Genomic DNA, 71,714 nt, shown 5'->3' on the forward strand with positions numbered 1-71,714 from the left:
TAACCATCTGAAGGGTGGTTCCAAAAATGGAGCTAGACTGTTCTCAGTGGTGACAGATGACAGAACAAGAAACGATGGACTCAGGTTGCAGCAAGGGAGGTTTAGGTTAGATATTAGGAAAAAGACTATGGTATAATCTTTACTAATTAAGAAGAAATGTCCATAAAATTTCCTTATTGTCTTGAATGAAGCAGATACATGACCACAGTTAATGCAGTATGTCAAGGTCATGCTGAATTCTTCTCCAGCCTTTTCTGTGATCCACTATATGCTCTGCAAACCAGTTCTTCTCTTACTTCAGGCACCAGAAAAACTCTGTCAAAATGGTTTAGCTCTGACCTGCCATGTGATTCCTCCTACAGCTCTCTGGCTATTTTACTACATGAAGGACCTTGATTGCCACCATTACCTTGAATGGAGAATATGAATGCCTGCAGATCCAAGGCTTCAGGTCTTAACCATAGCTGTGTGTAGGGTGCAAAGGTCAGCAATGATACAAACACAGGTGGGGGCTGGAGAATAATGCATTTACTTGTTTTATAAAATGAAGCATTCAAGGTAAAGAACTTCTTTTAAAAATAGCTCTGCTTTCCGCTAAGAAATGCTCATAAGTCCACGTGTACCATGAGTTGGTCTGATGGAAGACTTGGAGTGGTTAGGAATTAGGGAAACAGAAAGACTGCTTAGCCCTTGGCTAGCCCTGATTTCCAGCACCCTAATTATTTCCAACCCATCCTAACAACCAGCATGGGTATGGTAGCCTGGATATAAGCAGTCACCTTCCCAGTATTCTTTGGCTACTCAGCAGTCCATAGATGCCTCTCTCTGCAACTCCTAGCCCCTAACTAGTATCTGAATCCCTGCCTAGCCCATGCCTGAATACTTACCTACCCCCTGGTGCTTGGACTCCAAAATTGTGACCTTGTTAGCACTAAGCCCCAAGCACCCATGTCTAACAGAAATGCAGCTTTATCATTTCTATTTCGTATCACATTCCTGAATGCTAATTGTGCATGATGTCAAAGATATCAGAAGATTAAATAACTATTTTTGTTTATGCTTAGAGCATTTGATAGGAGCTTTACTTAGGAGTTAGGAATCCAGCTACTACAAACTATGATCTTGGGAAGTGTTTAGTGAAAAGAAATGCCAAAAAGAGTGTTTTTGTGAAATGTGAAAGGGAGAATCACTATTTACTGTCTGTCTGGGTATGACTAATTTGGTACCAATGTCATTTATACTTGAAGAAGCTGTTAGAGTAGAAGTGTTGAGCATGTGCAAAAGCCATTTGAAGAACCCTCTGGAACAGATGAACTGTAGAGCTAGATGGAAGATGTGAGCATGCTCAGATGTGTCCATAATATTGGCAGGAATGTTTTGTGAAATCCTAAGGTATAGGTGCAAAATTAATTTGATTGACAAAAGGAGTATCAAGGTGAGCGTGAAAGTGATTGGCAAGGCACGTGATGGGCAAGTGTTTACCCAGAATGACTGGGTGAGAGAAGTGGAGTGATAAAAAGAGTAAGCCCAGTGTCTGGTGCATCTGGTGCATGGGCTGTCGGTGTGTTGTGTTGTGTTGTGTGAGATCTGGTTTCTGTAGGGTCTGTGCTGTGCTGTGCCTGGAGTTGTGGTTCTGTTGCGTGCAGTACTGTGGCTCTTTCAGAAGGGTGAGGAGCAGTAATGAGGAGATCTGCAATTCTTATGATGACCTCCCTGCTTAACTGGAGCTTCTTTCTGAGACCGACTAGTTCTCTAACTTGGTGCTGTTTGCTTTCAGTGACTTCACTACAGGTGTGGCTTAGTAACATATTGATTTTATTATCTGGCTGTGTATTGTTATCTCTGTGTGTTCCAAACTGTTCTTGTTATTATTTACCTCCCTTTTCTTTTATTTTCTTGTTGTTCTTAATAAATCCTTACATTTTTCACCCGTAACTTTGTTCTTTGTGTGTTTAATATACCGCTAATATGCCCAGGTCAGCCTCAGTCCTGACAGAATTGACAATCTTGGCATCTCGTTCACCCCTAGGATTGATCAGGGCCCATAGCCTCCACCTGTCTTCTCCGAGTGGCTCAATGCACTATGCATTCTCATACTGCACCTAACAGATCAGGCTGCTGCTTTCTTTTTAAACACAGCCAGAATACACAATAGTAGGAATGTTCTCCTCAACAAAATAACTCGGTGATTACAGCATGGAGCCAGGATGTGGGAAACCCAAATTAAATACCTTTCATAGGCCATGGAATAGGGTGGGCCACAGTTCAACTTTTAGCACATTAATTTATATAACCCACAAATGAGCAATTGTCCTTCCAGTTAAAGCTGTATAGCTATTTTTTTTACCTGCATAGCTAGCTAAATTAACACGCTAAAAGTTGGTCAGGCCATGGCCTGGGTGGCCCATCTCATTCTGCAGCTTATGAGTTTCTCTGCCTACAATATTCTAATCCAGGAATTGGCAGCTTACAGCCAGTGGATCTGGTCAATCTTGGTGGCGCTCTGGCAGTAGAGGGACTTGCCTGTATCAAGGCTAGGTGCGGGGAAAGGTGGCAGCCGCAATCAACAGCAGCTGGGTCAGAAGCGCCAGCCCATCTCACCTGAGCTGGGTTGGTTTGGCTTGCCCCTTGCAAAACGTTGCCAATCACTGTTCTAATCCACCTCTCAAGAGACTGCTATCACCAAAGACTACAGGCTACTCAGGTTAAATTCTAGTTATTCATTTTTTTAAATTATGTTTCAATATATTTTTTCATGGAAATAATGTTATGATTTTCAAATTCAGTTTCTACAACCATCTCTCTTTTAGTCTTATCTGCTCAGGACAGACTTTTTTTAAAGTGCTAACACAAGATTTTGAGAGACATCTGACCACTCCATGTCAGAGAATCACAGATTACGTTACAATGTATTTAAGACCACTCTTTTGAGGTACAGCAATGCTGAGGAGATTTTTAAGAGATCTGACTGAAGTGCAGGCTGAAGAAGGCAGTCATTTTTATAATGTACTATATTCCAATACTTTCCTCCTGAAAAATGCCAATTGTTTCTTGATCTGGATGAAGGCAGGGAAGATGTTTCATTCAGTGAATAAAGCCCCAATCTGCTAATATAGAAAGAAAAACGTTCATTTTCCATTACAACTGGCAGCATCACAAGAGTAATCTGTTACTTTTTGTTTCTAGTTGCTACTGACATCAATATCACATCCAGTTTCTACAGCAAACACATTTTGAGACTCAGCACCTGCAATAACACTCAGCCTCTGACCCATGGGTCAAATGTAGTACACTGAGCCACTGCATCTGGCCTGAGGGTCTCCTCAGAGGTCCAGAAATCTGGGGGGGGGGGTGGTGGTGGTGGTAACAACCATTAATATAGCCACCCATTCCCCTGCAAAATTCCCAACCCCCAAGCCCCATGTGCCCAGTGGGACCCAGGCCACACCCCCTTTCACCTGTGGCTTGTTTGGAGCCAGGCACCCCCACCCCCCCACGCACCCCCAGGGCCAGGTTGGGGTCAGGCCATGCCCACTTTCCCATCAAGGCCAGGCTGAGCCATGCCCTCTTCCCCAATGTGGGGCTGCGCTGGGACCAAACCATGCCCCTGCCCAGGGTCAGGTCAACACCCCTCCCCTCTTCCCCCCATAGGGCAAGGCTTGAGCCAGGCTGCTCCCTGCCTCCCTCCAGGTGAATGGATGGTGGCTGCCACACTGGCCCTTGGCACTAAATTGGAACCACCAGCCTGTGTTTAGACCAAGCCCATCTGGTCTGCCTTGGAAAAGGGTTGAGGACCACTGATGTAGGTGGTTTCCTGCTGGGCTTCAGGCCAGATGCACAGAATGTATCACAACAAATCAAGGCAATCAATAAAAGGCAAGTACATATTGTAAAGTGACTGGTTTAGTGAGAGGCCTCCAATTACGTCAGACTGGAAGAGCAAATTTTAGCAGACTTACCAGAACTTCGACAAAAACTATAACCCTACACTGAAATCAGTGCAGGACAGTCGTACCTAAAACCCAAACTCTTCAGCAGTCTTTTTTAATTTTAGACATTTTACAGCAGTGAGAGAATAGCAGAGTTAAGTCAGCAGAAGCAACTAAATGGTTCAATGCACAAGACTGATAAATCTCTCTTTATTGGTAACTCTTGTTTTCCTTTCAGGCTTCTAAAGATCCAGCAGCCAAATATTTTCTGATACTCATGAACAGGGATCCTAGTTTTCCCTGATAAAAAAAAATGCAAATTCTCTGAAATTAAAAAAAAAACAAAAACAAAAAAACCAAACAAACAAACCATAAATTCTGTGATAAAAGCCCCAAAATCTGTTATTAAAATGACAGGCCCCTCACTCTTCAGGTTGCCTGGCAGCCATGTGCATATACATGCACATGGCGCCTCCTGCTCCCTCCCCCATCCCATTGAAGGCTGGAACTCTCCCAGGCTGCAGAATGCTTTTTGTAATACTGCAAATCAATAGGTTTCTCAGGTAAAATGAGAAATTGGCATTTTCCTCTGGTAAAAGGGGATAATCCGTGGGCTTTTTGTTTTTCCATGGGAAACGGAAAACTCGGAGTTCTGCTCACAAACAGCCAGTTTCCTGAAACAGCTTAATATAAACCTGCTGATTAATACTTGATTCAAGCCTATTTCCTTTTGGTTTCTCACTTTTATTTGACAGGATTTTATAGAATCTATTTCCATTTCTCCCGTCTCTTCCCCATGGCCATTGAGATCTTTCATGCAGGAAAGTAAAAGAAAAATTAATTTGGAAAATAAAATAAGAAAGAGGTTTTGTAAAAGAAAAATGTATAGACATCTACCAGCAGAACTAGTATCTGAATCTCAGACCACTTAGCACAGGGGTGGGCAAAATATGGCCCATGGGAGGTCATTCTATCCAGCCCGCAGGGCCCCTAAAAAATGTAAAAAATTAATATTTCTCTGCCCTTGGTTCCTGTCAAAAATGACAGGAACCAAGGGCAGGAGGACCCAGGGGAAGCCCAGAGGGCTCCAACAACAGTGGGGCCCGCCTGGCCCTGCCCTCCCAGCCTGGAACCACATGGCTGCCCCATGCCAGAACCACAAGTAAGTGGGGAGGGGGAGGGGGAACCCTGGGCAAGGAAGGAGCTTGGGAAAGTGGTCCCTTCACCCACCCCGTGGCCGGCCCACTGTGCTGCAGCTGTTCACACCCCGTGTGGGGCTGCCTGTGCCTGCTCCAGACAGCCCCGCAGGCTGCAAGTGACTGCAGCAGGGGGAGGGACCCCGTCTCTTATGGTGCAAGGCCCTTGTCCGAAGCCGTCTCCATTCTAAATAAAGCTGTTGCGACCAATGTGTGCTGGTGTTTGCTCCCTGCTCTGCTCTGACTAATGAGCAACAGGATCCACGGGCAATTGGACTGTCGTCTTCCTAGTCATCAGGTGCCGCATGGAGTTAGGGTCTAACATCTTGGTGTAGTCGGCAGGATTTGACACTCACTTGGAGGGGACTAGCCATCCCAATCCTACCAGGGTAAGGCCTAGTAGGCATACTGGGTTCTCTTGGGCCTGGGTCACCTCGCATGTACTAGGTTCTCTTGGGCTGGCTCAGCTATCATACCCCGTCTTTTACCTTTCCCCAGTAGCATGGCAGCAAGTTCAGAGGCTTTGTGTGTAGGGTCAGGGTGACCTCAGTGGTTTTTTTGGGAGTTGGGTTAAACGGAATGGTGGTCCACTGCAGGGGCCCCAAGAGAGTCCATCTAGCCTGGCTTAGACTATGACAGAGGGTGCGGTCGAGGGAACTTTAAGTAAAGCAACTGCCCTCCAGGCTTTAGCTTGGAGTGTCAAGATTTCACCTCCAGACTGTTAACATCTAAGAGAGAGAGAGAGAGAGCGCTTTAAAGTGAAGCCTGCTTTCTGACTGGATGTACCTTAACTCTGATGACAGCCCTGGGCCTAGTAGATATAGAATTGTTTAATTGTCTGTATTGTTGCTTTTTTGTTTTTTGCTCTGTATCAATAAATTCACCTATTATTGACTGGCAGGTGTTGTAGTAAGTCTAAAAGTTGCACCCACACAGCAACTCCACCAGGACACAAGAGTAGTAACCTGACTAATCAGAAAATTTGTTGATACAGAGGGATTTGTTTTACAGGGGTTAGCTGAAACATGTAGTAAAGTAAAGTTATATAGGAAGTAACTGAAGTTATAAGTGTTGTGCAGGAGATGTTGTTTGTTACTGCTGACCAGGAGACTTTGTTTGTCCAAGTCAGGCAGAGTAGTGGACAGGAATATATGCTGTGAAAGTATATGCTATAGTCTGCTTAGAATTAAGTAAGAACCTCCTGTTGTGTTCACAATAGGAAGCTAAAAACCAAAGAAAGTCATCTCTCTGCTAAAAAGGCGGTGTGATTGAACAGGGTTCTTTAAGTCTAAAATCCCTGGGAAAAAATAATTACAGCTTTCTGTGCAGAAAGAACAAAAGCAAGTATGTGTCTGCTTTGGCATTTATAAAGTGTAAGTTACCAGTGCAGGACATAGCAAGGCAGTATAATACAAGCAGTATAGTTTCAAAGAAATCAAAAACAGAGAAATGTAAAACAGACACTCTAGAATCCTGTGAGTAGTATATAGGCTCACCAACCTTCAATGCAAATGTGACAGGTGGGTGGGACTGGAAGTCCCACCCCCTTAGTCCCACCCCATCCCCTTGTATGGTGCATGACATTACCAGCCCCGCCCCCAACCCATCACATTGTGCATGACGTCACCAGCCCTGCCCAGACCCCAGTCACATGGTGTGTGACACCACCACCACATGGTCCATGACATCTGAAGAACAGCCCATGCAGACCCCCAAACCCCTCATGCTACAAGAGCCACCCTAGATCACATGGTACAGTTATGGCCTATCATGTCCCAGACTGCTCTAGCCCCCAGAGCACAGGTGTGGCCTATGGGGTGGCAGGGTGGTGGTGTGACCCCTCTAACAACCCACCCCACCACCCCCGACCAACTGGCAGGGGTTTCAGAGGCCTCAGACCTCCCAATAACAATGCTGAAACCAATTGGAACGAGTAGAGGGGGTGGGATTTAGGCTGCAAGCCCCACCAGGTCTATCTGCTTTCCCAAACAATCCCTCTGTTTATCTGAGACCATGCTAAGGCAAGCAGGGGTGGATATGGATTCTTTCCCAATGCCTGTAGGCCCACTCACCACAACCCCAAGATGGCCTCATAGAAAGCGTCACCGTAGTAGTTTTGAGGAGGAGGCCAGGCTCCTAGCCCAAAGACTCTTTGAGATGCCTGACCCTGTTCAGGAAGGCCCAATGAACAGGCAAATGGAGGAAGCCCAGGCCCCCAAAGCAGACATTGAGAATTTGGAAGATGGTATCTTTGTGCCAGAGCCTGCATGTGAAGTAGAGGTCATCGCAGGGGGGAGACCGGTAAGAGACTTGGAGCATGGTTGTGGGGGCACTTAGATTTTGAGGGTAGTGGTGTGAGTTCACTTCATGGCACGTGTGTGTCTGGAAGTAGCTAAGGACTGATTAAACAGCAGCTAATTAAGTCCTTTATTGAACTCCTTTACAATTAGATGAAGTCGTTTTAATGACTCCAGAAAACCTACTCACCATTACACCAGAAGGAAGCATATGCTTCTGCAGAGAACAAAGACTGGATGAGGCTGAAGAGTTCAGAAGACAATTAGGCATTGAATCAACAGGTCCTATTTCATGTTGTGAACATAAAATCTTCATGAAGTCTCTTGTGCACATTTCCTTTTATGGCATAATGAAATGCTGCTTGAGGAGGAGACTTTTTGACCTATGCTGGGGGTGCACATTTGACCTAGGGGGTCAAGAAGCCCGTGATTGTGTTACTTGGTTAGATGAAGACATAAATCAAATAATTTAGGAACTTTGCCAGGAAATATATCTTGATAGCATTTTCAATGCTGCTATAGCCATTGGGCTTGCCAGAAACAGTCTCAGAATTACTGAGAAACATTTAATTCAGGTTAGAGATCTTCTAAACGGTGTGTATTCTGTAGAAGATCCTAATGCTGCCCTTTATGATTTGATCACTGAGGAAGATAAAACTCTCATACCCCATATTGAATAATTAATTGGTACTAGAAATTATAAAACTGTGCTTAAGACAAGGGCTTAGCAAAAACAGTTTAAAATGGGGGGGGAAGTTTATAAATCTAATGTAAATTAACATTTGCTTTAGTGTCTTGGATCTCTAATCACATAGATATAGGGTTTTTTGTAAAGATAAAACCAATGAGACTTAATGGTCACTAGAAATGATAAAAAAAAAAACCTTCTTAGTAGAAGGGGTAACAAAATAAACTAGTAAATATTGTAAAAAGTTTTTGATGGAAATAAAGATTGAATTAAAAAAATATATATTCTCACAGATTGTGTATGGTATGGGGTGGTGATGTTGGGGGGTTATAAAGATAAACCAGACCACAAAAAAAAAAAAAAAAAGCTGACCTGTGTTTTCAGACTCTACATATTCTCACAGATTTTTGTATGGTATGGAGTGGTGGGTGTGTATTGTAAAGATAAATCAGATAAAAAAAAGAAAGCTGACCCATGTGTCCAGATCTCCACATATTTTAAAAATAAAGGGGTGGCGTTGTCTTTTAGTGGTGACTATTTTAAAACAGTCACATTTTACTTTATACATACACTAGCTTCCTTACTGTATTAATTTTTAATACAGCAGACTTACTTATTGTATCATTTCATTTATATTACAGAGAGCTCATCACGTGGGAAAGCCCCATACAATTTTACCACAGCAAAGTAAAATTATTTTAAAATGATGGGTTATTTGTGGCTGTGTTATAAATCACATTAAGTTATAACAACTGTTTGTAACTGTTTTCAGACAGAACCTCTTCTTCTAAAATAGAAAAGTAGAACAAACACATACAGTCATGTTTTTATGCAGTAGTAAAAGGTAATTTTTCTGAAATCAGCTTTTGAAACTTCGTGCGTTTCTGTGGGAGAAGGTGCGTGCATGCGTGCGACCCCCCCCCCCCCATAAATATAGAGGGTAGGGGTTAAGCAAATTTTAAATTTGTAGTGTGTGAGGAAAGTGAATTCTCAATGCTGAGATATAAAATTTATATTTCCTAAGTGATCACACGCACCACTCCCAAAGAAGAACGGGGGCCTGGACAGAGACCTCTAAAAGCACAAGGAAAAAAAACCCAGAAATGCTCAGCCTGCAGATCATAACACCCGAGGATCAGAAGACTATCAGGACAGAACAGGATGGCATGGTTCCTCAGAGGAAAACAAGCCACATACCTCTGAGAAAACCATCTGTAAAGAAACAAGGAGTCACACTCCCAAAACAGGTGAACTGGGCCCCATGAATAAGAAACCCAGGACTGGCTGCTCACACATTTTAGAGAAAGAGGAGAATCTTCTTTTTTGAAAGATCATGATTCTTGTGAAAAAAAGAGGGTGGGTTTTTGGGGTGGGTATAAGCATCTTGTCCTGAAAGATCATGATTATTGTAAAAAAAGATGGGGGTTTGGGGTGATGCTGGCAGGCATATACATCTCATAAAGAGTGTGCAGAGCACTTTGAAAGATCACGATTACTACCAGAGCAAAAGGGTAAATTTTACTCAGAGAGGAGGTAGCCTGTGTAACTCAGACAGCAGTCGTGGCCTGTATCATAAGAGGGGGAGTCATGGTAAACGCAAGGGGAAGAATGGGTGGCGAACCAGCAAGTTGCTTGCAGGGTGAAAAGTAAGGGCCTAGTTAAAGAGGAGCTTGGGGAAGGCTAAACACCGGTTGAGAAAAAAAAATAAGAGACCCCTTAGTAATGGCACTTTAGAAGGCCCCTCAAATGCTTCCCCTCCTCCCAGGCCTGACCTTTCACCAGGACCCACAGAGTCAAAGAGGGGAGATGGTGACTATGATTCACGAAGCCCTTTAGAAGGCCCCTCAGATGTTCCTCGGCCTCCCAGGCCTGCCTCACCATCAAGACCTGAAGGGTCAGAGAGCAGAGATAATGAATCTGGTGTAGAAGTCAGTTTAGAGGACTCCTCAAGCCCCGCTTGGTCTCCTGAGTCAGCAGAAGATGTTTTACCAGACGTACATATGATGTGGGTGAGATGGCAAGAGTGGTCTATAGCCAGGTTTGGTGGGGACAAGGTACACTGAGGATTTCTGTTTTCTGAATCTGGAGCGTGTGTCATTACGTGTGGTATATAAAGCCATAAGCAGAAGGATAAAAGAAATGGTAGCAGAACTCCACCACAGATTCATGGGTAATGACTACACCCAGTTACATATTCAGGCAGATAGCACGGCAAACTGTTTATACTCTCGAGCTATTAATTTAAACCAGATGACCCCAGAGCCATTTTTAGAGTGGATCAGTAACCTGTTACAAAGCCAGAGAGAAGTACTGCTCTGTTCAACATTTCAGCTGGTTGTGGTCATTGTGAGAGGCCAGGGAGGTGAGAGCCGTAGTTATAAGCTCTATCCCCTATTCCCAGATCATTGCTAAAAAGAGGAAATATTTAATCAACTTAAATAGCTATGATACTAACCTGTGCTTTGCAGGCAGTCTATTGGCTGTGTAACAGGGGGGTTACCGGGGCCAATCTCCGCTTTCTCACCTACCATGCCTTGGTCTTAATTAATTAATAGATGTAATTAGGCAGGAAGCTGCCCATTTTCTGCCTCGCTGGTAGGGGGCACTATCTTCAGCTCCATTCCTCCCCTACAGCGCACCCAAGCCTCACTGATGACATCATGATGTTGTCATACGCACCAGTGTCCCATGATGGGGCCCAGAATCCTACTGTAGGACTCCACCTGGGTTCCTCCCTTCAGGCGGACTCTGCCGTCATCACACTAGGCTATATATCGCCCTGCCGTCGGTTCCCCTTTGGGTGTGATCCCCTCACTGGGACCTTCGGCTCACACTAGCCCCGGCCCACCTCCAGGCCAGTCAGGACCCCAGGCCCCTGGATCTTGGGCATCCCTCTCGGTGGGCCTCCTTACCCTTCTGATCCTCCTGGTCCTGGCCTCCACCTGGGCCAGTCAGGGGAAGCTCTGGCAGACCCTGATGTATGATCCATACTCTTATCCCAGGGTCCCCCTCTCTGGGTCCTCTTTTATGGACATGGGGAGCTGGGGTACCTCACACCATGACTGGTGCCTCAGGGTCTCACAGGGGACTCACTCCCCGCCAGGCAGCAGGTTGTGGTGCTATGACCAGTGTTATCTTTGACCCACACACTGCCTCCCAACAGTGGAGGACTTAATTGGGGTCAGGGCTCAGCTCTCGCTTTCTCTGGCTGAGCCCCCTCTCCTTTCATAGGATCCCACATCACTGTCTCTGGGGCTTCTGATCACTACCCCCTCTTGCTGTGGTTTCACAGTGCTGGCCCCCTCTCAACTAGGGCTCAGATGTTATATATGACCCAAACTCTGCATATGACCCAAACTCTGCCTCCCAGCATTGGAGGACTTACTGGGGTCAGCACTCAGCTCTCTCGCCCTCTGGCTGGCCCCCCCTCACACTGGGGGCTCCATAGCACTGATAACGCCCCCTTTACTCAGGGTCTCAGGGCTTCCCTCCACAGGTGAGCTCAGGTGGCTGTAGCCATGCTTGGCCCCAACTCTCCTCCTTGGGGTCTCAAACCCCCACAAATACCTCCGGCATACCACAACCCACCCTAAGGTTAGGGCTAGGGGTTAAGGCACCCCAACCCACCTTTCACCAGGGTGATCACTGGCCAGGCATTTCCTGGGGGCTCCCCCACCACTGGGAGCCCCACCAGGCCACCCACTCCCAGCAGGGTGTTTTTTCCAGTTGTACCCAGGACCAGGAGCCTCCTACCATCCCCTACAGTTCCTCCCTTACCTCCAGATGAAATTCAACAACCCTCAGGCCAAGCAATATCATTACCTCTCCTTCAGCAGCCAAACTGCCTTGTTTATATAGGCAGCCCTGAGCCTAAAATGGCTGCCCTCAGTAGGCACCTGGAGGCTGCCAGCTCCAGGGCTTTAAAGCGGCAGGTACACATAGTGCCCTGCCACAGGCTGTTACAAAACGTAGAGGGGCCAGAGATGCCAAACTGCTAGATGGTGCCAAAGAACTGCATAGGAAATTAGGCATGTCTATATATCAAACGGTTACACTCCATCAAGTACCTTTGTTTGAAGACCTTGAAAAGGTTAACATTCACAGAGATGCATAAGGAAAAAATTGGGTGGAGTTTATTTAAAACAGAGGACGCACCCAGATACCCTGACACCTGTTTTCTTCTGGTGCATGGTGAACATTATTACAGTATTCTGGATGTGAAAAAGGTGTTTGGCAAGAGAAATTACTGTGATCTTTGTCAGATGCTGCACAGCCATAGCCACATGTGCAGGTTCTGATGTCATCTTTGGCTGAGCCCAAACTGTACTGAAACCATGGGCAAGACACAGAGGTGCCCTAATTGTAGACTGTTCTGTCGTTCCAAAGAGTGCTTAGAAAGACACATGGCCTTGGCCTCTGAAAAGCGGATCAAATGTCTGACTAAAACTCTGTGCGATGAGTGTAAACCTTGAACAAACAGCATGAATACAAAGGGCAGCAGTGCAAACAGTGTTATGGCAAAATCACAGTTGTAAATAAGCACTGGTGCTTTATGCATCAGATTAAAGAGCCTGAAGAAGGCCAGGGGTACATTTTTTATGATTTTGAATGCGTGCAGGAAACAGGGATGGATGTGTCCAACTACATTTTTGCAATGGAGCTAAGGGCGGGGGGAAAAAAACCTCAGAAAGCCACCAGCAAAACCCCCCAAAAAGCCAGAAAGCACTTGCGAGTTTAAGGGCAAAAAGCATCTGTCTGATTTTATTAAGGTCTTTCTGGATAAAAATTTCAAGGACTACACCTTCATAGCTCACAACGCCAAAGGCTACGATGGTTACTTCATTGTTAGCCAGTTATTGAAGGAAAAAATGGAGGTGAAACTAATCACTCAGGGCAGTAAACTCATGTGTACTGAAGTGACCAGGCTAGGCATCCGTGTCATAGATTCTTTAAACTTTTTGCCAACGAAACTTAGCAGACTTCCACAGGCGATGGGGTTTGAAGGATGCAAAGGTTATTTCCCACATTTTTTTAACATGACAGAAAACCAAAATTATGTGTGGCCTCTCCCAAAGGTGGAGTACTACGGCATTGAAAATATGATGTCTGGTGAGAATGGACAGTTTTTAGAATGGTTCAGAATAACCACGATAAGACCTTTGACATGTAAAAGGAGCTAGCTTATTATTGTCAGCAGGACGTAAAATTTTTGAAAGAGGCCTGCTGCCTGCCATTGCACATCAATATCTGAAACAACAGTCTTGTTTCTTTTAAAATGTCTTCTCACCGGTTGGTGTAGGGTGTAAGTGTCCTGATCTGAAAGCCAGGCGGCCACCCCGCTTCTGTTTAGAAGCTTATTCTTTTTGGTGGCTTCAAAAAGTGTGTTCACCCCGCCAAAACTGCTAGCTTCACCAGGAGAGTAACAAACTTCCTTTTACATATCCTCCTGTGTAGACATGCCTGGTAACCGCTGCCCCCACACCCACCCCCACACTAACACCCTTATGATCCATTCAAACGCTTGAGGACAAATTTAAACCAAGGCACAAAGATACCATCTTCCAAATTCTCAACATCTGCTTCAAGGGCGTAGGCCTCCTCCATTTGCCTGTTCATTGGGCCTTCCCGATCAGGGTCAGGCATCTCAAAGAGTCTTTGGGCTAGGAGCCTGGCCTCCTCCTCAAAATGATTTCTACGCTGATGCTTTCTATGAGGCCATCTTGGGGTTGTGGTGAGTGGGCCTACAGGTGTTGTGAAAGAATCCATATCCGCACCTGCTTGCCTTAGCATGTTCTCAAATAAACAGAGGGGATGTTTGGGAAAGCAGACAGACCTGGTGGGGCTTGCAGCCTAAATCCCACCCCCAGGATAAAATCATCACTGAAGAAGTTTGCCAAGTACCAAAAAAAAAAAAAAAAAATCAAGCTTAACTGTGTTATGTGTAATGATTGTTTTATGAAGTCTGTAAAATGCTGTTAAAAGTAATTGTCATATGAACTATGTTGAATTATAAAATATAAAGCAAAACTTCTTGATAAGCTATGAAATACCTGAAGAGTAGCTACAAAATGATACATCATGCAGAGCATCACCTCCATAACCTCGCAGAGTTCAACCATGCCAAACATCAAGAAAGCTGACTAAATTGTTTTACTGTCATCCTTTGTTTCCCTTTTTTCCCCTTTTGTATTTGCTTTGTGTTAAAAATAATGTCTTTTAGTCTGTATAGTAGAAATAGTAATATAATATAGTTTTATTAATTCCCAAAATTTGTGTAAAAATTAGAAACACAAAGTAAAATGATAAAATCCTAAGAAAAATCAGGGCCTTCCTGTGCAAATAGCATACCTAGTCTCTCCATGACGAGTTAGAAGAAGTCTTAACCCTTAACACTTATCCAGACGTTTATAAAATGGAAAGGCACTAGTAGTGCTATAATAGCACCAAGCATCCAGTTAACGTTCAGCTGCATATTCATGCCAATAAAAAAGAAAATATCCCTATAGTACTGTCACAGGATCAAGGAGATGTCCTGTGACTAATGGAGGGTTAAGGAGCTGCCAATCACCAGAGGCAGCTCAGGTGCTGGTTGCTGCAGCAACCAGATAGGTCAGGTGACCAGAAGGGGGCAGGGCCGGGCCTTTATAAACTGCCCAGGCCTGAGCCAGAGAGCAGTTCCCTTCTGGTGGCTGCAGGAGCAGGAGCCCTGTGGCAGAGCTGAGCAGCTGGAGTTGGTGGTTGCAGCCTTGCCGTGCTGACTGGCTGTGATGATGCTGGGGGGAGAACACCCTAAAGGGAGGTAGGGTTGCAAGCCCTAGAGGGGCTTGGAGTTTACCTTATGAGTGGGGAGGCTCTGTATTGTTTGTGTTGTAGCCAGTTGGCTTGGGTTTTGGTTATAGTTACCCCGGAGGACCGGGTGAGGCTGTAGGGGTGAGAGGAGGCCTTAAGGGGACTACCTAGCAGCTTGGGGGTTCCCAGTGCCCAGTAGGGGCACAGTGCCACAGCAGGCACGGCACAAGGAGTGCCAGAAAGGCGCTTGCCGAGTGGGGTTGTAGCCCCAGCTGCGAGAGGCGCGGCACAGGCCCCAGAGTGGGGCAGGCTCTGATTATTAGGAACCCAGTAACAGGGGGACTAAAAAGGACCCTTGAGGGGTTCCTCAGTATTGGGGACCCCGAAGGGCCTAACGGGCCAAGTAAGGCTTCGGCCGCCTGAGCCTAAGTGGACCTCAGAGACTGACATTACCCAGTAGGGTCGGAGAGGCCAGGTAAGGCTCCAGCCGCCTGAGCCCAATCCGGTATCCACCTGTATTCGGACATTAGAGTGACTAGCAAAGGTTTAGGAAGACGGCCCAGGTGGCGTGATGTCCCCAACTTCCTGAGGCTTGGCATCGGGGCGCAGTGAGCCCCAGGGGTGCCAGGGAGTGGACAAATTCGGGGTTGCTGGAGAGGGGCACCAGAGCAGGACGAGCCCAAGGGGTGCCAGTGAGGGCTGGTCGGAGGACCAGGACAGAATAAACGTCCAGGAACAACTGCGAGGCTTGGGGCGTGCTAAAGGGGAGGTAGGAGGCACACATAGCCCTTAAGGCAAGGGGTGCACAGAGGTACCCCATACGGAGTAGGGGCAGGGACATTCACACCGTTCACCAGGGGGATAAAGGCAGCCTCCCATCTATACCTATTTATCATCAAAGTTGTGGCGGGCGAGAATCCAAGGGTGCTGAGTCCACCTTACGTGAAGGTAGGGGGCACTAGGGAGTACACGGCTGCTCCTAGGCCCCACTCCATCACAAGTACCATCATTCCAGTTCCTGGCTCGGTCCCAGGCTAGAAAGCAAGTAGTCTAAGCACTCTCTCACCCATTGCCAATAATACGCGAAAAGGTCAGTCCTCTGTCCGGGTAACAGAAAAGCACCATCTACCTTGTCGGGCCCAAGGGGTGTATTGTGAGGGGAAAGTTATGACCTCTGGAGAACCAGCTGGGTTTCTCTTTTGCTGCCTATACTAATTCTGTGAGGGAGTGTTAGGGTAAGGATACGGATTGTGGATGCTGGGGTAAGGCTATGGAATATGGGAGTGCTCTGTGTGCAGCTGAATGAAGGCTTTTTCCTGTGTCTCAGCAAAAAGCTGCTGGTCACAAGACTAGCTAATGTATTAAAAGCAACTAACTTTGCGAATGCTTAAGCAAGCAGTTTCCTAACAAAAGAGTAGTGTGTAAAATGTATGATTTGCTATGTAAGAATATGATGCAGCCCACCAGCTATCATCAGGAGATAAGACGGAAGACAAACCTTGGAGATGGTGCTGAAATCAAGCAAAGAACAAGAAAGAACCAGCAAGTGACTGAGAGTACCCAAGTTCATGGTCTTATGCATGCACTCTTATCAGATGTGAATGAATAAAATGCATAAGCAATGCCATGTTAACGAAGCAAACAGTAAACAGAGGCGGAGCCTGAGATGAGAAGAGAAATGGGAAGAACAGAAGGCAGGATGAAGGAGGAGTGAATGTTAACGAGCATAAACCAAAGTGAGTGCGAGTGAGATGAACCTATTGTTCAGGGCAGGACCCCATCTCTTATGGCGCGAGACCCTTGTCCAAAGCTATCTCCATTCTGAATAAAGCTGCTGCAAGCAATGTGTGCTGGTGTTTGCTCCCTGCTCTGCTCTGGCTAATGAGCAGCAGGATCCATGGGCAACTGGACGGTTGCCTTCCCAGTCATTGGGTGCTGCATGGAGTCAGGGCCTAACATAAAGGGAGTAAGTAACACTTTAAAATCACCTCAGTGAATCATGAGCTAAATTTCCTTCTGGAAAAAATGGGACAATGGTGCTCAAATCTTACTGGGAATCAAATCTCACTGAAAGTCTAAAGGCCTTTGAAGCCAGTTTTTAAACAAACTTTTAAAATGAGACTTGGCTCCTCGGCCACTCAGAAGCTCTTTAAATAAGATATCTTGTATGTAGAGGGAGATACATTGCTAGTAATGTTCTGTTTTTCCAATAGTCTGGATGACCCAAGTAATTTCTTATAAGTGCACAATTAACTTTAACCCAAAGCTAGCTCTAGAAACAATCTACACCGTTTTGGCTCATGCTGGGGACAATACAGAACAGGTAAGGTACAGACTGTGTGCCAGTATGATGGGCTTACTCCTATTTCCCATTCCTACTTCCAGAAGAATTTCCAAAAGAAATGCTTATAAAGAGCAATCACTATATTTGAAGTTTGAAGTCTGGAACATTATAGCAGCTGTGCAAGGTTTATAATGTTGTGGAGAAGTGAATCTTTCATACCCTTTGTGGCTGTGCAACAAAGAATATGTTTGGGCTATCAAAAAGAAGAGCTAGCACAATGTAATGAAGCATACTTGCCTTCTCCATCCATACAAAAGAAATCTTCAGCACCCAATTTAATCACCTCTCTCCTGCTTCCTTTTGATTCACGGTCAATGGATGCTAACATTGAACGACTAGCAATTCACATAACAATGACAAAGTTAGACATGAGGAAACAAACAAGAAAATTCACATTGCTTACCCACTGCTGCAATTAAAAGACAAACAGCTTCCACAATGACTCCAGGAAAAATCACAACAGATGAATCTGTGAAATATGTGAAAAACACTGTAATATCAGCCTCACTTCGATCAATACTTGTAGAACATGTCTCAAAAGAATTTTTTTATTTCCGTACTATTCATTCCATCCAAGAAGAGCACACACCAACTGTAGAGGCTTCCTCAACCTGACGAAGAGTTTTTAAACCTGAACGCTTGCTAAGAATTTTTTTTCCCCCCAACTATTTAAGTTGGTCTAATAAAGCTTTTCAGATTTACCCAATGAACCTTATCTGCCTATTTCCTTTAAGCTATTTATTCCATTTTAAATTATTTCAATCTACTAATTTTTAAAATTAAACGCTGTTTTATAAATGGCTCTCTCTCTCTCTTCCCCACCCCCGATCCATCTTAGATACTAGCAGGCCCAGATGCCATCATTCCTGCAGAACTGTGCATTTTGAATGGGTTTTAAGTTTTTCATGTCCAATGAAGTTTTGATTTTAAAAGATATTGATCCATTTTAGTAAAACCAAACTGGAAAACTGCCTTCCCTCTGACCCTGTTCTCCTGTGTTTCCTTAATTGCCTTTACTGACCTCCCACCTATTTGCTACTGGCACATATATTCTTCAGCAGTCTCTGCCTTCCACGTCTGGTACAATAAGAACTGGGACAGGGCTTTTACCACCTAATTTATTAACCTGTAAAGCAGGCTTGTCCAATCTGCAGCCCGCAGGCTGCCATGAGGCCCACCAAGTCATTTTATCTGGCCCACGGCAGCACTGCTGCCAAGTGCAGAGCTGCCACCGCTGTGGCGAGGCGGGACTGGCCCGTGGGCCCCAGCCAGCAATGAGGGGAGGGGAGCTGCTTACCCCTGTGAAGCTGGGCTCATCAGTGAACTGGGTCTTGTCACCCGAGGGCTGCGCGGCATGGGGCTGCCCCAGCTGCGCCTGATTAGATGAGTTGGGGACAGCGTGTTCTTCTCTACCTTCGCCCCCTTGCCCCACCGGGTCTGAACAGCCCTGGACTAGCTTAGCCTTGAGATCTCTTCCATGTCTCTGCAGTATATGCCTACAATTTCTATTTAATTAACCCCAATGACCATGATCAAGTTAGTAAAGGATCTTAAGGATAAGGTAGTCCAGGGCTGTTCAGATCTGGTGAGGCTGTGGGCCCCAGGTAACACCAGCATGTGTTGCACAGGCTGCATGCTGTAGGGGTGGGCCCCTAGGACCCCCTCACTGCAGGGGCTGCTCCAGCAGCATGCAGACCCCCATCCTCAGCCATGCAGGCTACATTAGTAGGACATTGACCACTCCTCCCCACCGCCCCCACAGGCCTTTCTCCCTTGCACAGCAGTGGGAGAGGTGGCTGCCAGGCCCATGTCCTATATATTAACTGCTTGCAGACCCCATGTAGACTGTAGGCAACATCCTGGCCCTTTGTGGACCACATGTGGCCTACAGGTAGTCAGCTGGGCAGCCCTAATCTAGTCCAGCCTCCTGCACAGAAAAATGATGTCCTGTTCCTAATCCATACCAAACATACATACTTTCTGAAAACCACAACTTCCCTAGACACATTTCCAGGCCCATTTCATTGTCACTTCCTACAACTTCATTGGTGTCAAAGGTCACAACTCAATGGAGAAGGGAGTTCAGGACAAGTGGTTGCTCCTCAAGGGAGCAATCCTGTATGTGCAAGCAAAGTCCATCCCATCTCAAAGGAAAGGCAGCAAAATGACACAGCAGCCCCCTTGGCTCTCCAGGGAACTGGCAGACCTCCTGCATCTTAAAAGGAAGACCTAAAAAGGATGGAGGACTGGAACTGCCACCAAGGAGGAACACTCTGCTTTAGTCTGGACTTAGAGAGCAAATCAGGAAAGCCAAGGCTGTGATGGAACTCCAGCTAGCTACAAATATCAAGGACAATAAAAAGTCCTTTTTTAGATATGTGGGGAGCCAGAGGAAAAGCAAAGACAACACTGTACCCCTGCTAAACCAAATGGGGCAACTGACAACTGATGCCCAGGAAAAAGCAAACTTGCTAAACTGGTACCTTGCATCAGTTTTCCACCAGTTCCATGGGACGGCCCTGCCCACTATGGGTCAGGGGGGCCTGGGTGAGGGAGATTCCTTGCCCTCCATCAAAGCTGACCTCGTGAAGGAACACATTGACAGGCTGGATACCTTCAAGTCAGCCGGCCCTGATCGGTTACACCCCAGGGTACTCAAGAAGCTGGCAAGCATCATAGCCCAGCCCTTACATGGATCTTTGGGAGCTCTTGGTGCTCTGGTGAAGTGCCTGATGATTGGAAGAGGGCCAATGTCATGCCTCTCTTCAAGGAAGGGGGGAAAGTAGAACTGGCAAACTACAGACCCATCAGCCTGACCTCTATCCTGGGGAAAGTCTTGCAAAAGATTATCAAGGAGGCCATTCTTAACAGACTAGTTGAAGGCAATATCCTGTGGGATACCCAACATGGGTTTGTTGCAGGTAGGTCTTGCTTGACCAATCTCATTTCCTTTTATGACCAGGTGACCTATCACCTGGACAAAGAGGAAGAGCTAGAGGTTGTATACCTCAACTTTAAAAAAAACCTTCGATCTGGTATCCCATGATCACCTCTTGGCTAAACTGCGGCCTTGACATCACCACGATCCGCTAGATGGGGAACTGGCTCCGCAGTAGGACCCAGAGGGTGGTGGTCAACAGGAGCCAATCATCTTGGTGTGCTGTGATCACTGGGGTCCCACAAGGCTCTGTCCTAGGGCTTATATTGTTTAACACCTACATCAATGATGCAGCCATTGGTGTCACAAGCAGACTGGCCAAGTTCGCCAATGGCAACAAACTCTGGGGCAAAGCAACCACACCTGAGGATAGAAGGGTGATCCAGGTGGATCTGGACAGATTCATGAAATGGGCGGATGAGAACCTGATGGTGTTCAACATCGAAAAATGCAAGGTTCTCCACCTGGGAAGGAAAACCCTGCACCACACTTATAGGCTCAGTAGCGCTACGCTGGTTAGCACTACAGATGAAAGTGACTTGGGGGTCATGGTTGACCACAAGATGAACATGAGCCTTCAGTGTGATGTTGCGGCTAGTAAAAAGTGACCAAAATGCTGGCTTGCATCCATAGATGCTTCTCAAGCAAATCCCAGGATGTCATTCTCCCGCTGTACTTTGCCTCGGTGAGGTGCAGAGCTGGAGTACTGGGTCGTTTTGGGCTCCACAATTCAAAAGAGATGTGGAGAAGCTTGAGAGGGTGCAGAGGAGAGCCACGCACATGATCAGAGGTCAGGAACACAGACCTATGATGAGAGGCTGAAAGCAATGGGGCTATTCAGCCTGGAAAAGCGCAGGCTCGGGGTGATCTGGTGGCCACCTATAAGTTTATCGGGCTGCTCATCAGGATCTGGAGGAACAACTGTTCACCAGAGCCCCCTAAGGGATGACAAGATCGAATGGTCACAAACTCCACTGTGACTGATTCAGGTTGGACATAAGAAAGAACTTCTTCACTGTCTGAGCCCCCCAAGGTTTGGAATAGACTGCCATGGGAGGTGGTTCAAGCACCCACTTTAAATGCCTTCAAGACACATTTGGGTGTTTATCTTGCTGGGATCCTATGATCCCTGCTGACTTCCTGCCCCTGGGGTAGGGGGGCTGGACTGAATGATCCTCCAGGGTCCCTTCCAGCCCAAATGTCTATGAAATCTATGAAAGTCACATGACATCACTTCCTGATGTGATACCACTTCCTGTGAGGTCTTTGAATATGGCTCACTGGCCCACTGGGTGATAAAAAGGTCGTGATCCAGCCCCACATTTATAAGGTTGGACACCCCTGCTATAAAGAACATCTTCTAATGTAAGCACAGCACTGTTGCCTCTAAAACCAAGTTTAGTTTCATTGTCTCTCACGCTGTGACTCCTCCTCTTCTCTGAAAGCAAGGATACTCCCTACTGCAAAGTTTTGCCTCCAGAACTTTAGTCAGCTTATTGTTATCAATTCTGCTATAATGCAGGAACAGATCATCCTTCCCAGTTTTGGCTGGGCTATGTGTCCACACTGGGGGAGGCTGTGTTGGGATCGAACTCCAGGGGTTATAGCTTGCCGACATCACTCTCACACTGAAGCAGATTCACCCCATCATTCTGCTAGTGGCCATCAGCAGCTGAGCTTCTTTCAGGACCTGTCTATACTACAGAGTTTATACTGCTATTCTTATGTCAGCAAAACTCCTTAAGGAAGACACTGCATATGCAATCTAAGTGTCATCTAGGTTTCCAGATAACCACAGCAGTATAGCAGCAGTGGCAGAGGCTTTAACACATGCTAACAACCAGAATACAAATTGTCAAGGGACTTGGGATACAAACAGTGGTTGGTAGCATTCACCAAATCTTGTGTTGCTATGTCATCACTGCTAGTTCAAATCAATACAAGTATGGAAGCACATGCTACAATTAGATTTTCATTTGCCATGTAGATACCCTCAGCTGATCAGTCACTTGTTGGTGTTTGTGACCATATTATAATCATTCATTTTTAAGCTTAAAAATGTACAGTACAGTGGGGTGGGACAGATACTACCCCAATTAATTCACTAATCTATTTTACAACCACATCAGAACTCCCAGGTGACACAGTGAAAATGCTGAGTTGCACAGAAGTGTAATGGAGGGCATCACCATTTCTTGAAAATGTCCCAACATTATCAAAAAAACCCTGCTGACTCTTCGCAGCCCCATACACAGCAGTGTAACTGGTGCAGGGGAGCGGAGGAGCAGGGCACCAGACCCAGGGTCCTTCTGAAAGGGGGCACCATATGGCCCCTCCCTCCAGGAGTCTTTTTGGGAAAGGATTCGTGCCCAGGACTGTAATCGGGGGGGCGGGGGAGGAATGACACTGCTGCGAGGAGAGACTTTGCCATGGGAGGCACAGCCCTGCACCAAAGTGGGAAGAAAACAAGGTACACAGGGAGCCTGTGCTGCAACCTATCCCACAGCAGCCCCAGCTCATGCTGGTACAACAACAGCTACAGCACAAGCAGCTACCACTCAAGGGAGGAGTCAGAGCAAGTAAGACCGTTCCCCCTTTTCTTCCTCCCCCATCCCCACCTCTCCAGTGGCCTGTATGGTTTCCCTTTCCCCACCTCCCACTCCATGTCTGCCCCACGCACTGAAAGAGCTCTGTGCCTCTGCCAAAACACATCCCTCCTCAATTTTGCAAACCCAAACTAAGTCAACAAACAATTAAGGGCACTGCAAGAGGAAACACCTACTTACTCTGGAAGTTCAGAGGCAGGACGGTTTCATTCCAGCTAACTTTATTGCTGACCTTGCAGGAATAATTGCCATTATCAGATGGTGTTACATTCTGTAGGAGTAATATGCTGTTATTAGAGTGGAGCTGATAGCGGCTGTTTGCTGGGAGAGGCTCACAATTCTTTCTCCACTCATAAGCATCCACGTTCTCTGCTGTCACACTGCACACCAATTCAACAGTCATTTCCTGCTGTGTACCACTGGGAAAATTGTGCTGGAGTGTTGGCTTAGGGAGGGGCTCTGGAAGATATCAAACATTTTGTCATCGTTATTCTAAAAACCAGAAATGCAAAGGCACCCCAATTACCACATTTTTTCACGTACCACATGCTCACAAAATAGGAAATATACCTTGTTTTGGGGAAGCAGAATGAAGAAAAAAGGCTTTTTCCTTGAAAAAAGGGCAAAGTAACAGGCAGCCTAATTCTCATTGTGTACAGACCCACACTGTTACAGCTTTAATTCAGTTTGCAGTTATGAGTGGGTTAAACCAGTAGCTGTTGCAGTAGCAGCAGCAGGATGGGAAGGAGGAGCAGAGGCTGGGGAGAGGAATCCTATCCCAGCACCATGTGGCTGGAGCCTCCAACCCCTGTAGAAACCACCTCCCTTCTGTTTAACACACTCATCCCAATTTTCCAGAGCTCATTTAGGAGAAAGGTATTTATCTGTATGCTGTACACACACTATAACTTACAATAATAAAGCAAGTATTAACAAGTGTTCTCTGCCTTAAAGTAACATATTGTAACAATAGGGGATGGCACAAAAAGTTATTCAGCATTGATCTGTAGCAGCATATGAAAAAAAGGAGGGGGAGTGGGACAGAGTGGTCCTGTTAATGACACAGTATGTGAGAGGCTTAAATAGCATAAATTTAGGCATTTCCAATTACAGCTCCCAGAGCATTTTTATATCCTGCATTGCTCTGAAGCAATCTAGTATGTTATATTACAGTTCTATACATAGCAGTAACTCTAATGTCTGGAATCATTTGCTGGATGGGAACTTCACCTATGAGAAAACTCTGCCCACCTACAACCATGGAAAGGGAAGAAGATACTTGAAACTCTGAAAAGATAGCTGGGCAAATAGCGGATTGCTAAAAATGAAAATACAAAGAAGCCAGTTCTCTGTATGTTTTCTGTATTTAGGAAAGCAACTAAACAAGTATACAAATATTTATTTTGGCAATTTAAGACAAGAGAATCTGATGTGTGCCTAAAAAAACTAAAATAGTTTTTGAGATCTAGCACATATACAGCAAAAGAGATGGGGGGGAAAAAACAAAAGAAAAAGAGAAAAATGGAAAAAAGGAAAGAGAAATAGATAATCTAGACCCTGTAATGTGAGGTTTGATCAGACTAGGTAGCATTCTGAACATACAGGCAAAGCAGGCCTGGGTACAAACAAGGAGCTCTCTGCTCCAACCTACAGTTGGACCCAACAAACAGGAAAAGCAAACTGTCCAGAGCAGTAGCCTAACCAAGACCCTACAGGCTTTGGGGGAAATTTTCTGAGCTTGCCTGCTTTGTGAAACACTAAAAACCTGCACTTTCTCCTCGATTGGTCAGTTTGGAGACCTTTCTGTTCGTTTTGGATCCTGTATACAAGGAAAATCCTGAGAAATGTTTTTCTTAATACTGTTAAATATTTCAAGAATTTCTAAAGGAATGCTTTAGGACAGGGCTCAACCTTTACCCATGGCTCAGTGCCTGGTCTGACCATGGGTTAGAGGTTGGTTCTGATTCAGCACCGGGGGCCAGCATGGCCTCCATCACTTGGCTATGCAGAGTGGGGCAGGGGTGAGGGCAGCCCAGCCCAAGACCTGCTCTGCAGAAAGGATGGGAAGGGAAGGAAAGGGGCATGGCACAGCCCCAACCAAGACGGCATGGCCTGTCTCCAGCCAGAAGAAGGGGCAGGGCCCAGCCCCAATCTGGCACTGTGGAGGGAAAAGGGGTATGGCCCAGCCCACAGAGAAAAAGGGCATGGCCTGGCTCCCTCCAGGTATGCAGACCTTAAGGTCTGGAAATCTGGCGAGATGGAGGTCAGCTGTATTAATGGATATTGCTCCCCCGCCACCAAGTTTCCTGACCAGTGGGGAGCCCCACGGCCCAGACATGACGGGTCCATGGGCTGGAGGTTGAGCACAGCTACAACAGAGTATTCTACATGCTCTAAAAAGAATACTTGTTATACATGGCATGAGCCTGGATTCTTGTTATTTGTGAAGCAATGCTTAAGAAACCCAAACTAATTATAGTAACAGCCTCACAATGTCAGCCCTTAAAAATAATCAAGGTAATGGCAAATGTTTGTAATCTTAGGATTTCTCCATTAAAGCACAAGTCAGAACGTTCCACAAAATCTGAAATGTTCCTTTAAAAATTAGTCTGGCAAAAACTCGGACCCGTCCTGTTCCAGAGCAATGTATAAGCAAGCTCGGTAATCTGGCAAAGATGGACAAGTCATCATCAGAATTAAGCAAAAGAAGTTAAGTCCCTCAAGGACATACAAAGGGAGTGAAAACAAGAGTTGATGGGACAGACCAAACCTTCTGTATAACACGGCTCTCTGCATTCCTACACTGGCCATAATGACACCTTTATATTACTGCAACATGCAACAACATGGCATTGGTACATGCAATGTCTGTTTAACTGGATCCATGCATTAGCAGGTTTGTATCAAGTTAGCATAAAACTGAACTGAAGATCAATAAACACTTACTGATAACCTCCAGCTGGATCCATTTGCCAGTGGTTGTTGATAGTCTGCATCTGTAGAGGCCTCCATCTTTTAGTTGCAACTTTTGTAGTTTCAGGGACCCATCAGTTTCATTGAAAACAGCACGATCCTGATAGTTTAGTCGGATTTGCAAGTCATGGACCTCCACATCATACGTTAAGATGAGAAACTCTTTGGTGACACTTTCATTTTTTTTATACTCCCACTTTATAAACTTACTGGTGCCAATTTGCTCTGGTCCAGGCAGCACCACAGCATAGCCCACCGCACCAAATAGTTTATTTCCTGTTGGTGCAGGACCATTGGATTGATATGGAAGAAAAGCTCCCACTGCAAAAAGAGAACATCAATGATTATGGTCAAACTCAACTATTATGGAAACCATCCCTCAATTAAGCTGTGATGTCCTTTTCATGAAAACCCAAATGTTGTCCCTTCTTATCTTGTAAAAGGCCATTTCTGAAGCATATGTTGCCTGTAATCATCATTACCTCTGTCTAACAAGTACTGACTGTGTGTCTGCTACACTGATTAAGGCTCACAATCCAGTCTTTGGCTCAAGGGGAAAATTATGGCATACAAGCATCATGTTCTTGAGTACCTTTGGGTCTCATTCAAAGGTCAGAGAAGCCTGTCAGCTTTGGATGAAAACCTGCATGCCTCTCCAGAGACCTGGGCAATCACACTTACACCATCTTCTCCTTTGACATCTTACAGACTTATGTTGAATAAATACATGGTTTGAACTAAGAGCTTCATATATCTGCCTGCGTGTACTCTCCAAAATCCTTAGGAAATAATTAGCTGTAAGATACCAAGTACACCAATTAGTCAAGACATTAGTGCAGAGAATTATTTTTTTCTCCTGACCAAACACAAGGCAAGGATTCATTCTGTGGCGATTCACATTAAATGTCTTCTAGTTTAGGACCAGTGATGGTCAACCAGCATGTCATAGTACCCTAGGGTGCTATGGGTGCCACACAATAAGCACTGCTAAATGTGCAAACACATACATGAGTCACAAAACAAGCCCAGATTTTTCAAACCCACAGTATCAACAGTACTCTAAACTGCTGTGGTCTTTCTGAGTTCTTTGCCAAAGAAGAATTGCTTAACTTTTCCAAGAATAGCATAGTCATGAATGAGTGAAGAATAGGTGAAAGCTATAGCTTTTTCTGAATGGATGTCTAAGGCTGAGAACTGCTAGGCTAGATACAATTTCCGGATGTGTCCTCTGAAGGAGTCCCAGGCCCCCCCATCCCAACTTTGGGAAGCAGAAGACAGAGTTCAGAAGACCAAGGGACCTTATTAGAAAACACAATTATAGATTAAAGCGGTTAAGCAGTAACCCATTAGGGTTCAGTAAGTGAAATCAGGCATCACACCACCCACTGTGCAGGGATACGAGTCAGTCCTCAATGGACCCTTCTGTCCTACAGTTCTGACTTCCCAGAACTCCTCTAAATTCATCTTTCACTTCTTACACACATTTGCATCAGCTAAACAAGAGGGCCATTTCCATCTCATCCTGTTCAGCTAACAAAGACCCACTATGCTGTTTCTTCACAAAGAGTCTGCTTACTACACGCAATTCATGTTTCCTTATCAAAAGGCCCAAACTTCAAGTACCACCATTGCTGCTTTTAACTATTCATACAAGGCCCGTTATATACAGTACACAACTGACTGATGAATTTTGCAATAAATTGGTGCAAAAGGATTCTCACAAAAGTGACTGGTAAATCACGCAATCAGTTTAGACCAGACCAGCAATTACTTATGCCAAAAGTATGTCCCTCCGGCCACAAAAGAGCTGCCAGCTGCACCCGTGGAGCAACGTCAGAGTTGGCGCCTACCCAGGTCTCGGGAGCCCCTGCCCCTTCCCGGAAAGAGGCTGGCCATGGCTACCGGGGTGGGGGGCGCACCTGGAAGCACAACTCTCTCCGGGTCCCCCACGAGGGAGAGCGGGGGAAAGGAGCCCGGGAGGAGATCAGGGCCCGGGACAGCCGGCGGAGCCAGGGAGGCAGCCGCGCTGGGGCCCCGCACTCACCGCAGAGCACGTGCAGGCAGAGCAGCATCCCGGCCCGGCCCCGGCCCCGGCCCCGGCCCCCCATGGGCGCAGCCTCGGGCAGAGCCGCGGAGCGGGCCCCGTCCCGTCCCGTCCCGTCCCCGCCGCTGCCTGCGCCGGCGGGCCGGAGCGCTGCGGGCAGCCGGGCCCGGGCTCCTCCGGGGGAAACGACCCGCGCAGGGCCGCACGATACCGCCGGCCGCTCCAAAGCCGAGGCAGCCGGGACGCTGCCCCTCCTCCCCCGAGAGGCGGAGGAGCAGCCTCCTTCCGCGGGCCGGGCCGGCCGGCTGCCTCCCTCGACGGCCGCGCCCGCGGCCTGGCCTGGCCTGGCCCGGCCCGGGGGCAGGTGCGGGGGGCGGGGGCCTGCCCGCGCTTTCGGCCCCGCGGCCGCTCCGTGAGGCTGAAGTTATTCCCCATTCCCGGTTCCTTTTTCAGAGCGAATCTAGACCCAGTAAAAACTTGATATTAATGAACTGCACATCCTAAAGAGCGAATTTCATCAGCTCTGCATATGTAGTCATGAATATCAAGTACAGAGCCCTAAACAGTCAGATTGTTAGAAATATTATTGAAAATGCATTATCAATAGTGTTGTTAGAACAGCACAGCTGTCAGCTCTCCCTGGTGGGAGGGGGAGGTTGGAGGAGAAGCTACTAAGGCCTCTTTGTATTAAGGTATCACTCTCTCTTTGTTCTGCAAATTTACTATCTCTTTGTTACAGTAAAGCATATACTCCTTAGTTCTCATGCAGATAAGAGTAAATTGCAATTTTTAATGGTCCTGTCCTTGAGGGCAGAGAAGGTTTGAACTTTTTGTAACCTAAAGTACTTTCTGAGCAGGCGCAATTAGCTAATGCATATAAGCCTATCCGCCCCGCATACTTAAGTAGTTAATTATAATGCACATGCGACGGATGACGTGACGTCATTTCATATATGTTTGTATGAACCGGAAATGAGATGTAAGAGTTCCTGCTTCTGCACAGGTGCTCAGGAGAGAGGGGATAAAGCCTGCTAAGAAGTGTTCCCCGGGGGCAGAGGGTGGTCTTTTGTCTTCACTCTGACCCTATTTGCAAATATATACCTTTTGTGTTACTAATGGAGTGTGTCTGTGACTGAGAGTTCTTCGTCTCCCGAAAAACGAACCATAGCAATTTCTGCAACAAATCTGGCGACCCAGATGGGACCTTCTCGTGGACGACCCCGAAATCCAGCGGCAGAGCGCCTCCGGTACCAGGGGGCGTGCGCACTGAGCCGACTTTTTGGGCTCGCCCCTGGAATTTGAGGCATAAGTCGGGATATTCGGGAAGTTAAAAGGATCCCGTGCAAAATTCTCAGTTTCTGGAGAGGCTAGACACACCTTGGTATTTGGATCGAGATCTCTGGGGTATCTGAGTGAGTATACGAATTCCCTTTGCCCAATTTGGTTCTGGATCCAGAGCAGGGGGTGTGCATGTTTGCTGGGGAATTTTCGGCTCAGCTCTCATAGTAAACCCTCTGTTACAGGGACTTTTTGGTATTTGGTGTGCCTTGGGCGCACTCTTGTGGGCAAAATGGGTACAGTTAGCTCCCGTGTAGAAAACTCTGATACCCCTCTAAAATTCTTATTACGTCATTTTAATAAATTTGCCAAGCCGGCCGATTACAGAGTAAAAATGAAAAAAGGGATTTAATTAAGTTTTGTCAACTCGAGTGGTCAATATTTGGGGTCCACTGGACCCCGAAAGGATCCTTTGTGCTAAAAGAAGTGATAACTATCCATGAAATTGTTATGCAGAACGGGTATTGGAATCAGTTTCCTTATACTGATTGTTGGTTGTGGGTGGTTCAAAATCAGCCACCTTGGATTAAGAATTACTTAGTAAAGTCTCATGTGATGGTTGTTAAGGAAAAGACTCGGGAGGGACTGCCTGTACTCCCTGAGTCTAATGAGGAGGGGTTTCTGAATTGGCTGAGCATCGGACCCGCGCTCCAGTTGCCCTGTCAGGTAGCAAAGATGAGTCAGACGCCTCCTCGGGATCCAGTCCCTCTGCACCACCGCCCCCTCCCTTAGGGAGACCACCACCGACGTATCAAAGCATACCTAATGATTTAGAGCGTGAGCCTCAGCCAAGTGCCCCACCTGAATCGGGGAATAAGGGTTATTATTTGCGCAAGCCTGTAGAGTCACAGCCGGTGCTGAACTGCCCGATGCGAGAGGTTATTGGGGAAGGAGGCAATGCAACTTTTGTCTACACCCCATTTAGCACTTCAGATTTATTTAACTGGAAGAATCAGAGCCCCTCTTTTCGTGAAGACCCTGAAAAGATGAGGGACCTGTTTCGATCTATTGGGCAGACTCATCGACCCACTTGGGCTGATGTCCAGATGATGCTCCAGACCCTCCTAACCCCGGAGGAGAGGAGATTAGTGTTGGGAACAGCAGAACGTATTGCGGCAGCCAGAGTTGAGTCAGAGGGTGCTGCTGGTCGTACTCTGCGTGATACCTGCCCTGTTGAAGAGCCGAGATGGGATAATCATACTGCAGAGGGAAGAGAGCTGAGTGCACGGTATCTGGGAATTATAGCGGAAGCAATGGGAAAGGCAGTGCCTCGGGTTACTAATCTGTCTAAGTTGTATGAAGTGAGACAGGGAAGAGAGGAGGATCCCTCAGCTTTCCTTGGGAGGCTGTATGAGTCGTTTCGCAGGTTTTCAGATCTGGATCCAGAAGCCCCAGATAACCAGCGCATGGTAAATCTTATGTTTATTGGTCAATCTGCTGCTGATATCCGTAAGAAGTTACAGAAAACTGAGGGAGGTGCTGGGAAACCGATTTCAGAGCTGGTGGAAATTGCATATAAGGTGTATGGGAATCGTGAGCAAGTGCAGGAGCGCAAGGAGAATAAAAAGGCTCAGCGACAGATGGCAGCACTAGCAGCTGCTATAACTGGAGGTAACCCTGGAAAGGCTGGGATACAGAAGGGGAAAGGAGAGAGAGTGGGAGCAGACGTTTGTGCTTATTGCAAGGAGAAAGGACACTGGAAGAGGGAATGCCCGAAGTTGAAGGAGAAGAGAGAGGGGGAACCGAGAGGTCACCTCATGCGGGCAGAAGACAAGGGTGAGGATTCAGAATGAAGGGGACAGGGATCTAAGACCACTACCCTTCGGGTTGGAGCCCGAGAAGATCCCATGGTAACCATTAGGGTTGGCGGCAAAAACTTTGAAGCCTTGGTGGATACTGGGGCTACATTTTCAATGATTCCAGAAAAAAACCCCTGTGCAGGAACTAGTGAACAGCATGTACTTGTGGAAGGGATTGAGGGAACGCAATCCCGACTCCCTGTTTGTAAACCACTCCTCACCAAAGTGGGGGACCATTTGCTTGAGCACTCCTTTGTGTATTCTCCAAGTTGCCCGGTTGCACTCCTTGGGCGGGACTTACTCACAAAATTGCAAGCTGAGATCTTTTTCAGAGACGATCAGATGGTGGTCCAGCTACCTGTCAAGCAGAGCTCGAACTATCAGATGGCTCTCCTGGAGGACCGACGCCCTGCAGTAAGTCCAGAAGATCACATGACTGGAGTAGACCCCTCGGTATGGGCTGATGGAACCCCTGCGCGAGCTAAGTCCGTCTCCCCGGTAAGGATCATACTCAAGGATGGGGAGGGGCCCGTTCGGGTAAAGCAGTACCCACTCAGCCGAGCGGCCAGAGCTGGACTCAAGCCGTTAATAGAGAAATACAAGAGGTGCGGATGGCTAGTGGAAGGGTCCTCACCCTATAACACCCCCATCCTTGGAGTGCCGAAGGCAGATGGGGTCTCATACAGACTGGTCCAAGACCTACGAGCAGTAAATAAGAAGGTCCTTTCAGACCATCCTGTAGTCCCAAACCCTCACACGATTTTGACACAAGTACCGGGGGAAGCTGAAATATTTTCAGTGCTAGATTTGAAAGATGCTTTCTTCTCTATTCCCCTTCACCGAGAGAGTCAAAAATTGTTTGCTTTTGAATGGGAGGATCCAGATACTTTCCATAAAGCCCAACTCGTGGACAGTTCTCCCACAAGGATTCGTAGCAGCCCCCCATATTTTCGGACTTGCCCTTCAGAAGGACTTGGAGGAGTGGAAAGGATCACACCCCGCAGTGACTCTCCTCCAGTATGTGGATGACCTGCTAGTTGCAAGCCCAAACTTGCAGCTCTGTGAGGAAGCCACCAGGTCACTGCTAAACACTCTGGGGGAAAAAGGATATAAAGTCTCTAGAGAGAAAGCCCAAATATGTCAGCCTGAAGTCACATTTTTGGGATACAAGCTCTCAAAAGGAGTCAGAGCCCTGAGTGCAGATCGCATACAGGCAATCCAAGGTCTAGCCCCACCTAAGTCACCCAAGGAGCTGTGGGCATTCCTAGGGCTAACTGGGTTCTGTCGATTATGAATACCAGATTATGGTGGGAAGGCTAGACCACTGTATGACTCACTGACTAAGGAGAGTCTCACTAAATGGAAATGGAATAAAGAAATGCAGCATGCCTTTGATCTGCTGAAGGCAGCATTAATCCAGCCCCCTGCCCTGGCCATCCCAAACAGTAAAAAGCCATATCGACTGTACGTTCATGAGAATCGAGGGGTTGCATCAGGGGTACTGACACAGCCGTCGGGCCCGACCTGGAGACCCGTGGGATGTTACTCAAAGGTTCTAGATCCAGTTGCACTTGGGTGACCAGCCTGTCTTCGGGCTGTGGCAGCCACAGCAGTGGTTGTTGAAGAAGCCCAGAAGATAGTCATGGGTGTGGATATGGAAATACTCACTCCTCATGGAGTTCCCCAGATCCTAGGGACTGAGGGAGAGAAATTTCTTAACCCCTCCAGACAATCACGGTATGAGATATTTTTGCTCTCTAATCCAGGACTTACTTTCAAACATACTACAGCCTTAAACCCTGCAACCTTGCTGCCGGAGCCAGGGAAACCGACGCATGACTGCCTTGAGGTCCTGAATCAAACCACGCAGGTGCGACCTGATCTTGCTAAGGACCCAATTGAGGACCCAGATGTTGAATACTTCGTAGACGGCTCCAGCTCTGTCATCGATGGAAAAAGATGAACAGGATGTGCAGTGGTAACCTTGGATAAGGTAGTATGGAGGGAGTCATTGCCGAGCTCATGGTCGGCACAGGCTGCGGAACTCACTGCGCTCACCCGAGCATTACAGCTGGGGACAGACCAGCGGGTTAATATATACACTGACTCTCGCTAGGCTTTTTCTACAGTCCATGCGCACAGACTATTGTGGAAAGAAAGGGGTTTCATTACGGCCTCTGGGAATAAGATTGCTAATGGCCCCCCAGATTATCAAGCTACTAGAGGCACTCCACCAGCCTAAAGAGGTAGCAGTCATTCATGTGCGGGCCCATGGGAAGGCTGCTGAGGAAAAGCATAAGCTTGGAAATGCAAAGGCTGATGCGGCAGCAAAGGAAGCCACATTTACTGGGGGAGAAGCGGAGGAGGTATCCAAGCAGGCCATGTCCCATGCCATATGGCCATACGTCCAGGATTTAGTCCCACAGTATTCCCCTGAAGAAGATAAATTTGCACAGAAAGCTTGTGCAGAAAAGAACTCCCAGGGGTGGTGGATAGTACCAGGAGGGAAAGTCATGATACCCAGGCCATTGCTTCGGGAGGTGCTGCAACAGCTCCATGCAAGAACCCATATGGGAGGCTTGGCCATGGGTGATCTAGTGATCTGCCAAGCAGTAGCCCCAGGGCTATATGTAGAAGCTCAGCGCATTGCTACCAAGTGCATCACATGCCAGAAAGTAAACCCTTGAAGAAAACCCCCTGTGCCAATGGGAGGTAGACCCTGGGCAGCATACCCTGGACAGGCATGGCAGATTGATTTTGCCGAGCTCCCACGGTCCGGACATCACGGGTTTTTACTTGTCATGGTAGACCGGCTCTCTGGTTGGGTCGAGGCCTGGCCCACCAGGACTGCCACTGCGGCTACAGTAGTGAAGTATTTGCTGCAGGAGATCATTCCACGGTATTCCCTGCCTGAGTCCATTGAGTCGGATCAAGGACAACACTTCGTGGGAAAAGTGGTTCAAGAAGTTGCGCAAACTCTCAAGGTTACTTGGAAACTACACACACCATGGAGACCACAGAGTTCAGGACAAGTGGAACGCATGAATAGGACTTTAAAGACTCTGCTCACCAAAATCTGTATTGAGACACGCCTTAAGTGGCCTCAAGCATTGCCGCTAGCTCTTATTTGCATTCGAAACACTCCCCGACGGGGCCTCAAATTGACCCCATATGAAATTATGTTTGGCAAGCCCCCTCGAGTCTTACCCCCTGGGATGCGAGAAAATGTAACTTTTGAGTTAGGTAATAGTGAGCTTCATATGTATGTTATTGCTTTGCAGTCTGTCTTGTCTTCTCTTCACAGGTATGCAGCCTCCTTTCAGCGCCTGCCTTTAGACGTACCGGTACATGACTTCTCCCCGGGAGACTGGGTCTTGGTGCAGCGGTGGAAAAAGGAACCCTTGACTGAGAGGTGGAGTGGCCCGTTCCAGGTACTTCTAACAACCCACACCGCTGTAAAGATTGCTGGCCATGACCATTGGATACACCATACCCGTGTGAAACGACATCCACGAGCATCAGAGGACATCAACTCCCAAGACGAGCTCACTCCGGAAGCTGAGTCGTCTTCAGAACAAGAAGCCAGCAAGTGGAGCTGTGAACCCACTGGTGATCTCCAAGTGCGCCTGAGACGGCTTAATCAGAGCTCAGAAAATTAGACAAGAAAGTAAAAGGAAAACATTTAGGCTGTGTTTGATCTCATAAAAGGGAAAATATGGTGGGAATTTTAATGTGCCTTGTTGTTATCTGCATAATGAAAGAAGCAGGATTGCGTAGCCTTAGCCGCTGGCCTATGCCCCCGCTTTCCCCAATTGTTTCCCCAGGGACAAATTTGTATGTTGACATGATGGAAAGAATTGCAGGTACTTTTAATCTTACCAACTGCTGGGCCTGTGGGGGGCTCCGAGAGGCCGGAGGCCAGTGGCCTTGGAGGGCTTTTCCTTTAGCCCCAAAGTGGCTAGTAAATAGTAAGGCAGAGATTAAGAGTACTAGTCAAAAATGGGATGAGAACCACAGCTGGGAGCTTTCCCAAGTGGCATTGGGAGAGTATTGCATCAGTAATAGTGGTACAGGAAAAAGTTTGGGACACAGCCATTGCATATGGACCTTAAAAGTAAGATGGATGAACCTTACAAAATTAGAACAACTTTATTATCCTAACAGGCTGGGGTATAATCGGCTAGAGTGGCAGCATCCTAATGGAACAATTGCATGGTTTAGTAAGTACTGGAGTGCCACGAATCAAAGTAATGATAGGACAGATTGTACAGACAAGCACCAGGATGGGCTATGGGAATGTTCCATGAAAGAAGGCCTCGCAGCCGCTGGTCCTTTGGGTCCAGAAGGAGGTTTGGGGTTTCCTGAGATGCCCTATGGTTGGGCCCCTCTGAATGCCACTAATAGAGAAAATAGGGCCTTAAAAGGATACTATTGGATTTGTGGATGACGGGCCTATACAATACTACCACAAGGGTGGACAGGAACTTGCTATATGGGAGTAATTGTACCAGCTTTCTTTTTGTTACCGTCTGAGGTTGGAAATAAGCTGGGAGTCTCTTTGTATGATGATTGGAAAAGGGCCAAGAGAAGTATTGATGTAAGTTTGACACAGGGTGGCTCCCAAAAGTGGAAGGAGGATAAGTGGCCTCCTCAGAGGATTATTGAGTATTATGGACCAGCTACATGGGCTAATGATGGGAGTTGGGGGTACCGGACACCAATATATATGCTAAATAGAATCATCAGGTTGCAGGCAGTCTTGGAAATAATTACTAACCAGACTGCCACTGCTCTCGAGTTATTGGCCCGACAGAGTTCTCAGATGAGAGCAGCCATATACCAAAATCGGATGGCCTTAGACTATTTACTTGCAGAGGATGGCGGAGTCTGCAGAAAACTCAACCTTTCTAATTGTTGCCTCCAAATAGACGACAACGGAAAAGCGGTCTTAGAGATTGCCAAAGAGATTAGAAAAATAGCCCATGTACCAATACAAACGTGGGAAACCACATGGAATAAGGACTGGTGGTTTCAATTATTTGGAGGACCCTGGTGGAAAAAAGTAGGATTTGTGCTTTTGTGTGCTCTGACTGGTTTGATTTTTATCCCTTGCCTTATTCCTTGTCTCACTAGATTGATAACCACCACAGTAGAAGGAATGCAGGTCGCAGCAGTCCCTTTGAAAGCACAGACTGCAGCAAAAGTCATGGTTCTCAGAAAAATTCCTCGTAATTATCTTGATTTGCCTAAATGAAGTAAAGAGCAGAAAGCATCTTGAGGGGGGATATTGTTAGAAATATTATTGAAAATGCATTATCAATAGTGTTGTTAGAACAGCACAACTGTCAGCTCTCCCTGGTGGGAGGGAGAGGTTGGAGGAGAAGCTACTAAGGGCTCTTTGTATTAAGGTATCACTCTCTCTTTGTTCTGCAAATTTACTATCTCTTTGTTACAGTAAAGCATATACTCCTTAGCGTTCTCATGCAGATAAGAGTAAATTGCAATTTTTAATGGTCCTGTCCTTGAGGGCAGAGAAGGTTTGAACTTTTTGTAACCTAAAGTACTTTCTGAGCAGGCGCAATTAGCTAATGCATATAAGCCTATCCGCCCCGCATACTTAAGTAGTTAATTATAATGCACATGCGACGGATGACGTGACGTCATTTCATATATGTTTGTATGAACCGGAAATGAGATGTAAGAGTTCCTGCTTCTGCACACGTGCTCAGGAGAGAGGGGATAAAGCCTGCTAAGAAGTGTTCCCCGGGGGCAGAGGGTGGTCTTTTGTCTTCACTCTGACCCTATTTGCAAATATATACCTTTTGTGTTACTAATGGAGTGTGTCTGTGACTGAGAGTTCTTCGTCTCCCGAAAAACGAACCATAGCAATTTCTGCAACAAGATTAGGATGGGATTATGGGGCAAAATACTTCTTGGGCCACCACAAATTTCATGGCAATGCCACTGGGAGACTGTCCCAAAGAACGCTGACCACAGGCCGCCTGGCCCAAAGCACGGGTTGGCTGTGCCAGGCTGCCAGCTAACAGCCCCCATGCCCACCATACTAAGTATAACGGCTTGACTAAGGAATGTAGAAATTTTACTAACAAGATGGTAAATAATAGTGTAGCAGGCTCAGTGCTTCAAGGACAAGCTGAGAAGACACAGGCCTCGTCGCCTTGAAGTCTGAAGCAGAGATACAGCCCCTCCCATTAGTTAACACGCAGCCAAAAACCAGTTTTGAAACAATTCAGAGTTTTCCCACGCTGACCAAACATCTTGTTTTCCTTCACAGTGGAAAATTCCCACCTGTGCACGTATCTTGTCTGTAAACTATAAATCGCCTCTAACAGTTTTATTCGGGGCCTCTGAGTTCGCTCAGGGTGCCCAGCATGCTGAATAAATTTTGAGACTGACAGCTACTCTGTGTCTTTGGGAATAGCTCCGCAAGTGGTCACGAACTCCTCAACAATTTTGGCGACCATGAAGGGACCCCTTGTGTGCTGACCTGGCTGCTCGTCGTTCGGACCAGCCTTCCCAGCCGGCATAGGTGAGTTTGTCACCATTCGGAGGGCTCGGTCCGGGCGTCGGGTAAGTGGGGTCTGCCGTGAGGGGCAGCTGTTCCCAGGAATTTATAGACCAGAGTGCTTAAGTCTCGGGAGGATGGGACAATCGGCTTCAAACGTCCCACCGGGATCTCCTTTAGGGAGGCTTCTCCAGGTTTGGGGAGAAGGGAATCTGCCGGTGCAGTCTGGTATGGGCAGGAAGCGCGCTTGTATTTTGTGTACACAGGAGTGGCCTGTCTTAACTCAACAAGGTGCTCCAGATAAACGGTGGCCGAAATTTGGCTCATTTGATCGGTCTCGTTTGGCATTCCTTCGAATGGAATTGGTAGCTTTAAAACTCAACAGATGGATTATTGGTACCTGTGGGCTGAATTGGCCGAAAAAGCCCCAAAACCGGTTCTTTACTCTACCACTCCACCTCCTTATGATCCTCCAATTTCAGTCTCTGTGGAGTCTGAAGACGGACCTGAGCCTCTCTACCCTGCTCTCCCTGCCCCCGGTCAACCCCTGCCCCCTGACGAGAGCGCTGCAGCTCCCCTGGCGTCAGCGCCGGCTCCGAGCTCCGGACCCCCTGCCTCCAGAGGCTTTTCTTCGGTCTGGACCTGGAGCCGGGGTCCTGTGGAGGAGGCATTTCCACCCAGCCAGGGGAAGGAACACCCGAATGCAGTGGTTCAGGCTCCTTTGTGAACCTACCCAGTCCCGTTTGTGGATGGCAGGGGCAGCTTCCAGGTTCGCCCTACTCTAATTCATGTGCCTTTCACCCGAGGGGACCTCCTCATTTTGCAACAACAAACCCCCTCTTTTCAGGAAAAACCTGATAAAGTAGGACGGACTATTCGGCGCATAGTCCATACTTATGACCCTTCTTGGTCAGACATGCAGGAACTCATGGATACCCTGCTGACCCCAGACGAGTGGGCTAAAGTTTTAGACTGTGCCAGGGCTGTTGCCTCAGCAGCAAACAGAGATCCTTGGCCTTCTAATGAACCTAATTGGGATTACAACACCCCCGGGGGAAGGGCATCCCTGAGGGAAGCCCAGAATGATTTACTAGCAGGCTTTGATGAAGCGAGTAAAAAGCCTGTGAACTGGGGAAATTCCATGCATGCAAACAGGGACCCGAGGAGCATCCGGATGCCTTCTTTACCCGTTTGTGTGAGGCAGCCAAGACATACGTTCGGCTTGATATAGATAAACCAGAGCATGTGCCTTCGCTGGTATCAGCCTTTGTAAACCAGAGTGCTCCTGATATCAAGGAGCATTTCTGCAAGTATACTCCAGGGTGGGAAGGAAAGAGCATGTTAGAGATAAGAAACATAGCAAGCTATGTGTTTGATGGGAGAAAGGAGAGGGAAAGAAAGGAGGAGAGAAAGGAAGATTTTAAGCTAGTAGCTGCAATGGTTGAGGGAACAATGCACAGCATGTCGGGAAGAGGACGGAACAGGGGAAGGGCCCAGGGAGGGTTTCAACAAAGAGGATTAGGTCAGAGAAACCAGGGCGAGGGGTGGTCCACAGTTCAAAGGGCCAGCGAAGTATGTTACTACTGTAAACAACCTGGACACTTCAAACGAAAGTGTCCCCAGAGGAAGGGGTGAACATCATAGCCATCTCAGAACGGGGGCCCCCTCCGGACCAGTGACGCGAGGAGCCGGTGTCAAAAACTACTCCCAGGAAAGAAGGACTCAGTGACCCGACTGACCACCCTCATCCAGTCTGTCCTGCGGTAACTATAAATTGCAATAAGAGCGACCCTGTTGCCTCAATTCAGGTAGGAGAGTGACGATATGATTGTTTAATTGACGCTGGCGCTACTATGTCTATGTTATCTAAACTCCGGAGCGTGCAGGTCTAATTGAGGAAGTAACTGAGAATGTGATGGGAGTGGGGGGGGGAATTGTTCAAAACTAGCAGGAGTGCCCCTACTCGAGTCCAAGTGGGACCCTTGTCGTGTGAACACTCCTTTTTGTTGTCTGCCCGTGCTCCTATGAATTTATTAAGACGGGACTTACTGTGTAAGCTGAGGGCCACTCTACACTGTAGTCCAGAGGGAATAACTTTAGAATTACCAATTGACAAACTGCCTTATTTCGCTGAGGCATTGGCCTCGGGGGGGGGAGAAAAATTTACCGGTGGAACTACAATGATTGCCAGCCACATTGTTGGGCTGGGAGTTCACTGATGTAGGACTGCTGAAGTCTGCCACTCCAGTTGTTATTCAAACCAAGGGGGGAGTCCCGCCTTGTGTGCCTCAGTACCCACTGAATAAAGAAGCAGAAGAAGGTTTGCAGCCCCTTATAGATGAATACATCAAGAAAGGGATTTTAGTGGAGTGTCAGTCTCCTTGCAATACCCCCATGTTACCCGTCAGGAAACCTAAATTAGGAAAGGATGGCAAGCCTGTTTATCATTTTGTGCAAGACTTACGTGCTATAAATGATTATGTGATTCCCAGAGCTGCCGTAGTTCCTAACCCTGCCACTATTGTTACCTCCATCCCATGGTGGCACACTCGATTCACAGTAATTGATTTGTGTGCTGCCTTCTTTTCAATCCCAGTTGCAGCTCAGTCTCAATACTTTTTGCCTTCACTTGGAAAAGAAAACAACATTTTACCTGGACACAACTTCACCAAGGATACGTCGAGAGTCCTACTATCTTCAGCCAAATCCTGACGAGAGACTTACAAGGTATCATGCTTACCTCGGATACAGTGCTTGTACAGTATGTAGATGACCTACTACTAGCATCACGGACTCAGGTGAGCTGCCAGACAGACACTTTAAGACTATTAGAAGGATTAGCTGAAAGAGGACATAAAGCATCCCCAGGAAAATTACAATATTGCCAAAAGAAAGTTACATACCTGGGGCATGTGATCTCAGAGGGACTGCGGGAATTGTCTGATGAAAGAGTAAAGGCTATAAAAGACTTGCCAAAGCCGACCACTAAGAGGCATATGCGAGCCTTTTTAGGAGCGGCTGGATTTTGCCGGCCGTGGATCCCTGCTTACGGAGAGATGGTTAAGCCTCTGGTACAGACCACTCGGAAGGGAGAACCTGAAGTGGTTCAATGGACCCCCGAGTTAGACCATGCTTTTCACCAAGTTAAACACCAGCTATCACAAGCCCCTGCTCTAGGACTCCCCAACTACGAGAAGCCGTTTGTGTTGTTGTCCACGAGAGACAGGAGCTTCAGGAGTCCTAACCCAGAACCTGGGACATCAATTACGCCCAGTCGCTTATTACTCTGCCACCTTAGATCCAGTGGCAAAAGGGGTAGTCAGCTGTCTGTGCCATTGCAGCGGCAGCACTGCTTGTTGAGCGATCGAAAGAGCTAGTCATGGGGTACCCCCTCGAAGTCAGAGTTCCTCATGAAGTTGAAGCCCTAATGACTAAAGAAAAGACTCAAGCCTTCTCTCACCACCGTTTAGCCCGGTATGAAGTGACTCTGCTAGCTGCTGAAAACGTGCGCATGTCACGCTGTACTAGCCTCAACCCGGCCTCGCTTTTGCCTCATCCCGAGGATGAAGAGCCACATCGCAACTGCTGCACCATCGTTTGTATTATGGAAAAGCCCTGAGACAACCTCACTGATGTGCCCCTGAACAATCCTGACTTAGTCTTCTATGTGGATGGGTCCTCCTACATAGAAGCTGGAGTTCGTCGGACTGGGTATGCAATCATCACTGAATTCAACATCGTTGAAGCAAAGCCCTTATCTCCCTGGCTAAGTGCACAAGCAGCTGAACTGATTGCTTTAACTCGTGCATGTAAACTGGCAACCGGGATGACTTTAAACGTATACACTAACAGTCAGTATGCGTTTGGAATTTGCCATTCCACCGGGCAATTATGGAAACAGCGAGGCTTCATTACTTCTTCCGGAGCAAAGATTGCGAACTCCACTCAGGTTTCTGAGCTCCTGGAAGCCATCCAAAAACCCAGACAGATAGCTGTAATACATGTTGTCACACACACCGGCGGGAGCATGCCTGAGGCTAAAGGAAATGAGCGGGTGGATGCTGCTGCCAAAGCTGCCACTCAGCAACCCCTAAGTCTCAACGCCCTTGCTCCTGTGTAAGAGACACCCAAAGCCTTGGAAGGATATAAGCAAGCATGCAAAGGAGAAGAAGAAGACTGGAAACGTCTCTATGGGGCTTATTCAAAAGGTGGACTGTGGTACACTAGCGATGACCGCCCCTTCTTGCCTAAAACATTACAGCGGCCCCTGTGCCAAACAGTCCATGAGCAAGGTCATTATGGGGCAACTGCCACAGCTGAAACCATTCTCTGAGTTTGGTTTGCCCCTGGGATCCATGCAGTGGCTAAACAAGTGACCAGCATCTGCTCCACTTGCCCAGCGTTCAACTCTGGCCCAGAGAGAAAAGCCCTACCTGGGGGCTGACCTTGGGCATATCAACCATTTGAGAGACTGCAAATAGACTTCATCGAACTTCCCCGGTGCCAAGGATACAGATATGCCTTAGTAGTGCAAGATCAGCTCACCCACTGGGTGGAGGCGTTTCCTGCCACCCATGCCTCTCATCAGCAAGTCGCTCACACACTTCTAAAGGACATTATTCCGCGGTTTGGCATACCTCAAGTCATTGACTCAGATCAAGGAGGTCACTTCACCTCCCAGGTCTTACAAACAATTTACACACGGTTGGGAATCACTAGGCAGCTTCACACCCCTTATCACCCTCAGTCATCTAGAGTGGTGGAAAGGCCAAATCGGACTCTAAAAACCCTTCTAAGCAAAGTGTGTTCGGAAACTCAGCTTAAGTGGCCCGAGGCATTGCCCCTTGCACTGTTTGCTATGCGAAACGCACCTAGAGCTGATGTTAAGATATCTCCCTATGAGCTTTTGTTTGGTCATCCACCCCCCATTACCTGTGATTTCCTTCCTCCAGCTACAGGATTGCTAGCAGGGGATGAGAATTTAACCCATTATGTGATTTCTTTGCAGAAGCAGCTTACTTCTTTACAGTGCCGTGCTGCCGTTCAGCAACCTGTACCCTTTGATTGCGAGATACACCCCTTCAGTCCCGGTGACTACATGTGGGTCTGTGTTCCACAATGGAAAAATTGCCTAGAGCCAACGTGGGAAGGACCATACCAAGTCCTACTAACCACCTACTCCACAATCAAAATCACCGAAAGGAATTCGTAGATCCATCACACACATGTGAAACCTGCAGTATTTACCCCAACGAAACCTCATCGTGTACCTCCCCTTCAGCTGCAGAGATCCAACAATCAATGGACAATATGTGCCAAATGTAGTAGAAAGTGATCCCGGCCTTTGAAGGCCAGGATCAAAGGGGGGAATTGTAGAAATTTTACTAACAAGATCGTAAATAATAGTGTAGCAGACTCAGTGCTTCAAGGACAGGCTGATAAGACACAGGCCTCGTTGCCTTGAAGTCTGAAGCAGAGATACAGCACCCCCCCATTAGTTAACATGCAGCCAAAAACCAGTTTTGAAACAATTCAGAGTTTTCCCACGCTGACCTAACATCTTGTTTTCCTTCACAGTGGAAAATTCCCTCCTGTGCGCACATCTTGTCTGTAAACTATAAATCGCCTCTAACAGTTTTATTCGGGGCCTCTGAGTTCGCTCAGGGTGCCCAGCATGCTGAATAAATTTTGAGACTGACAGCGACTCTGTGTCTTTGCGAATAGCTCCTCAAGGGGTCATGAACTCCTCAACAGGAACTGGCTTTCAGGATGGGATTATGGCAACAAATCCTGCTTGGGCCGCCCATCAGAATACGTCTGTGCCACCTGGAAACTGCCCTGGACATCTGTGATGAGAGACTTACCTGGCCCAAAGTGCTGTTTGGCCGTGCCAAGATGCCAACAGACAACACCCCAGCCACTGTGCTAAGTATATGGTCTTGAATTAGGAACTGGTTGGTGGTGATATATAGGATGTTTGAGAGCAGGCCCAAAAGCCCACAAAGAAAAATACTGCTGAGAGGCCACAAACAGGATAATCATTAGCTCTCTATATGCAGTATGACAATTGGAATGTGAACTGATAAACAGGGATGGTACAAACTGAACCTACATTGAACCCACTAGCATAAGTAACAGTGCTGAAAAGAAAGTTGCATGTTTGATGATAAGGAAGATGCTTATATGTAAGAACTGCTCAAAGCCTCTTATTGTGTAGCTGTAGAAATTAACTAACAAGACCATAGATAATAGTGTAGAAGTTAACTACAAAGCAGACTCAGCACTTCAAAGACACAGCTGAAACAATCAAGGATGTAGCCTCCTCCCTATTAGTTAGCATTTCAAAACAAGCATGTAGCCAAAAACCAGTTTGAACTAATTAGGAGTTTTCTCACACTGACCTGATATCTTGTTTTCTTTCACAGTGGAAAATTCCCACCTGTGCGCGTATCATGTCATGCGCACTAGAAGTTTCTAACTAAACATAGAGGTTGAGTCAATTAGGTGTAGAATCTGTGATGCAAAACTGTCTATATTAACTTCCTTACTTGTTATCAAGGAGGGCTTGTTCTTGGAGGAGATGGGCTACTCTTTGTTGTTGTATGCATGCTTCAATAAAGAGCTTGAGATAAGACCTTGCTGGTGGTGCCTGTCTCTTGTGGTCAGACAACAGACCTGGGAAGTTGGGGTTTGAGTCCCTGACAGTGGGCTGGATTAGAGACGGAAATGATTCTTGGGCCACCCCACGCCATGACTCTGTGGCACCAGGGCACTCTCCTGGACACCTCTAACCAGAATCTTGCCTGGCCCAAAGTGCAGCTTGGCAGTGCCAGGCTGCCAGCTGACAGCCCCCCATTCCCACTGTATGAAATGTACTAGCTTGAATAAGGAATTGGCTTTTGGGATGGGATTATACTTAGAAATCCCTTTTGGGCCACTCTTTGACTTACCTCTGTGCTACTGGGGAACTCTCTTGGACATCTCTGACAAGAGACTTGCCTGGCCCAAAAGGCAGTTTGGCCGTGCCAGGGTGATAACTGACAGCCCCTCAGCCACTGTGCTAAGTATAATGGCTCAAATAAGGAACTGTTTTTTGGGCTGGGATTAGTGATAGAAGTCCTTGATGGGCCACCCCACTCTATAACTCTGTGGCACTGGGCGATTCTCCCAGGCATCCCCGACCAGAGTAAAGCGTGGTTTGGCTCTGCCATGTTGTCAACTCAGAGAATGCCTCCCCGCCCCCAGCGACTGTACTAAGGATATTGGCTTGAATAGGAAACTCTTTTTGGGGTGGGATTAAAAATGGAAATCCTTCTTGGCTACCGCACACCATGCCTAGTGACACTAGGGGACTCCTCCAGACACCCCTGACCAGAGTTTTGCATGAGCCAGAATGCGGTTTCTTCATGCCATACCCACTGCACCAAGTATACTGGCTGAAATAAGGAATTTCTTTTGGACCACAAGTGGTAGAGTCCCTGGATGGCAGCTGTGGGTGAGATGCACTTCCCAAGTGATTTGGCTAGGAGGGAGCTCCCCAGGTTCGTTTGCCTCTGACTGTGACTGTGATACATTTTGTGCTACAATTAAAGGTTAATAGTTAAGGTTTTGCTTAGGGAGTACCACTGTTCCCCTTTTCCCTTGTAATAAACTTAATTCAATTTAACATTTGGTAGCGTAGCGAGTGAGCAGGTTCTTTTAAATTACAACACCCAGCTTTAAGTTATTTTACCAAGTTTCTGGGTGGCCTTTGGACATATATTTGCAATGCTGTTGAAAAATCCCTAGGGGCATCTATACACATGCTCCAGGGTGGGGAGAAGGGTGCTTTAAATAAAACGGCTCTGAGAGGCACTCTAATTAGAGCACCCACAGTGTCACATATATTCAGTGTCCTGCGCTTGAAAACACCGGGGGGGGGCTTTAACAAAGCCGGTTCAAAGATCTTTAGTTAAAGCGCTGCTGCTGCCATTTTGAAACAAGGGCACAGTGAATACACATGACGCAGAGGCTGCTGGAGTGCGCTAATTATCACACTTCAGCAGACTGGCAACAAACTCAATTAATCAAGTCTGCTCTGACACATGCTAAATACCACGCATTGAAGCAGAGGTCTGCCACTGATGCCCTATATATGCATGCAGCCATTCGTCCTGCCATCCAGCACCTGGTGGAACAACAACATAAAGGTTTTAAAAGTTGGGTGTCAGCTGGCAGGCTTACACTCAAAAAGAAAGCATTGCATTGAGCAGGGACATGCCCAGATTTCTTCAGGAGGCTCCTTGGTGGTGGGGACATGTTCTGGGATGATTCCATGAGGGTTTTGCCCCATGAACCCAGCAGAAGGGCAGCTCCTTATTGGTAGCAATGTAAATAGTATATGTGGATGGTGAGTAAATTGGTGCCTGGCATGGCCAAAGCATTCTTTGGACCAGACAAAAACATGGTCAAGGATGTCCAGAAGAGTCCCCCAGTGCCACAGAGGCATGGTGTGGGGTGGCCCAAAAAGGATTTGCATTGATAATCTCAGGTTCAAACCCAGTTCCTTATTCAAGCCAATATACTTAGTACTAGCAAATTGCCCGTCAAGAATGAAGGGGGGTGGGGAGGAGGGCAAGGGTACGGAGCACAGCGACTGGCCCCGCAACCTCCTTGCCCCCACCCAGCTCTATCCACACCTCCCTCCCACCGGTTCAGGTCTGACCCCAAGCCACCCCCATCCCCGCCTCCACCACTTTGGGTCTGACCCCGTTCCCCTCCTCCCTCCCACCACTTCAGTCTGGTCCCACTCCCAAACCTTCCCCACCACTTCAGGTCCAACCTCGCTCCCCTCCTTCCCCCCACAGCCACTTCGGGTCTGCCTGGCCGATGTCTGCCTGCCTCCCTTCCCCTCCCTCCCTTCCTGCCCCCCATCTCCCCATCCCTGCTGGTTGTCTGGGTGGCATCCAGGACAGGCGACCACCCTGATACCCCACTGGCCCTCAGGCAGGAAGATGGGGGATAGCCTGGCTGCTCAGATGGCTGGTACACATTCCCCACCACCAAAATTCCCCAGCAGTGGTGCAAACTTGGGCCCGCGCAGCATGTGCCGCCCAGCCAATAGCTGCCCTCCCTCTCGGGGGCGCACGCGCAGCTGGCTTGAAGCATTACAGACAGACATTGAGACAGACACACAGACAGCCTGACTAAGCCTTTTATTATGTTAATGGAAATTAGGCTGAAGTTAGGCATGGTGTGGGGTGGTCAAGAAGGATTTCCATTTTTAATCCCAGCCCAAAAAATGTTCCCTATTCAAGCCAATATCCTTAGTACAGTCACTGGGGGTAGGGAGGCATGCTTTGAGTTGACAGCATGGCAGAGCCAAACCACGCTTTACTCTGGTCGGGGATGCCTGGGAGAATCACCCAGTGCCACACAGTCATAGAGTGGGGTGGCCCAACAAGGACTTCTATCATTAGTCCCAGCCCAAAAAACAGTTCCTCATTCAAGCCATTATACTTAGCACAGTGGCTGGGGGGCTGTCAGATAGCAGCTAGGCACGGCCAAACCGCCTTTTGGGACGGGCAAGTCTCTTGTCAGAGATGTCCAAGAGAGTTCTCCAGTAGCACAGAGGTAAGTCAAAGAGTGGCCCAAAAGGGATTTCTAAGTATAATCCCATCCCAAAAGCCAATTCCTTATTCAAGCTAGTACATTTCATACAGTGGGAATGGGGGGCTGTCAGCTGGCAGCCTGGCACGGCCAAGCTGTGCTTTGGGCCAGGCAAGATTCTGGTTAGAGGTGTCCAGGAGAGTGCCCCGGTGCCACAGAGTCATGGCGTGGGGTGGCCCAAGAATCATTTCCGTCTCTAATTCAGCCCACCAACCAATTCCTAATTCAAGACTATATACTTAGCACAGTGGATGGGGTGCTGTCTGTTATCAGCCTGGCATGGCCAAACCGCCCTTTGGGCTGGGCAAGTCTCTGGTCACAGATGTCCAGTACAGTCCCTCAGTGCCACAGAGGTGGGGCCTGGGGTGGCCCAAGAAAGATTTCTGAGTATAATCCCACCCAAATTCCAGTTCCTTATTTGGGTCCATACACTTAGCAGAGTGGCTGGGGTGCTGTCTGTTGGCAGGCTGGCACAGCCAAACCGCTCTTTGGGTCAGGCAAGTCTCTGTTTACAGATGTCCAGGACAGTCCCCCAGTGGCACAGAGGTATCTGATGGGCAGCCCAAGCAGAATTTCTCTCCATAATCCCATCCTGAAAGCCTGTTCCTTATTCAAACCATTATACTTAGTATACTGGGCATGGGGGCTGTTAACTGGCAGCCTGGCACAGCCAACCTGTGCTTTGGGCCAGGCGGGGCTGTGGTCAGGGTTCTTTGGGACAGTCTCTCAGTAGCACTACCATGAAATTTGCGGTGGCCCAAGAAGTATTTTGCCCCATAATCCTATCCTTATTTGACTTTCATTTAGGGCTCTGTACTTGATGTGGAATATTATTTTACATATTAATTAGTATGTATGCACAGCTAATGAAATTATCTCTTTTAAGGATGTGAAATTCATTAATAACAAGTTTTTACTGGGTCTAGATTAGCTTTGAAAAAGGAATCAGGAACTGGGAATAAGGAACTGGGAATAAGGAACCAACTTCAGCCTCATGACTGCTCCAATATTTTTCCCTAGTCGGGAAAACCAGTGAAAACTAAACAGTGGCAGGCTGTGAGGGTAGCTGGGTTTGAGGAGGAGTGCCTCTACCACCAGTGGCAGTTCTGGGCTTTTGAAAAGTGGGGTGACGAACCTCGTCCTGTATAAAACGACACAGACTTTTCTTCATTTAAAGAGAAACCAGAATCATAACTAATAAGATAGTAGTATTAATGAATATGAAAGTTGGTTTAGATTGGATATCAGGAAAAATGTCTTCACTCTTAGAACAAGGAGAGAGCAGAATAGGCTGCCAGGGAAGTTGTAGAGTCTCCTACATTGGTTTGCAAGTCATTGGGTGAGCTTTGGAATGGGATGATCTAGGGGTAGCTCTGCCCAGACTGTGCTGTAAAGAGAAATGCTTGTAAACCCAGAAGCAGCCGCACTCTGCCCCAGCTCACTGTGGGACCATAAGAAAAACTCTGCAGCCCAGAGCGAATGGACATCAGAGAGGACTGTGCTCAGCAGCAAAGGAATGAACTAGCTTAGTCACGGAAGAAGATTAAAGGACCTGAGAGGAGTTTCTGGAGGAGGTAGAAAAGGAGAGTTAGGGAGTGTGATGTGTGGAGTTATGCTTGCTGTCCCCAGGCTGAAGAGCAGAATGGGGAGTGTTTGATATTTCCCATGTTTCTATGCTTTGCTGGTTGCCACATGCTATAGTATTGGGCGGGGGGGGGGAGTCATCCTCCTTAGAAGCACTGGATATTAGCTACAAGGGATTTGGCTGGGGTGTGCTGATGCTCTAGCTGGGGCTAAAACCCAGAAGTTACTACATAGAGGATCATACCCATCTGCTCAGGGTCAGACAGACTGCCACATTTAGGATCAGGAAGGAATTCTATCCCATGGTCAGTTTGACATTGACTGTGGTGTTTTTTACCTTTCTCTTGCAGGAGGCATGGCTCTCTTATTTGTATGTCTCAAACGTACTTTAATAACTCCTGCAATGGCAAGACATGGACGGTGCCTCATCTTCCTGCTCTACCTGTGGCAATATCCCTTGTGTTCTTGGTGTTTTGGAGCAATATCCCTTATGTCCCAGCTGCCTGCGGAGGGTTTGGGATTGAGAGTGTGGTCCTGTAAAAAGGTAAGAAAAGTTTATTGACTTAACAAAAACACAACTACACGTAATATACTAAGACATACAATGACAGACAATAATAATTCACATCGGCAACTTATCGGCAGTCCCCTCTGATGTCCAATGTACAACAAGTTTCTCTTTCCACAAAGCTCTGCGAAGTCAGGTATCTCCAATCAGCGCTGCCTGAGAGGTACCAGGAAGGACCCTGGTATTCAGTCCTTGGACTCCTCCAGATACACCGGCCCACTGAATCCAGGCCAACAGCTAATCTGTAGTTCTTTTCACAGAGCTGTATCTTCCTTCTAAAAGATTTCCAGATATGCCAGCCAATTTATAACTTCTAAGCTGTGCTGATAGCTTACAGCCATTCAGATTCTTTTTACTTCAACTGTCCTTAGACTGATCAATAGCAGTACAAGCCTTGCATTCTTCTGATAAGATTAATTTTAACTACACCACAGGCCTACCATCACTACTTCTATAAGGTTTTGCTAAATTTACTAGGCCTCATACTATATACAAGGCCTTGCTACATCTTAGACTTTAATTAGGCTCTCAGCAACAACATGTAGTTTAATATCCAAACAAATGATAGAAAAACACTTGGTCTAATCTTCTTGGAGAATTCAGCAAGCACCTTTATCACACACACATAATTTTCAGCTGTCACACCCTTGTAGATGGGACAACTGACAACCAATGCCCAAGAAAAAGCCAACTTGCTTAGTGGGTACTTTGCATCAGTTTTTCACTAGTCCCAAGGGGTACCCCTGCCCATTACAGGATGGGAATGCCAGGGTGAGGGTGATTCCTTACTGTCCAACAATGCTGACCTTGTGAAGGAACACTTTGAGAGGCTGGATACCTTCAAGTCAGCCAGCCCTGACAGGTTACACCCCAGGGTACTCAAGGAGCTGGCAGGCATCATAGGTCAGCCCCTGGCATAGATCTTTGAGACTTCCTGGTGCTTGGTGAAGTGCCCAAAGACTGGAAGAAGGCCAATGTGGTGCCTATCTTCATGAAAGGGAGGAAAGTGGATCTGGCAAACTATAGGCCCATCAGCCTGACCTCTATCCCAGGGAAGGTCTTAGAAAAATTTATTAAAGAGGCCATCATTAATGGACTGCTCGACGCCAACATCCTGAGGGATAGCCAGCTGTAGAAGTAATTAGCTTACTTGACTAGAAAAACAGACAAAGACCAGAAGTGCTGATACTGCTTAATTCAGTTAAATGATCTGAGATAAGGAATCCTGCATGCCTTGGGTTATCCTTAGGTTATCTTGATATATTGCCCTGTGCATAGATAGTTTGTTTAAGTAAACTTCCTAAATTTCTGTGTAATTTACTATTGTTTTGTTTCTCCAAGGTGTATTTTTTATCTCTTTCTCTGTCTTAAGTATAATACGCTTGTAAGCTTAGAGAGTCTGAGAAAACCTTTGAAACAGACAAGTGGATGATTCCCCTTGCTGTATAGCATTCTCCCTGTGATCACCTTATAGCCCTAAATAAAGAAAAGCTGGCTCTGTCAGTTCTGATTCAACCACAACACGAAGTTTGATTTCTTCCACACAGCATGGGTTTGTTGCAGGTAGGTCTTGCTTGACCAATCTTATTTCCTTTTACGACTGGGTGACCTATCACCTGGACAAGGGAGAAGAGATTTAGGTCATATATCTTGACTTTAAAAAAAGCCTTTGATCTGGTATCCCATGATCACCTCCTAGCAAAACTGGCCAACTACGGCCTCGGCTTCACCACGATCTGCTGGCTGGGGAATTGGCTCGGTGGTGAGACCCAGAGGGTGGTAATTGATGAAAGTCAATCATCGTGGTGCACTGCAACCAGTGGAGTCCCCCAAGGCTCTGTCCTTGGGCCTATGCTATTCAACATCTTCATTAATGATGTGGACATTGGTATCACAAGCGGACTGGCCAAGTTCGCCGGCAACACCAAACTTTGGGGTAAAGCGTCCACACCTGAGGACACAAGGGCAATCCAGGCTGACTGTGACAGGCTCAGGAAATAAGAACCTGATGGTGTTTAACACTGAAAAATGCAAGGTGCTCCACCTTGGGAAGAAAAACCTGCAGCATGCTTATAGGCTTGGCAGGGCTACACTGGCTAGCACTACAGATGAAAAGGACTTGGGGGTCATGACTGACCACAATATGAACATGAGGCTTCAGTGTGATGCTGTGACTAGTAAAGTGAGCATCCATAGATGCTTCTCAAGCAAATCCCGGGACATCATTCTCCCGTTGTACTCAGCCTTGGTGAGGCCGCAGCTGGAGTACTGTGTCCAGTTTTGGGCTCCACAATTCAAAAAGGATGTGAGAGTCCAAAGGAGAGCCACGCACATGATCAGAGGTCAGGAAAACACACCTTATGATGAGAGGCTGAGAGCTATGGGACTCTTCAGCCTGGAAAAGCACAGGCTCAGGGGTGATCTGGTGGCCGCCTATAAGTTTATCAGGGGTGCTCACAAGGATCTGGGGGAACATCTGTTCACCAGAGCACCCCAGGGGATGACAAGGTCAAATGGTCACAAACTCCTCCAAGACCATTTCAGGCTGGACATAAAGAAGAACTTCTTTACTGTCCAAGCCCCCAAGGTTTGGAAAAGACTGCTGCTGGAGGTGGTTCAAGCACCTACTTTGAATGCCTTCAAGACACATTTGGATGTCTATTTTGCTGGGATCCTATGACCCCTGCTGACTTCGTACCCGTGGGGCGGGGGGCTGGACTCAATCTTCTGAGGTCCCTTCCAGCTCTAATGTTTATGAAGAAATATAACTGATGCAATAAAACAAATGTTATACTGCATGACCTGGTGATGGTGGCTTAAGGGTTAATTCATCTTGGATACACATTACACTAGAGGAAGGTATACAAATTACCCACAACAAATAAGGAACCAATAAATAAATACATTGATACTACAACTAATAAACAATCAAATTATTTACACAGTTATTAACTTGTACACCGTGTACTGAGAAAACTGTGTGCACTGCCCTGGCTGGGTGCCTCAGAGAGCAGGAATGCATCTGTGCCCCTGCACAGCAGACATGGGTGGTCCCTGCTGCTGGCAGCTCCTGGAGTCTCAGTGCAGCAGGTGGTGGCTGCTCCCCTGCAAGTGAGCTTATTCCTGTCCAGACCTGTCCCCTGGCTCAGCAGGTAGCAGTGTCTGGGTTGCAGGTTGTAATAATTCCCCCTGCCCAGCACAGCCTCACAAGCACCCAGCAAATGCAGCCCCTCCCTGGGCGCTGCCTGGCCTGGGGCTTCTGGTGGCTGGAGCAGTCCCTGCCCCTCCAGCCCAGCGCTCCCTCCAGCACCTGAGCCTGCCCCTTCCCGGTGCCTTCTGACGCACAGGGGGAAAACACTAGGGCAGTCTCCAGCAGTCTCCCCCTGGCCCTGCATCCCCCTCTCCTGCTGTGCTCACCCAGCCACACAGGGGCTTGCAGGAGGGTCTTCCCAGGCTTGGAGTCTCCTCACTGGCAGCTCCTCTCTTGTCCTGCTCTGGCAAGACTCCCAGGAGAAAGGGAGGGAGAATTGACTCAGTGCAGCCTGCAGGGCACTGATGGGGGCTCTCGGAGCGGCAGCCTCGGTGAGATCCTTTTCTTGGTCCCCAACCTGTCTTTCACCCCCCTCACACCATGTCCCTCTACAGGGCAACACTTTCTATTCCTTCAGTTGGGTCAATTTTTAATGCTGCTACACATACAATACCGGGGAAATCTCCCTCTTCTCCCAAACAAGGACTAGATTCAGAAACTCCTTTCCCCCTTCCCTGAGCACAACACATATTGTTCGGAGACTGCCATGTCCACAGCTTGTCGTCTCCTACATGCGTGCCTCAGTGCAGGTCTTGTCCTCCCTCCAAGATGTTGGGAAAGAAAGGCTCTCATGAAGCAGAGGATCCCCTCATCCTCTTTTTCTGATCTTCTGACTTTCCCCAGTCTAAAAGTTCCACATCCTGGGAAGGGCTGGTACTGTACTCCACCAAAAAATGGTTCTTGGGAGCCTTATGATCCCTTTCTCCTCTGCAGACTGAGCTCTTGGACTACATCCACCACAAGAGTCCTAAGAATCATGAGGTATGTAGTCTAGTCAGATCCCTGCCCAGGGTAGATAAGTGTCCGCATAGCCTTGGGTTGCAGAAGATCAGAGCCTCCCCATTGGAGAGCGAACCCAATATGAATGCAGTACCATCACAAGCCTTCCAATCACACAAAGGGCACAGTGGTAAGGAAGTCCGGGGTCCTGAAAGCTCTCCAGCACTTCTGCCATCACCTTTACCAAGCAAATTTGCCTGAGGGCCAGGAGTATGTCACTGACTGCATTCTGGTACAGAATTTCTACCTCTTGTGGCTGCAAAGCAAAAGCATTTCTACCTTGTGTCACATTAAGGGAGAGCTGTGTCTGCCACGCAGAATCCCCTTAATTCTACAATGTCCTGTCCCCAAAGAAACATGAGAAGCAATGTAGAAATCTCTGATGGGCTCTAGATGGCCTATCCTGGGAGGGCAATAGAAAAGCCCAGTCTCTCACATCCGGGTTAAAAATGGAATTGGCAGGTGATGAGGGATATCATGCTGTGATAGGCCTGCAGTGTGAGATTCCTGTTTGATATGAATCAATAGAACTCCACCAGGACCTAGTACAGCACAGGCCAGGACTCGAGATACTAGTCGGAATCTGCTTCAGAACTCGGAGTAAGCGCCAGAACTTCTTTCCTAATGGGAAAAACATTTCCATCCTGCAGCTGCACTTGCTGCCACCAACCAGACACCAAACTACACTTACAGAGATCCTATCAGTATTGACAAGTTCCCTTGGGTGGGAAGAAGGCATTTGCTAGCACACAGGCAGCTGGCAGAAGTTAGCTTCCAAAAGACCAAACTACCATTGCCACTTAGTGGGTTGTCACTCAGTAGCAGGCAGCAAAGGAAAAGCTTTCACGTGAGAAACATTGCTCAGTAAAAAAGGAAGATTTAATTATTCAGGTTGACATGATATTTTTATGAAAGGCCCCCTGTGTATTGTGTCTAGTTTGGTCTCATGGTGGTCTGCATCAGATATTGGTATGCAAGGCTCAGGAACACGTTGGCCCATGGCTATTGCTCCAGCTAGTAGGAAGAATTGATTGCCCTCTGGAAGATATGACATACAGAGCCAGTGCCTTGGAGATGTCTTCAGAAAGAAAATGAAAAGAACTGATCTCAGAGGATTAAAATAGGAAAGCTGAATAACCTAACAGGAAGAGTGATCAGTGGGGTTTGCTCAAATTCTATCATTGGCATGGGTGAAAGAGAGAGAGAAATAGAGATCAGGACAGGGCCAACATGAGTATGAGTGTTCTGCTAAGTAGTTTACAGCCAGCCATGGTGTCCTTTTGTGACAATGGCTTTGTTACTACATGGAGGCTTGTTGCTATTAATTATAGCTTGCATCTCCAAGTCACAGTTCTTATGCAGACCTGGTGGTAGGGTTAATGCTGTCCCAGACTACCCATAGTTATCAGCTTTTACTTGTCCACAGTCACCACCCAGTGTACACCCCAATGGAACATTTGTCTTCTCCTAGTAGTCTCTCTCCTGCCTGTGTGGCTAGTTGAGAGTAATGTTTTGAGCACAAAATGCCCTTCCTCTGGTTTTCCCACTTGCTGTCCAAAAACCTCTCCCAATCATACATTTGGTCCAATAAAAATATCATCAAAAACCAATGTTCCCTCTAAGGTGTAGCGATCCGGTTCAGTCCATGAGCACACTGCTTCGGTCCCACCTCCCCCTTTCAGTGCACACTGCTTCGGAAACTACGGGTACCTGAGGGGTACCCTGCATAGAGTCCTATAAGAGTCGGGGACCCTGAGACTGTAGTGGAGGGTGAGCAGCCTTGTCTGGGGTCAGGGACCCCAAGAGGCTGGGACAACATGTGGAACAGGGCCAGGGGCCTGGAGCCCAAAGGGGCTGGGGAGTTCATTGGGAGGTGAAGCACTGAACTCAAAATATCCTAGAACTCCAGACCGCAAGAATAAGAATTAGAGTTAGCTAAGCTATTATAACTTAATGTATTTATGGGGAACTGCAGTTATTTCACACTGACAAGCTATCAGTCATGTAAGATTCTTTCAAGAGCTATTATAGAAGTCAGTAGGAGTCTGCACACAAAGAAAGAAGGGAACCCCAAGTCCTATCTCAGGGGTGGGCAAAATATGGCCCACAGGTCAAATCCAACCTGCCAGGCAAATTAATCCAGCTCACAGGTAGGTGCCCAATTAATTACATATGACCTGTCCTGCAGCTGCCCGTGTTACGCTCCACATGGGGCAGCCCATTCACCCTGGGACAGTGTGATACGCTGCCACACTCACCAGCAGGAGGGCTTTAGCCCCAGCCAGTGTGCACAGCTTCTGGGCAGGGCAGCTGCCAGTGCTGCAGGCTGCAGCCAGAGCCCACAACAGTCCCCAGCCCCAGCCCCTGCCCCGCTTTGCCTCAGGGAGCAAGGAGGCTTGTGGAATTGTGACCTCTGGTAAGTGTCCCACACCAGCCCTGGTGCCTCTGCCGCGCTCTGCACCCAGGTCCTCTCTGGGAAGCCTCAGCCCAGCTCCTCTCTGGGTGGGTGTGTGGCATTAATAAGTTAGCGCACAGAAAGATTTTAAATCATGTACGGCTGCATATGTGCACACCTTGGAGGGAACCTTGCCAAAAACCCTTACTTGTAATACATATGGATAACGTACATCTTCAGTTTTTTAAATGAAGTCATCTTCTTCCTAGTCATTTGACTTTTTGCACTGTGCTGTAATAACAGTGCATTGGAGCAGCCTCCCTGCACATGTATAGGAGCCCTTATTTATTAAGCTACTAATATTAGACTAGGCCAAGAATGAATAATTGCTTTTTAGAAGTGTGAAACAGCAGGTAAAAGCAGCAACTGATGTTTTGCCTTTTAATAACAACTGAGTTGTGTATAGTCATCTAGAATCCTATTACAATAATCATGTGCCTTTATTAACTTGTTGTGAGCCTAGGCAAGTTTTAAAGGCCGTATGCTAAGTTTCAGAAGTGTGGCTAAAGCAGGCAAAATGCCTATGTCAGAGTGAACCTTTGCAGATCAGAGGATCATAGAAAATTAGGGTTGGAAAGACCTCAGGAAGTCATCTAGGCCAAATAAGGACCATCCCCAACTATATCACCCCAGACAAGGCTTTGTTAGACCAGGTCTTAAAAACCTCCAAGGATGGAGATTCCACAACCTCTCTGGTTAACCTGTTCCAGTGTGTTTTACTACTCTCCTAGTGAAAAAGTTATTCCTAATAGCTAACCTAAACCTCTGTTGCTTCAACTTGAGACTCTTGTTCCTTGTTCTGTCACCACTGAGAACAGTTTAGCTCCATCCTCTTTGGAATCCCCCCCCTCAGGTAGTTGAAGGCTGCTATTAAATCCCCTCTCAGTCTTCTCTTCTCTAGATTAAATAAGTACAGTTTAGGGGTGCACTGATAGAGATTTTGGGGGTGGATACTAATAGCCAATATTTAAGGAGGCATATTGGCTGATACCGATCTGATTTCTGATACATCTGCCTCCAGCTGCTCAGCCTGTTGTGGTGGTAGGGGAGTAGAGAGGGAAGAGACAAGGGGAGGCAGATCAATGCCCCCCGTGGTGAGGAAGCAGGCATGGGAGGTGCTGCCCAGGAAGAGCAGGGTGGGCCGGAGCCATGGCTTGGGGGTAAAGAGGCGGCTCATGCCACTGCTTGCACCCCCAGTGGGGGGGGGTGCCCCCCAGATCTGCATTGGGCAGGGTGGGGGTAGGCTGCAGCCAGGGCTGCGCGGGGCTCTTCTTGGTGGGGGCTGGGCTCAGAGTGGGTGCCTGCAGTGCTGGGATGATGCTGCATCCACCCCAAATTTTGCCACCACTCCGCTCCCAGCATCTCTGCAGCCAGCCACCCAGCGCAGCCCTGGCTCAAAGCCCCACCTCCACCCAGGCACCAGGAAGAGCTAGGACTGTGACCAGCAGCGGCAGCACTGCGAGTGGAATTTGGGGTGGATGCAGCATCCTCCCAGCGCCACTGGCACCTGCTCCGAGCCCAGCCTCTGCTGAGAAGAGCCCTGCACAGCCCCGGCTGCAACCCGTCCCATGCAGATTCAGGGGGCACACGCCTCCCCCCGTGCCCTCCTGGACTCTCTCTAACTTGTCCACATCCTTTCTGTAGTGGGAGACCCAAAACTGGACACTGATCTGGCTTCACCAGTGCTGAATACACATTTCTCTTGATTTATGTGGTACATGTATTCCTGGGGAATGCCGCATAAATTGAATTTGCATAAAGCGAACCCACTTTATAATGTAAGAAATAGGAAAAGGTTCCTGTGTCAGCTGCTCCCAGGGCTGCTTCAGCATGAGCTGGGGTGAGTGCAGACAAGCGGAGCCCTGGGCAGTGCAGGGCACAGCACTCACCCCAGCCCTGTCTGCAGCGGTCCCAGGAGCTGCCAGTGCCAGCTACCTGCACCAGAGCACGGTGCAGCCCAGTGGCTACAGGGAGCTGGCATCGCTCACTCCTGGGAAAGTGCAACAGGAGCTTGGGTGAGTGGAGACAGGTAAAGCCCTGGAGGGTTCGGGGCATAGTGCAGCCCGGCGGCTGCAGGCAGCTGGTGCCGGCAGCTTCTGGGGCCGCTGTAGCCAGGACTGTGGTGAGTGCCATGCCCTGCCCTCCATTTGTGCACGATCACCCCAGCCTCTGCTGGAGCAGCCCCAGGAGCAGCCGACACCAGCTGCCTGCACCAGGGCATGATGCAGCCCAGTGGCTACTGGCATCAACTGCTCCTGGGGCAGCTGCAGCAGGAACTGGGGTGAGTGGGGACAGGCAGAGCTCCAGGAGGTTTGGGGCACGGTGCAGCCCAGCAGCTGCCAGCCACTCCCGGGGCTGCTGCAGCTGGGGCTGGCATGTGTGAGGCCATGGCCCTTTTCCCTCCCCCCACACACTTATCTGCTTGGACAGAGGTGGGGTGTCTATGCTGATCGCATAAGAGAGAATTTACCTTGTATATTACAAATTATGGGTCTAACTATGCTCATCGCATAAGACCGAATTTGCATATAAAGAACCCGCATAAATTGAGGGAAATCTGTAGAGGGGAATAATCACTTCCCTTTATCTGCTGGCAACTCACCTACCAGTGCAGCCCAGTACGACATTAGCCTTCTTAGCAACAAGTGCACACTTGTGACGGGCTAGCTGGCAGTGATTTAGCCCAGGGGTTTTGAAAGGGCAAAAGATGATTGGTGAGGAAAGGGAATCCCAAGTCCTCCAATCTGGTAATGATTTAGCCCAGGGGTTTTGAAGAGGTAAAAGATGATTGGAGGACTTGGGATTCCCTTTCCTCACCAGTCAGGCTCCAGAGACTCACCCTCCATGTCCCTGATCGGCCCCTTGGGTCTCCTGGAGGGTATAAAAGGGGGAGTGCAGCTGACTCAGGAGTGACCAATGAGGGAGCACAAGGAAAGATATTCAAGGATTGACCTGGTATTGCAGTGTTTCCAGGACCGGTGCAACAAAGAAAAAAAAAGACAAGAGCTGGGCTAGTGGGGTGGGAGCAGTTGCCCCAGAAGAGCCTGAAGGAGTAGGACCTGAAGGCAGCAGTGGGACCCTGAGCAGCGTGGCATGCAGCCGGTAGGAGAGGCTCCCTGCTGGGCTCCAGGATCCCCTGGGAGAGGCTGCAGCCAGCAGGAGGGGCTCCCCTGCTCCAGCAAGGAGCTGAGCAGTGACCTGAGAGGTTCCCAGCCCTGCTTCCAGCTCCTCCAATCAGAGGCCAGGCAGCTCAATGTGAGGCCGGGGCTCTAGGAAGGTCAAGACCCCTAGCAGGCTGGAGCAGTGGTGGCTGTGTGGTAGTGTTTCTGCTTATCATCTGGGAAAGCTGAGTTCAAACCCCAGCTGGGGTGAGTGAGTTAACAAGGAGCAAGTCTTCTTGCAGTGGAAAGGGGCCATTGTGCTTTCTCCCTCTCCAGGTACCTAAGCCCTATATTTCCTTGACATTTTATATTTTGTGCCTTTTTATATTTCACCAGCCAGTATTGTTTGTTCTGCTGTTTGTGCTTTACATTTTGTTAACCCTGTCTTTTGTCAATGATTGTAAGTGTCTAACCTTTGTTGAAACCTTCCCCCTTGCAGCATTGTAGTGTCCACTATACCCTCTGATTTATGCCTGTTATGTTCCCAGTACTGTTCCCTCATTAAAAGGTATGTGGTTAAGTCCCCATTGGTGGTCTGGCTCTCCTCTATAGGAGGAGGAGAGTCCCTACACCTCCCACAGTGCTTGTGCACCTGCTTTGATCCCTTCAATTGCAGAGGGGGTACCTCTTGGAGTACTGCCTGGGTTACACACTGTTGACTCATATTCAGCTTATTGTCCACTGTAACCCCTAGGTCCTTTTCTTCTGCCCAGCCAGTCAGTCAGCCCCCAGCCTGTACTGATGTGTGAGATTTTTTTTTTTTTTCATCTTTAGTGCAGGACTTTCCACTTGTCCCTATTGAACCTCATGCGATTTCTTTTGGCACTATCCCACAATTTTTCTAGGTCTCTCTGAATCCGAACCCTACTCTCCAGTGTATCTACTACTCTGCCCCCCACCCCCTGCTTAGTGTCATATGCAAACTTGCTGAGGGTGCGCTCTATGCCACCTTCCAGGTCACTGATGAAAATATTGAACAAAACAAGCCCCAGGACTGACCCCTGAGGCACTCTACTTGATACCTGCTGCCAGCTAGACATCAAGCCATAAGCTACTACTTTGTATTCCTGTCCAGAACAGGAAGGTTGAACTCAATGAGCTTTCAAGGTTCCTTCCAGCCCTTAATTTCTATGATTCTATACTACCCTATGAGCCTGTTGATCTAGCCAGTTTTCTATCTACTTTTATCTACCTGCAAGAACATTGTGGAAGACTATGAAAAGCCTTGCTGAAGTCAAGAGATACCACATCCACTCATTTCCCTGCATCCACAGAGGCAGTCATATCATTATAGAAGGCAATCAGGTTGGTCAGGCATGACTCATCCTAGGTGAATCCATGCTGACTGTTTCTAATCACCTTCTTCTCCTCCAAGTGCTTAGAAATAGATTCCTTGAGGATCTGTTCCATGATTTCCCCAGGGACTAAGGTGAGCCTGACTGGTCTGTAGTTCCATGGATCCTCCTTTTTTCCCTTTTCTTAAGGAGGATCCCTTGCTTAAATGTGGGTACTACATTTGCCCTTTTCCAATTGTTCAGGACCTCTGCCAATCACCATGAGTTTTCAAAGATGACAGCCATTGGCTCTGCAATCACATTGGTCAAGTCCCTCAGCACCTTTGGGTGCATCCCATCTGGCCCCATGAACTTGTATATGTCCAGCTTTTCTAAATAGTCCCTAACCTTTTCTTTTGCCTCAGTTGAGCAGCAGATCAAGAAGAACATGGCCCTTAGTAGGCTGCTCCAGCACTTGCACCAGGAAATTGTCCCCAACACTCTCCAAAAACTTTCTGAATTGCCCCCCTAGCAGATATCCGGGTGATTGAACTGTTACATGAGAACCAGGGCCTGTGATCAGGAAACTTCCACTAGTTGTTTGAAGAAAGCCTCATCTACCACTTCCTCCTGGTCTGATGTTCTATAGCAGACCATCACCACAACATCACCCTTGTTGTTCTCTTGTCTGACCCACCCCCAGAGACTTTCAACAGGCCTGTCTCCAGTTTCAGATCGGTGCACTGAGCAATCATACAACTCCTTGCTGTACTGTCACTCATCTTGTAAGGATTTTGGCCTTATTGGCCTCTTCTTTTTGCTCTTGCTGGGCCTTTTAGCCAAGGCACACAATACCAGACCTGGCTCCTAGGCTCCAGCCTTGCTAATTGTGCATCCTAGACCATGTCAGCCTCTGGCAGTGGCCCCTCCTGGACCTTGACTCCTCTGATGCTGGTCCTCCTCCTGGATCATTTGGGATATCCAGGCTGCCTGGTTCTGGCAGTCTCTGGCTGTGGTCGTTCCTTGCTCTCTCCTGGGCCCTGGCTCTACTCTTACACCAGTTGAGACCTCCAAGCTCCCCAGCTCTACTTGACCCCTCAGGGCTATGACTTGCAGACCCCTGTTCTAGGCCCTCTCTGGACTACCACCTCTCCCAGTATGCCTTGAATTTGCCCTCAGCAGAGCTCAAGGCTAAACCACCTCTGCAATTCAAATAAAGAGCATCTCAGCCCTCTGGCAGACACCCAAACACTTTCTGAGTTTAATACAAAATAGAGGCCACCTGCCTACATAAACAAGCCCCTCTCTGCTCCAGGGAACTTACCATATTCCCAGGCCTGCACAATTGCTCCTCCAGTTCTGCTGTCAGTTCAGGAGCTCTGCTGCCAGGAGTTCCTACCTTTATGGCTCCCAGGGCTGGACTGCCTAACTGGCTTAGGCTCTGGGCTTATATGGCTCAAGCCCAGTCCCGTTCTGGTCTGGTGAGTCCTTAATCAGCCCCTTCTACACCTGTAAACTGTCTCTCAGGCAACTTCTCCTCATAAAGAGACAGGCATACTAAGCACACTGTCATAGTTTCATAGTTTCTAGGGTCGGAAGGGACCCGAGTAGATCATCTAGTCTGACCCTCTGCCATGGCAGGAAAGAGTACTGGGGTCAAACGACCCCAGCAAGATGTTCATCTAACCTCCTCTTAAATACCCTCAGGGTAGGAGCCAGCACCACTTCTCTTGGAAGTTGGTTCCAGATCCTAGCCGCCCTGACAGTGAAGTAGCGCCTCCTGATATCTAGCCTAAATCTACCCTCTACCAGCTTGTGACCATTATACCTGGTCACTTCTGGTAGTGCTCGGGGGAACAGGGACTTCCCCAGTGCCTGCTGGTCCCCTCTGATTAGTTTGTAACAGGCCACTAGATACCCTCTCAGCCTTCTCTTGTGGAGGCTGAACAGGTTCAGTTCCCATAGCCTCTCCTCGTAGGGCCTGCCCTGCTGCCCCCTGATCATATGAGTGGCCCTCCTCTGGACCCTCTCCATATTATCCACATCCCTCTTGAAGTGCAGCGCCCAGAACTGGATGCAGTACTCCTGCTGCGGCCTGACCAGTGCCGCATAGAGGGGGAGGATCACCTCTTTAGACCTGCTCGAGATGCATCTGTGGATGCATGACAAGGTACGGTTGGCCTTCCTGACTGCATTCCCACACTGCCGGCCCATGTTCACCTTGGAGTCAACTCCAAGATCCTTTTCTGCCTCTGCACTGACAAGAAGGGAGTTCCCCAACTGGTAGGTATGGTGCCGGTTGTTCCTTCCGAGGTGCATCACCTTGCACTTGTCAGTGTTGAATCCCATCCTATTCTCATCCGCCCACCCTTATAACCTGTCTAGGTCCGACTGTAACCTATTACTCCCTTCTAGCGTGCCCGCATCCCCCCCCATCTTAGTGTCATCAGCAAATTTGAACAGGGTGCTTTTTACCCCCTCATCCAAATCGCTGATGAAGATGTTGAACAGTGCAGGCCCGAGGACCGAGCCCTGGGGGACCCCACTGCCCACGTCCTTCCAGGCTGAGAAGGACCCATCTACTACCACCCTCTGGGTGCGGCCCTCCAGCCAGTTGGCTACCCATTTGACTGTGTGGGTGTCTACACCACAGCCCCCCAGTTTTTTAATGAGAACATTAAGGTTTGTGGGGGGCTGTGGGTATGTGGGGTGTGGGTGGATGCTCTGCCCCTGCGTGCACACACAGACACACTGCTCCTGCTTGCACACTCGGACACTCTGCCCCTGCCTACACACAGACACATACCTACCAGCATGGCCCCATACTCCCCGGTCCAGCAGTGCAGCACATGGTGCAGGAGCAGGGCTAGGGCAGAAAGAGAGTTAAAGGCTGGGGGGGGGTGGGGCTGGGCTGCTCATGGCTCCCTCTGGGTACTACTGCCTCTGGTTCCTCTCAGCTTTGACAGGCAGCCAGGAACAAATAAATGTTAATTTAATTAATAAATATTAATATATATAAATCAATTTAATACTAATTCTTTAGCGGCCCTGTGGGCCAGATAGAATGTCCTGGTCGGCCACATCCAGCCCATGGGCCGTATTTTGCCCTCCCCTACCTTATCTCCTATCTCTTGTCTGCCATGACTTAATCTTAACGTCTTTTAACTGGGGAGACTGCCTCCAAAGGCTGGGGTAGCCTTTTTCTGGGTGCCTTTCCTTTGTGTACAGTCCTTGGGGCTTCTGTGCCCCAAACCTCAGGACTCCTTTGCCACAAAATGCTTCTACTGCCTGGGGCCTGCAGTGAGCTCCCAGGGGCTGGAAGGGAGCACCAGGCCAGGAGACAGCTGTCTTCTGGCTGGGACTGGAACATTGCAGCCTGCCCCTAGGGGGGCTGCCTGCTGCCAAATTGGGGCTCCTGGCCCTGGCTCCCTGATTGGGGGCAAGGGACTTGGAAAGAGCTGCAGAGGAGGGGCACATCCCAGCCCCTTGTCCTGATCTGGCAGTGGGCAGCTAGCAGCTAGCTAGCCCATGACCATGACAGTTCCTAGCCCTGGTTCTGTGATTACGGACTGGGAGCTGGAGAGCCTGTTTCCCATTCAGCTCCATGATTGTGGAGCTGGGCAGGGAACAGGCTCCCTAGCCCCCACTAGCAGGGATATTCCAGCACCAGCTCTGTGGACACGGTGCCAGTGTGGGGAGATCCTTATCTCCCAGCGCTAGCTCTGCCCATTGCAGGGCTCAGGCTGGGAGATAAAGATCTTCCAGCATTGGCCCTGCAACCACAGAGCTCAGGTTGGGAGATAAGGATCTCCCAACAAGAGGCCTATGATCGCAGAGCTTGGGCTTGGAGATAAGGCAGAGAACTGACAGGGGCCATGGTCCTGAACTCACTAACTATGAGGAAGCGGGGTGGGAACCAGGCAGACAGAGAGGCCCACTTGTTCCAAACCTGAGAATTCCTGTGGGTGGCTCCAATAAGGAATGGGGAACAGGGATAAATTAGAAGTGTCCCTGACTTAACAAGCGGCTCAAGATTCTCTCTCACCTTCCAAAAACCATCTTTCACACAGGGTGACTAACCAGCACAAAGGTCTGATCACAGATTCATATATTGTAAGGCTGGAAGGGACCTCAGAAGATCACCAGGTCCAGCTTCCCTGCACTAAGCAGGAAAGGCAACTGGGGGTCAGGTGACCCCAGCAAGGTGATCATACAGTCTCCACTTGATGATTTCCAGGGTAGGTGATTGCACCACCCCTGGAGGGAGCTTATTTCACAGTCTGGACACCCTAACTGTTAACAAGTTTTTCCTAATGTTGAGCCAGAAATGGTCTTTCAGGAGCTTGTGGCTATTACTCCTGGGTTTCCCCAAGGATGCTCTTGTGAACAGTTGTTTGCCGGGCCCCGATGTAGTGGTAAGCTGCTACCAAGTCCCCTCTCAGCCTTCTCCTTTTCAGGCTGAAGAGTCCCAGGTCCCTCAGCCTTTCCTTGTATGGCTTGCTGTGCAAGTCCCTGATCATATGGGTGGCTCTTCTCTGGACTCTCTCAAGCTTTTCCATGTCCTTGTTAAAGTAAGGTGCCCAGAACTGGATGCAGTACTCCAGCTGCAGTCTCACCAATGCTGAATAAATTGGAAGAATCACTTCCTTGGTTTTGCTGGAGATGCATCGATTGATGGACGCTGGAGTATTATTTGTCCTGCTGGCTATAGTGTCACACTGATGGCTCATATTCATACTGGGGTCTATCTTCAAGTGTGACCACGCTTCCCCACAGCTCGGTGTCATTCATAAACTTGGCCATAAGCTTTTCACCCCCACATCCAAATCATTGATGAAGATGTTAAAAAGCACTGGACCTAGCTGAGGGACATCACTGGCCACTTTTCTGCAGGATGACATAGATCTGTTCATTAGGACTCTCTGGGTCCTACCCTGCTGCCAGCTTCCTACCCACCAAAATGTCTCATGGTTAAGCCCACAATCCTCCAATTTTCTCATGAGAACATTATGGGATACCAGATCAAAGACTTTTTGGAAGTTGAGGTATTCAATGTCAACCTCCTCTCTCTTATACAGGTGGTGAGTTACCTGATCGTAAAAGGAGATGAGGTTGGTAAGACAAGACCTGCCCACGATAAAGCCATGTTGGATGTCATTCAGAATCCTACCTTCTGCAAGCCTATCTCACATAGACTCCTTAATTAATTTTTACAGGATTTTCGCCGGGATAGAAGTTAAACCAATTGGCCTATAGTTACCCGGGTCCTCCTTCGTCCCCTTCTTGAAGATGGGCAGAACACTGGCCCTCTCCCAGTCCTCAGGGACCTCTTTGGAGTACCACAAGATTTGGAAGAGTTTTGTCAAGGTTTCCACGATGACTTTGACCTGCTCGTTCAGCACTCGGATGAAGTTCAGCCAGGCCTGCTAACTTTATATGTCTTATTTTTTTAATGGATCATGACTGAGCCTTGGGGGACACCACTGCCCTCATCTTTCCAGGTTGAGACCGACTTGTCCACCACTACTCTCTGGGTGCATCCCAGGAGCCAATTCACCACCCACCTGACCGTGTAATCATCTAAGTCACAGCCACTTAGATTTTTTATGACAATGGGATGCGACAGTGTATCAAAGGCTTTTTAAAAATCTAAGTATATGACATCCACCTCAACTCCTGCATCTAGACATTTTGTGACCTGGTCATAAAAAGAAATAAGATTTGTCAGGCAGGATCCACCTGCTATAAATCCCTGCTGGTTGCACTTCAGCATTATTTTTCCTGCTGGACTCCCACAAATGTATGGTAGAGGTGAGACTAACTGGTCTATAGTTACCCGGATCCTTCTTCCTCCTCTTTTTGAAAATAGGAACCACATTGGCCCTTTTCCACTCCTCTGGGACCTGTTCTGAGCACCATGAGTGCTCAAACAGTCTTGCCAGTGATTCTGCTATGACACTGGCTCATTCTCTCAGCACCCTTGGATAGAGAACATCTGGGCCTGCTAACTTGAACACATCAAGCCCCTCCAAGTATCCCTTCACTAGATCTCACCCACAGACTCAATTTACATCTTCACTGACTACCTATCTTGTATGCATACTAGCCCAGCCTGTGGCTTCTTGACTTTTCATTCCATCCAGAGAGAGCACACACCAACTGCAGAAACTTCCTCAGCCTGATGAAGCGTTTTTAAACCTGAAAGCTTGCTTAAAATTTTTTCCAACTATTTAAGTTGGTCTAATAAAAGATATCAGATTCACCCAAAGAATCTTGCCTGCCTACGTCCTTAGACCAACACAGCTACAACCTATACCCCTTCACTAGATCGGCTGTAACTGTTGGTGGGCCGGTGTCCTTCTTGTGCCTATCTATAGCCCAATTTGGAGATATGTCTTTGTCCGCATTCAAGAATAGTGATGCAAAAAAAATCACTGACGAGCTCAGCTTTGTCCCTCCTATCTGACACTAATTGCCCTAGCCTGTCCTGTAGGGGTCCTATGTTACCATGCACCTTCTTTTTGCTCCCTATATATCTGAAAAAGAACTTTTCATTGTCCTTAATTCTTGTTGCTAGCCTGAGTTCCATTGCTGTCTTAGCCCTTCTGATTCCCTGCAAGTGCAAGCAAAGTAGGTATATTCCTCCTTGGTGGCTACCCCCTGCTTCCACAGTCTGTATGCCTCTTTTTTCTTCCCTAGACTTTCCTGGAATTCCCTGTTCTTGGTGAGAGGACAGCAAGATGGGCCCTATGAGGCCAGACTGAGGGACCTGAACCTGTTCTCAGCAAGAGGAGGCTGAGGGGGGGACCTGGTGGCTGCCTACAAACTCATCAGGGGTGATCATCAGCAAATAGGTAGAGCCCTTTTCTCCCCAGCACCACTTGGGGTGACAAGAAACAATGGTAATAAACTGATGGAAAATAGGTTTAGGTTAGAGATCAGAAGCCAGTATTTTACAGTTACGGTTGCCAAAATCTGGAACCAATTTCCAAGGGAAGTGGTCCTCACCCCTACCTTGGGCAAACTCAAGAGGAAGTTGGATGATCACCTATCTGGGGGTCTTGTGAACCCAGCATTCATTCCTGCCTGTGCCAGGGGGTCAGGCTAGATGATCTGTTCAGGTCCCTCCTGATCCTAGCTACTATGAAACTATGAAAGGAAACCAGCATGGGTTCATCACAGGTAGATCCTGCCTGACAAACCTTATAGCCTTTTATGACCAGGTCACACACTGCCTTGACACAGGAGCTGAAGCTGATGTCATCTACCTGGACTTTAAGAAGGCCTTTGACACAGTTTCAAACCCTATTCTCATAAGGAAGCTAGCAGACTGTGGAGCGGATGCTTACAGTCAGGTGGGTGGCCAACTGGCTTAGGGACTGCACCCAGAGAGGGGTGGTGGATGGGTTGTTCTCGGCCTGGAAGGAGGTGGGAAGTGGGGTCCCGCAGGTTTCGGTCCTTGGACCGGTGTTATTTAATATCTTCACCAGCAATTTGGACAAGGGTGTGGAGAGCACCATCTCCAAGTTCGCAGATGATACCAAGTTATGGGGCAAAGTTACCACACCAGAGGGCAGGCAGCAGATACAGGCCAACCTGGACACATTGGACCAATGGGCAGATTGAAATAGGATGCAGTTCAACAAAGATAAATGCAAGGTACTCCACCTAGGGAGGCGGAATCCCCAGCATACCTATAGGTTGGGGGATGACCTTCTCATCAGCTCAGTGGCTCAGAGGGATCTTGGAGTCATAGCTGACTCCAAGATGAACGTGAGCTGGCAATGTAATGAAGCCATCAACAAGGCCAATCACACCATGTCATGCATTAGCAGATGCATGACCAACAGATCAAGGGAGGTGCTGCTCTCTGTAGACGGACACTAAGGTGCCTGCTACTCTCAGGGCAGAGGTAGGAACCCAGATGCTGGTTGCTGGGACAACTGGTTAGGGAGGGAATTGGCCACACCTGAACCTGGTCAGCTGACCGGAAGGGGCAGGGCCTGGTTCCCACATAAATCCCAGGCCTGAGGCCAGGAGGGCAGTTCCCTGCTGGCAGCCAAGGGGGAAGGGAGCTCTACCAGAGCAAGCAAAGGGGAAAGGCCTGACTGCACGAGCAGCTCTTGATGCTGTTATGGGACGGAGTATTCCCTGGTAGGGATTGAATGATGTTTTAGCTGGGTGGCTTGGATTTATGTTATAGCCCAGTGGCTTGTGTTTTGTGTTTGCTGTTTTAACTGGCGATTTCAGTGAGGCTATTAGGGGATGGAGGAGGCCTCATAAGGGACCTGCAGCAGTGTGGGAACCCCAGCCCCAGAGAAAGGGGGCAGCAAGAACCCCAGAGAGAAGGGGCAGTGAGAAGCCCAGAGAGAGGGGGCAGCGGGAAGCCCAGAGAGAGGAGGCAGCGAGCACTAGTGAGGCAGTGTGAGACACGGCCATGGAGAGCCCGAGCGCCAGTGAAGGCGCAGTGCCAGATAGGGCTGCAGAGAGCCCGAGTGCAAGTAAAGGCACAGAATGAGATAGAGCGAGATAGGGCTGTGGAAAGCCCAAGGAGGACATTGGGAGGGCCAAATTCCAACAAGGCCCAGATCAAACCATGTCAGTATCATCTGCAAGGCTTGGGCTGCGGTGTAGGGGAGGAAAAGGAGCCTCAGATAGTGTCCCTGGCATCAGGGCAATAAATGGGCAGCTTGCTGCTAATTACCATCTACAAAAGAATATAAGAACAGTGTGGCAGGCGAGAAGGCAGGCAGTTGGCCCGTAACAGGAGGACGGGGACATAGAATCATATAATCATAGCAGTAGGGTTGAAGGGACCTTGTAGATCTTCAAGTCCAACCACCTGCCTCGGCAGGAGAAAAAACTGGGCTCAAATGATCCCAGCTAGGTAGGCATCAAGCCTCCTCTTAAAGACCCCCAGGGTAGAAGCCAGCACCACCTCCCTTGGAAGTTGGTTCCAGATCCTAGCCACCCTAACTGTGAAGTAGTTCTTATGGATGTCTAATCTAAACGTACTCTCCAACAACTTGTGGCCGTTATTCCTTGTTATGCCAGGGAGTGCTAGGGGAAACAAGGTTTCTCCCAAACTCTCCTGGTCCCCCCTAGTGAGTTTATAGACGGTCACCAGGTCCCCCCTCAGCCTTCTCTTGTGAAGGCTGAACAGGTTCAAGTCCTGCAGTCTGACATTGTAGGGTCTGCCCTGTTGTCCCCAGATCATGCGGGTAGCCCTCCTCTGGACCTTCTCAATGTTGTCCACATCCCTCCTGAAATGGGGCGCACAGAACTGGACACAGTACTCCAGCTGTGGCCTGACCAGTGTTGCATAGAGGGGAAGGATCACCTTCTTGGCCCTACTTGAGATGCACCTGTGGATGCACGACAAGGTCTGGTTAGCCCTGCCAACCGTGACCTCGCCTTGTCGGCCCATGTTCATCTTGGAGTCAATAATGACTCCAAGATCCCTTTCTGCCTCTGTGCTCTCAGGAAGGAAGTTTCCCATCTTATAAGTGTGCTGCTGGTTACTACTGCCCAAGTTCTGCACCCTGCACTTGTCAGTATTGAAACGCATCCTGTTTTTGTTAGCCTACCCCTGTAACCTATCCAGGTCTTGCTGCAATCTTTCCCTCCCTTACTAGCATGCTCATCTCACCCCAAATTTTAGTATCATCAGCAAATTTAAACAGGTTGCTTTTCACCCCATCGTCCAAATCGCTGATAAAGAAATTGAACAGCGCGGGCCCAAGGACCGAGCCCTGGGGACTCCACTGCCCACTTCCCCCCAGGTCGAATATGACCTGTCCACCACCACCCTCTGAGTATGACCCTTCAGCCAATCTGCAATCCATCTGACTGTGTGGGCATCAATGCCACAGTCGCCTAGTTTTTTAATGAGGATGGGGTAGGAGACAGTGTCAAAGGCCTTGCTGAAGTCCAGAAAGACTACGTCCATGGCAATACCTGTATCCAGTGCTTTTGTGACCTGATCATAAAAGACAATCAGGTTGGTCTGACATGACCTCCCCCTAATGAAACCATGCTGGTTGCCCTTAAGCATCATTCCTGAAGCCGGCCCATCGCAGATTTGCTCCTTGATGATCTTCTCAAAGAGTTTCCCTAGGATTGAGGTAAGACTGACAGGCCTATAGTTGCCCGGGTCCTCCCTCCTCCCTTTTTTAAAGATGGGGACCACGCTGGCTATCTTCCAATCATCTGGCACCTGACCCAACCACCATGAGCGCTCGTAAAGCTGTGCCAAGGGCCCTGCTAGCTCCCTCAACACCCTGGGTGGAGAGCATCTGGACCCGCTGATTTGAACATGTCCAGCCCCTCCAGAAGCTCTCTAACCCGGTCCTCCCCAACCTGAGGTCTGGAGGCATTCCCCTTGAGTCTGTCTTGCATCACAGTGGGGAAGTCCTGGTCCCTGCACAAGAAAACGGAGGTGAAGAATTGGTTAAAGAGGTCTGCTTTCTCCTCTGGCGCAACCACCAGATTGCCCAGCGTATCTTGCAGGGGCCCCACATTTCCCAGCGCCTTCTTCATGCTCCCTATATATTTGAAAAAGGACTTTTTATTATCTTTGATCTTGGATGCTAGTCCTAGCTCTATGTCTGCCTTAGCTTTCCTGACAGCCTCCCTACAGGCCTGAGCAGAGGAGGTATACTCCTCTTCGGAGTTAGCACCCCCCTTCCACCAGGTGTACGCCACCCTTTTGGCAATCAGGCATTCCCAGATGCCCTTGGTGAACCAGGGGGGGTTTTGGGCACTTTTGCCCCCCTTGCTTCTTGTTGGGATGGTCACCCCTTGGGCCCTGAGTATCATCTCCTTAAGGAATGACCACGCATCTTGGGCACTGAGTTCTCCTGCCCTCAAGAACCCCAGTGCCTCTCCCACTAATCTCAACTTGTTGAAGTTGGCCCTCTTGAAGTCTAGGGCTACCGCCTTGCTGCAGGCCCTTGACACCCTGCGCCGGATGGTGAATTCCAGCAAATGATGATTGCTATCACCCAGGTGGTCAAGAACCTGGAGGCCCCTTACCAGGTCATTGCCTGTGGCCAGGACCAGGTCCAACAGGACATTTCCTCTGGTAGGACTGTGCACCTCCTGAATTAAGTGGAGGTCCTGTATCTTGGCCAGGAACCTCCTGGAACCATCCAACCTAGCTGACTGTTCTTCCCAGCAGATGTCTGGGTAATTTAAATCACCCATGACAACTACATCCCTTGCCTTAGGTCTCCGATAGACGAACCCCAGAAGAGGCACTCCTGTCCTATTCCCCCTCTATGCGGCATTGTTCAGGCCACATTTGGAGTACTGTGTCCAGTTTTGGGCACTGTACTTCAAGAAGGACACAGAGAATATGGAGAGGGTTCAGAGGAGGGCCACTTGCATGATTAGTGGCCTCCATGAAAGACCCTAGAAAGGGAGGTTGAGCGATCTGGATCTCTTCAGCCTTCACAAGAGGTGGCTG

The 71,714-nt window shown here is 48.2% G+C and overlaps 1 protein-coding gene across 2 annotated transcripts; it reads right to left on the reverse strand.

The window, feature by feature from the left end:
- Positions 1–508: 508 nt before the first annotated feature.
- On the reverse strand, positions 509–28,049 carry LOC149858426 (HEPACAM family member 2-like). Of its 2 annotated transcripts, none has more exons than XM_090060384.1 (5): positions 27,805–28,049; positions 25,734–26,081; positions 22,968–23,246; positions 17,647–17,712; positions 509–3,104 (listed from the first exon to the last, which is right to left on the reverse strand). In XM_090060384.1, exons 1-5 carry the CDS (start codon positions 27,866–27,868, stop codon positions 3,085–3,087), a joined length of 777 nt encoding a protein of 258 aa, XP_089916510.1. In that variant the 5' UTR covers positions 27,869–28,049; the 3' UTR covers positions 509–3,084. The 2 variants fall into 2 exon arrangements, with proteins under 2 accessions (XP_089916510.1, XP_089916508.1); XM_090060382.1 differs by having other exon boundaries at positions 509–3,107.
- Positions 28,050–71,714: the final 43,665 nt, after the last annotated feature.

This window comes from Crocodylus siamensis, chromosome 8, assembly GCF_052110815.1.
Source record: "Crocodylus siamensis isolate JL-2025a chromosome 8, ASM5211081v1, whole genome shotgun sequence".
Lineage (NCBI taxonomy): Eukaryota > Metazoa > Chordata > Crocodylia > Crocodylidae > Crocodylus > Crocodylus siamensis.

Excerpts from the sequence above, each read along its gene's own strand:
- LOC149858426 (XM_090060382.1), bottom strand. The coding sequence starts at position 27,868 with ATGGGGGGCCGGGGCCGGGGCCGGGGCCGGGCCGGGATGCTGCTCTGC. Across the intron at positions 26,082-27,804 it reads CTGCCTGCACGTGCTCTGCG|TGGGAGCTTTTCTTCCATAT; the intron begins GTGAGTGCGGGG and ends CTCTTTTTGCAG. Across the intron at positions 17,713-22,967 it reads CCTGCCTCTGAACTTCCAGA|ATTCATCTGTTGTGATTTTT; the intron begins GTAAGTAGGTGT and ends CATATTTCACAG.